We start from the raw sequence: 72,089 nt of genomic DNA, 5'->3' as shown, positions 1-72,089 counted from the left end.
AAGTAAGCTAAAAAGTAATGACAACTACATACCCTTCGCATTACCTGAAAAATAAAGAGTTGCTCCCAAAAATTACAAGGAAATATAATTTAATTTGTTCTAACCAATTCATTGAACACGCCCGACTAGCAAAAAAAAAAAAAATCATATGTCCTGGATCAAACCTCCGTTCTAGCAAAAAAAAATCATATGTCCTGTCCACATTGAAATAAGTGTTTGGACATTGTTTGTATGTAGTTGCTGATGAAAATTTACTAAACAAACCTATTCTTTGATAATGAAATTTTTGCTGGGCTATGATATTTAACACCCTAACATCGCATTTTATTAATTTTTCTGAGTCCTAAGTTTCGCAGAAATCAGCAACTATTTTCAAATTTTATTAGAAATATCAATTTTCAAAATTGTGGCACCTTTAATGGGGAGATATCAGAAGGTGTATGCTGATATAGTATTTTTTGGAACAAATCGGATACAGGCTTCAAAAGTATTTGGTCCAAATATACATCGTGTTTAAAATCGTCATTTTTACACCCTCCACCATACTGTGAAGGGTATATTCAATTTGACATTCCGTTTGTAGCTCCTCGAAATACTTATGCTGTAATCACGCTATCTTTCCAACGAATTGAGATAGAAGGATACAATTTGGCATCCATGTGTATTTTGCCAGTAAGCAGTTTAAGTTTGTAAATAGGCCATGTCGGTAGCCCCTTATATAACAGTAGCACACAATACAGGATGAGATAAAAAACTGCAACAAAGTCAAACGCCATAATTTGTTTTTTTTTTTTAAATTTTATTGGATGAATTCAAAAAATGTCGGAAATAGCATAAAATTTTAGAATAAGTTTAGATTTTTTTAAAATTGGTCACCTTTGGCACGAATAATGGCCTTCAAACGGGCAATGAAACCGTCACACGCTGCCCGAACGTTGCTCTACAGTATTATGGTACATTCCCGGCGAAGCGCTTGCTTGAGGTGATCGACACTCTGGTATATTTCAGTGCCAACATTTTTTTCCAAAATACTCCAGACACAATAGTCCAACGGATTGGTACCCGAAGATTTCGGTGGATATTGTGCGCTGAAAATGAAGCGAGGAACCTCATTTTGTAACCATTCTTGTTTGGTGCGTGCTGAGTGCAATGGTGCTGAGTCCTGTTGGTAAGTCCAAGGTCTGCGGACAATATGTTTGTTTGCCAAGGCTTTAATACACGCTCCAGAATATTTTCGCGATAATATTCGGCATTTATTCTGATGCCAAATGTTTTATCGCATTCGATTTTTTTATTCAACTTAAATATATACATGTCGCTATTATTGTCCGATCCTCACGAAATTCTTCATGGGGGTATGTTTAGGGTCAGAATTACAGCCTATTGTTCTTAAGATGTACATTTAGGGGTTCAAATGGACTAAACAAATTTAAATGTTTCTAATTTTTTAGTCGCTCTATAGGCCACAATTGAAAACCAATCGACAAGGAATTTCGCATTAGAAGAGAGTAAAGGACAGGAAAGACGTCTAGCATTTTGGATGACCATAGGATTATTTTTAGCTGTAAAATGGAAATTAAATTGGGCAAATATTTCATTATTTCAAATACGAAATCTTCCAAAATGGATTTGGATATAAGTGGTCTTCGAACATATTGTAGTGTTGTAGGGTATTACATGGTCGGCCCCGCACGACTATAGCCTATGCTTACTTGTTAATTAATTAAATAATTTTTGCGTTAAGACTTTTTCCATTTATAAAAATCAAATTGTAAATTATCTGTGAATTGGGTTATATGAATGTTCAACTGTGGGACTTTAGGCCACTTGGCATAATCCCTATAGTGGGTTTTAAAATAGCTCTTGAATTTCAAAACATTTTTCAGTATTTTTGTAAAATAATTACGATATTTTAAACACACACAACAATTCTTATATGGCCACACATTCGTGTACTTGGTGATATGCAACCGGTTACGTATCCGCCACCTTTTCATGACACAGCTGATTGGGAAAAAAACCCCAATCATCCAATAGCTAGTCCGTCAGCCAGCCAGCCAGCCATTCAGGCCTTTTCACCTCAGCCTGCATCTCCGAACAAATTCATCTATTTTGCCAACAATCGTTTGTTAGGAAATTTTGTCGCGCGTCCGTTCTAAACATGTGAGCCCGGAACGATGAGATCGTTGCTCTGGACATCGAAGCTGGCTGAGCACATTTGGCAAAACGTGACATATGCTTGGTGTTGCTTTTATTCCGACTGCTGTTCGGCGTTGTCGTGTTTAGTTGTCGCACAGCTGCAGCAGTCTGTTGCTGGCATTGGGTCTTACAAAAATAACTCTTCGTCGAAAAACTGTTCATCAGATATTTTAGGTTCTAAGGGATGTGGCGGGTGGTTGGCAAAAGAGATCCCCCCTTCGTTGCGTTGGTTGGGGTAGTCGTTTTGCAATGGAGACCAAATCAATCGATTACGTATTCCAGCAAAAAGAGACACATACACACACACACAAACAACCAGGCATACATACGTACACAGTTGTCGTTTCGATTAAAAGTTTCGTAACATTCTCTTTCTCTCGGTGCCATGGATTTGTTGTTGTTGCAGCCGTCCGTTCATTCTGTCATCCGAGAATATTTACATTGATTCAAGCGACAGCCAGAGGGACAGACAAACATATAGACACCCAGCCAGCCAGCTAAGCTAGTCTGTCAATGATATACGTGTACGGACCCAGTTGTCATAGCTTTGCAGGGCAATTGTTGCTGCCATCGACGCTGCCACGTTGGCCTTATAGGTACATAGCTGGAGCTTAGAATGTATTCGCACAGCTGATAGTGTGTCGTTTGATAGATTACTGGTGGACGCACGCAAGGATGGAGCGGGCGGGTGGACAGAGATTACATCTTGTTTACGTCGAACTACGTTGAACTGCACTTCAGCAACAATTGGTTGTTAAACGTGAGCGAGGCTATGATGTTGTTTACCTTAGATGTGTTACACTAGCCGACGTTTTGGGGAAGAATAGTGTTATAAATTATATTGTAACGGGATTAAAATTAGTTGGGTATAGGAATCTTTAGAAGGGTACTGCGGGAAAAAATTAATTTCAAAATACAGCTTTCAGCTTTCAGAATCAACTAAAGTAAAATGTACTCATGGAAACGAACCAGTAACAATTATGTATTCATTCATATAGTCACTGATCCATGGGAACCCAATAGTCAAATTTAAATTAGTCCAAATGTATTAAAAAGTCAAGCCATTGTGGGCGCTGTATATACGACAGTGGCCTGTATATTAATAGTTATACCCATTACAAGACCCATTTAGCGAAAAAGTGATATACAGGGTTATATGAAAAAACTGCAACCATCAGCAGACTGCTGTCAATGTATTTTTTTTTTTTTTTTTTTTTTTTGCAAAATAAAAAATAATACATTTTTAGGTTGATTGTCTTTGTATTTTTAACAAAATAAAGAAATTGACAAATCCTAATTACTTTTTACAGTTTTCTCACAAAAGAGAATAAAACTAAATTTACACTCTCAGAAAGAAGTTGCTGGAAAATTATTACAGAAAAAGTCAACAGACAGACCTAATACCATAGGGAACACCTTTAAAACCCACACCTTTAGAATTATTTATCTTCAATTCACCCTAGCATTTGCAGCATATCATTGCCCTTTGGTCCACCCCGATGCGTATCACCCCACCCCAAGTCTGTAGACTAGTGTAGTTTTATTTAATTCATTTTACATTTTTATTACGAAAGAATTTCTTGGGTACAAATATTGCCAGCTAAAGTGATGCAACAGCGACTGGGACCACGTGAATGGGCGAACACAAACACACAACGCCACAGCGACACTCCGGTTTTGGGTTACACAAATTCTAGGGTTGCCATTTACGTTTGAGACGGGTACACGTGAGCGGTTTTGCAATTGATTACCGGTTGGCTTTGCTGTAAATAAATCGTAATTAAAGCGCCAACCGAGAATGAAACAACAACAACGAAATAGCAACAACAAAATAAAAACACTTTGGAAATTATCCACTTTAGATGACAAACAACAGCAGAGAAAAATGTTGTAATTAAATTTAATGGTAATTTGTTAAAATTTCAAGATTGGATTTTAATAAGAATTGGAGAGAGCAGAATAGACAACGTATAAAGGGCCATAATCAGGTGATACTTGGGACATTGCACCCTCAAAATTGGGGGGAAAATTCGTCCTCAGAACATATGAAAATTTAATAAGTCATGGGAATCACAAGGTAATAAATGCAGCTATCCGAAAATATTAAATACGTAAAATAGTATTGACGGTGTTAGACTCTGTGTCTCTTTGAACCAAATTCGTTTCAGGATATTTGGAGTTGTCCATTTGTCTGTCTGGTGCGCATGATTATTCTCGAAAGGAGTATCCGATTTGATCCCAACTTGGTACATCGTAATATTATTTCCAAGCATAGATCGTGTTCGGGGATGGGCAATATCGGCCCACTCCCCTTGGTCCCACCCTCACAAAAAGTCAAATTTTTCTCACGGAAAAAGTACCACGGAAAAAGAAAGAATCATTCAATTTTAGGCAAACTTTGCAAATCCCAATATTTTTGTCAGTGCGAAAATGGACAATATTGGCCCGATGTACCTTCCTAATAAAGGGTCAAAATTGAGAATAATTATTACTCACATAAAATGCACACATAAATATTTTTACTAACACAAGCTCTGGTGTGAATATGGAATATGTCGAACAATTCCTTTTGGTACCTCCCCCACAACGGGGTCAAAATTTTGAATAATTATGACTCTCAAAAAATGTGAAATATGCATCCAATTCTCGACAAATTTCAAACATCCTAATATTTTTATTAACTCAAGATTTGGTGTAAAGATGGTAGATATGGGCTCACTACTTCTGGTACCTCCCCACAAACATGTCGACATTTTGAATAACCATGAATCTCATGAAACTAAGCCCACGAAATGAGCATTGATTATTTTCAAACTCGGCTCATCCCAATATTTCTATCAACTCAACATCAGGTGTGAAGATGGAATATATCGAATCACTGCTTCTAGTACCTCCCACACAACGGGTCACAATTCCAAAACCTGATATCTCTCATAACATGCGAAAAGAGTCAGCGACCGATATTTTTAACATGTTTTATGTATAGTTATATCTGCAATTTTTTTTTTTTTCATCCACGCAGTATGATCAGAGTGAACCGAAAGGTCTACGGCTGAAATAGTTACAATTTTAATTGTAACTATACATCTTTTAACCCAACCTATGTATTTGGTATTTCGTACAAAAGGACACAAAAAGTACAAACAGACACAATATATGGTACAAGGGCTAGAACGGAACGGATAGGGCTAGAATTCTGAAATTTGAGGTGAGCGGTCAGAGGGTTTTAGAAAATTCGAACTTTACGTTTAGGAAAAGTACTAAAAGGAACTAATTTGGAAGCATGATGTTTTAATAAAGGATAGAGGTGAAATCCTAAAATTCGATATGGAAATCAAAGTTGGGAAGTATGTCTCATATAATGGATGGTTTTGAAAATTCGTACTTAAGTGTACCAATCGTACTAAATAGTACTAAATTTTGTACACTATGTTTTTGGGTGAATTGATAAAGGTGGAATGTATAATTTCAGCATTGGCGACACATTTGTAAATGAGTACGGTTGAGATACATATGAGTCTTTCTGGAAATGCGCACAATACATGTACAAAAAGTATCAAATGGTACTAAATTTGGCATATAGTGAAGGAATAGAACTGGACTTATGATTTCTGGAATTATTATAACTGTAAGTGAAGTTGGAAATTCATACTAAAACGTGTACGAGAAGTACTAAATGGTACTAAATTTGGAATAAGCGTAGGAGAGATCTAGAATGATCTAGATCTAGATGTACAAATGCGATTGAGTTGCGTATGCTCGAAGTGAAGTAAAAGGTATTAAATTTGACATAGAATGTGGGAATAGTGTTGTAATTATGAATTTTTGTATAAGGGTCAAAATGGGGGTGTAGGAATTAGTCATATGCTATGTTTTTTGAAATGCCTGCTTTTTAGACATGGAAAAATGCTTTCCATTTTCACCGCTCCCGACCCAAGTTTCTAAAATGTTGAACTGTCGCTGATCCTTCCGTCAATTCGTTTATTTTGTCATCCGAGAATATTTACATAGACAGACAGACAGACAGACAGACAAAAGGACGGATGGACCTATAGGCAACCAGTCAGCTAAGCCAGTCTGTCCATAATATACAAACGGTTCCAGTTGCCATAACTATGCAGGGCAATTGTTGCTGCCACACTGGTCTTATAGGTACATAGCTGGAGCTTAGAATGTATTCGCACAGCTGATAATGTGTCGTTTGATAGATTATTGTAACGATGGAGCAAGCGGTTGAAACATCATGTTACATCTTGTTTACATCGAACTACGTTGAACTGCACTTCAGCAACAGTTGGTTGTTAAACGTGAGTGAAACTATGATGTTGCTTACCTTAGATGTGTTACACTTATACACATGTAGGGAAGGTACCGGAAAGAGTGGACAGAAATTTGTGATAAAAAACAGATAAACGTCTCATCCAAATATTACGGTATACCAAGATTGAACTGTATCGGCCAGGAAGTACCTCGTGTCTTCAAAATTTGTAACTTTGACAAGGGAGTTGCCAAAGGAAGAGGAGATATGTTGTATGTTGTCTATTATGATGTTCGAAGTTTGGACAAAATTGGATACTACCTTTGTTTGAAGAGATTTAGGATCAAAAACCGTTTTTTTCGGTTAGTCATACCCTTTGTACACAAGAGGTTGAGGTTTGAAAAATGGAACGTTATACGAAATTAATATATCTGGTACTGGCTGTAAAAAATCAAGCATTCCACATCAATAACCAGTAAGGAAAGGTATAAAGACGGGCGGGAAGACTATACATATACAGGGATGAAGATTTATACCGAAGTTATATAAAAATCTGAACCGATCTCAATAAAATTTGGCAGATGTATTTTCAAGTAGTATCTGATGTCCTGTATTAAATATCGTTCTTGTGGTATGCATATTACGCATATGAGGGACTTACAACCCTGAATCGGATGATACATATATATGGGAGCTATAGCTATATCTGTACCGATTTTCTCCAAATTTGATGTACTTGCTTCTAGGCTGTGTTCGGTCGGATGTGTCAAAATAAAGGTCATTTGGACTAGTATTGGCCATTTGGTGCACAAAACAACCTGAAATCGGTTAAAGATATATATGGGAGCTTTATCCAAATCTGAACCGATCTTGATAACATTTTTAACACTTATTTCTGATATCTGGTACGATAGATTATTGTTGTATAAAAACACAGCTATCGGATATATATCTGTACCTATATCTGCACCGATTTGACCAAATTTGAAATACTTGTTTCTGGGATGAATTCAGGCGGAATTGCCAAAATTCAGGTGATTTGAATTGATATAGGTTCGCCCTTGGGCCAAACAAATATCATTTTGAAAATTTCATCTCAATGGGATAATAAATGCGACCTGCGGACTGACATGCAGAAATCGTCTCAGAAAGTTAATCTATGAAGATCCTTACTATGGGTCTATCTCGTTTCCTTCTCCATGTGACAAACAAATGCACACAGCCATAATACCATAAAGAGGACGAGAAATTCCATACTTGGGAATTACTAATTATAATATAAGAAAATTGACTTCAAACCCTAAGTAATTCTTCTGAATTGGTGTACCTAGGGAAAAAGGGGATATTAGATTGAGATTTGGCACTGTCTTAGGGATTAGTTTTCTTAGAACTTATTTTAGATTATCCAACTTCGAAATTCCCTTATTAGTTAAAATAACAATAAATTTATATTTTGTTTTTCTATACCTTACGTAAGGTGGACTTACTTTCAATTCAATGACGTAATTAATTATGTCAACATTAAAAACCCCCCAATAAGACACATTTATGCAAAACGATTAACAAGTATTTGCTAAAATGACGACTAGGGATCGCCAGACCTTAAAATTAATATCCCATTTAGAAAATCGAACAAATTATCTGCAACAGTGAATTGTTTCTGACTTTATGGCTCTTGATGTTTGTCGATTTGTTAGCGGACGACTAAAAAAAAAGGTGAATAATTTGTTCAAATAAATTTCTTATCGGCCGTTCTCTGTACAAAAGCCTACTTACCTATCAATGGTCTATCTATTATATAAAATGGGTTTTGAGATTAAATTACTCTGGTCGTCGGTTTTTGTGATTTTTTGAGAGAGTGTATGGGGGTTCGTGTACGTATGTATGTGTAAACAACATGTCGGAGTCATTCAATCATTGACAGCAAATCTATAAAAATGCCAACGACCTCTACGAGTGCATTTTAATTTGAATTCTACCAATACCAATAGGTCTAACACATTTAAGATCGATGTCTATAAAATAATTAAAAGTCAAAAATAAAAAAAAACATGAAAGAGTGAAATTAAAAGAATGCGTCATTAGGTATAAATTTAGGTATATATATATCGCAGACATTTTAAAATAGTCACAAGAAATAAGAGTAGATATATTAACTAATATCATACTGCTCCATTAAATAAAACATTTTTATTAGCAAAGGATTTCCCTAATATCCTTGAATGTAATACTGGACTCTCTAATCGAACGATTAAATTGCACGGAGAACATTTCTATAGACAGCAATTTTCATTTGTTTGAATAATTACATGATGTTCTAAAAACAGATCCCCCAGTAACCACAAATTGAGTTAAAAATAGCAATGTAATGTCAACAATGACAGCGAAAACATCAGAGCTTAAAGGAAAAAGTGGGCTAATAGCAAAATTTATGTTTGGCTTTTTTTTTTTGCTTTCTTCTGATACTACTTTAAGAGAATTTAACCCAAATATGGAATTGAACAAAACAAGCAGAAGATTCACTCAAGCACGCTCACACACACAGACAACGCTACACAATGCCTGAAGAGTTCTAAGCCTCGAAAAGAAAGTCATGATAATAATTAACATTAATAAAACGATCATGATCAACCACTAAAAAAAGAACAATAACAACATGTAGTTACCAACCCAAACAAACTTAAAGACCAACTCACAAATGACACGAACCACAAAAAGAACAGACGTATCGTTACCCAAAATAGCCATAAAAGCTGGCCATTCTAAAGTTTGCGTCATTGATATGAAAACGAAAGAAGGGTATTAAACAATGACATACATTTGGACATGTACTATGTAAGCATGCCTACAACACACACACACACATGTATGATCATGAAGTGTGTTTGCATGACGACTCGTTCAACAAGTGAATTGGTCTTGTAATAGAAAGAAGCTTGATGATGATGATGATGAAAGAGAAAAAGAAATGCCATTGCTTTCATCATCATGGCTCACGTTTAATTACAGCACATATATGTACAAACGAACACATGTATGTGTGCGTGAATACATAATTATCACATTAACTGACATGTGGCCCATATAATGTCAATCACATCAAGTTTTGATATCCACGCATTGATGAAAAGCAAGGAGATTTTTTTATATATGTCGATAGATAGATTAGAAGACTAGTAGCCTAGAAGACCGTGAAGTCTGAAAAGGTCTCCTGCATGAGAACAATGGCATTCTCTTGTGCAGAAGACTTATATAAATGATAAAAATCTCCTCATGGAAGATCAAAGGGTCCTCTCATCGAAAACCTAAAAAATTCTCCTCGTAGAAGACCAGTGGATTATCTTAAAAAAGACAATAATGTCTTCTAATCGAATTTTCTCATGGAAGAACTGTGGGGTTCCTCATAAAAGACCAGTGGATTAACTACAGGACCTTTTAGAAGTCCAGATGACCTTCTCAAAAATGACTAGAAAGTTTTCTCATAGGCACATACAATTTTTTAAAGACCAATGGGTAATGAAAAGGCTCATATAGCACTGGATACTCTCTTTGAAGACCAGAATATATATTTCAAGAACAGCAGAGGTCTTCTCATCGAAAACCTAGTCCAGTAGCATAAGAAGACCAGAAAACCGTGAAATCTGAGAAGGTCTTCTACAGGAATACAAAGGTATTCTCTAGTGTACAAGACTTTTATTAGAGATGAAAATCACCTCATAGAAGACAAGAGGGTCTTCTCATCAAAGACCTAACAATTCTCCTCATAAAAGACCAGTGGATTATCTTATAAAAGACCAGAGTGTCTTCTAATCGAATTTTCTCATGGGGGTTTCTCATAGAAGATCAGTGGATTATCTAGAGGGACTCTTAGAGAACCAAATGACCTTCTCAAAGTCCAAAATACCAGCAGTCTTTCTTTTTTAACGGAAAGCTAATAAAAGGCCGAAGAGAATTCTTATAAAAGTTCAGGAGTCTTCTCATAGAAGACCAAAGCGTTTTCGCATAGAAGACCAATAGGGTTTTATCATAAAAGACCAAAACCAAAGTGTCTTTCCATAGAACATGGAAAATCAAAGGATCTTCAAATAGGTGTCCAAATGGTTTTCTCATATAAACCAAAGGGTCTTTTTACAGAATAATACATAGACTTCTCATAGAAGAACAAGGGGTCTTTTCATAGAAGTCCGGATGGGCTTCTCAAAGAAAACCAAGTAGAGATATAGAGCGAAAGATCAAGAAGTTATTCTCATAAAAGTCCATAGTACCAGCAGTCTTTTCATTAAAGGAAAAAAAAAACTTCTTATGGAAGTCCAGTAGTTCTTCTCGTGGAAGATCGAGGTGTTTGCTCCTAGACGAACATACAAATTTTTGTCATAGGCCAAGGGTCTGCTCCTCATAAAATCTATTCCCAAAAGGCGCAAAAAAAATTCTCATAAAATACCAAAGGGATTTCTCATAGAAGATTAAAGGTCTTTCCATAGGTGGATGAAGAGAAATAGTAATCAAAGGGTTTTCAAATAGGTGCCCAAATGGTCTTCTGATATAAACAAAAAAGGTATTTTCACAGAATAACACAAAGTCTCTCATAGAAAACCAAAGGGTCTTCTCAAAGAAGTCCAGATGGTCTTCTCATATAAAACCAAGCAGAGATAGGTACCGAATGGACAAAAAGGTATTCCATAAAATTTCATAATACCAGCAGTCTTGTCATATAACAGCAACGGGCATGATGTCCGTGATGATGTTTCTCGTAAAAACTCAAAGGGTATTCTCCTAGACGTTCATATATATTGTTTTCATAGGCATGCTCCTCATAAAAGTTCAGGAGTCTACACACAGAAGACGAAAAGGTCTTTTCATATAAGACCAAAGAGTTTTTACATAGAAGACCAATAGGGTCTCCTAATAAAAGACCAAAGGATCTTCTCGTGGAAGATCAAAAGGTCTTTCCATAGAAGACCGAAGAGTCTTTTGATAGAAACAAAAGGGTCTTATCATAGGAGTCTAAAAGATCGTCTCAAATAAGACAGAATGGTCCTCTTTCAGAAACCAAGGAGTCCTCTCAAGGAACATCCAAGAGACTTCAAAGAAAACTAGAAGGTCTTCTCATAGATTAAAAAAAGGTCCTAATGTCTTCGTAGAAGACCGAAGGGAATTATCATACGAAACCAAAGGGTCAAGAGGGTCTTCTCATAGAAAGAATGCCCAGTGTATTTTCTTTCCAAGAACATCGAAAAAGACTTCACAAAAAAGAGCAGGAGGTCTTTTCATAGAGTACCTGAGGAAAACAAAAATATATTAATAAAATGCCAGAAAGTATTTTTCATCATCGTTTAGAAAAACTCAAGGTATCTCTTACAAAATCAAACGATTTGCGAATAGGAGAGCAAATATTCAAATAATAACTTAAGAGAAGACTGTATATCTTCTAATACAAGACACAAAGGCGGTTTCGTACAGAAACAGATAGTCTTGTCATGAAATATGTGACGTCTTATTTTCTCATAAAAGACGAAAAGAAAGGGACTTCCTTAGAAGGCCAAATTAACTTCACATCGAGGACATAAGCAGTACAACAGCTCCACAAAGTATAACAGCTCCACATGCTATAAATTGGGACCATTACAAACAAAAAAAATCTTTTAATTTATTCGCATTAGAGAAGAAGTTTAAACGAATGTGGGACCTGTGATATTTTGTAGGTCTACCGCACTTTTTCTCACTGAGAGGGTATATTTTTATTATCCTCTCCATATGCATTTGTCAAGGATATTAAACTTTTCACAAAATTAGCACGAACTCAAACAAAGTCAATGTCTTCATAATTGTATCCAGCATTCGAAAATTATCATCGATAAATTATGCCAACAATCTTTTATTCAACCAACATCCATTATACCAACTCAGCTCAGCCGGCGAAGCCCTCATCCGACGACCACCATCAGAAAGACACAAAGAATTTAGAATAACCAAATAACTAACCATTGGTTAAGAAGCGTGAGCTACAGAGAAGAGGTTAAAACATAGCAACTTTAAGCCAGAATAACTTAGTAGAGCAGCTGAGGCAAGGCAAGGCAATAACAACAACAGTTAGTATTAAGCCACACCAACACACACACACGCTCACCCAGACACACGCTGTGAATTATACGACGTTACAAGTGATTACTCAACAGCCGTCTCTGCAATGTGAGCAAGCTTTAACTGGCATTGTTGTTCTTCTTGTTGTTGTCCGTTGCGATTTGTTCTTTCCTTTCAATGAATGACACACCACTATCGACCGCCTCTCACACCACCGATACTCCCGCTAAACGACACGACTGCCCATGCACCATCCCCACCATCAATCCAATGGAACAAACAACCGTTGAACGGTTGTTTTCAAACAAAGAAGAAATTGAAATATCCACCGGTTGATGTGACGGTGTGAGAGTGTGTTTGCGCGTCAGTGTGCCGTTGTGTGCTTGTTTGTGTCTCATCATCGCCGTCGTCTTGAGATAACTTCAAACTTGAGCCAGACAAATTTCACTTTTACCGAAAATGTGGGTTGCAACCATTTGGTTTGAAGTGATTGCTGGCTGGCCCCCCTTTTCGTTGGCTTGACGCGATGATGGGTCTGATAGCAGCTCAAAAGCAACTACAGCAACAGCAAAAGAAGACGACCAACAACGAAAGCAGCAGATATTTTGAAATCTAGAAAAATACCGATAAAAATAAATAATAAATAAAAAGTACAAATCGTTAGAATCGAAGTGAGTGCACCGTGGTTTTGGTGTGCAAAGAAGTGATTTGTTTAGGAAATAAACAAAAAAAAACGGACATTTTATTTTTTTTCCAAAGAGTCGTATGGAAAATAAATAAACTTTATAACACCTCGAAATACATACGTTAGAACCCACAAAGTGTATCTATTCTTGATCAACATAAAATTCTATGTCTATTTAGCGTCCGTCCGTGGAAATCAATCTAGCTTCCGAACGAAATGGGGTAGGTAGATAAAATTTTACTCAAATGTATATTATGTCTGCAGGACTTTTGGTATTGAAAATGGGCCATGTAGGTACATGCTTTCCTATAGCCCCGCATATAACGGCACCTCCCGATATTCGGTATTTTGATAATTTTAGCGACACTATTCTCCGGAATTGTTTCAAATTTGGTATTTGAAGTTCGTAATGGATACTACAGCCCATGACAGAAAATTTTATGTGCAGGTCCACGTCTTCGTAAAGCCTCCATATAACGAGACGTCCCGATATTCGGTATTTTGATTATTTTAGCGACATTATTCACCGGGATTGAAGTTCGTAATGGATATTACAGCCTAAGACAGAAAATTGTCTGTGCAGGTCCACGTCTTCGTATAGCCCCCATATAACGGCACGTCCGATATTCGGTATTTTGATAATTTTAGCGACATTTTTCACCGGAATTGTTTTAAATTTGATATTTGAAGTTCGTAAAGGATACTACAGCCTAAGTCAAAAAATTGTCTGCGCAGGTTCACCTCCCGATATTCGGTATTTTGATGATTTAAGCGCCATTAGTCACCGAAAATGCTTCAATTTTGGTATTTAAAGTTCGTAATGTATACTACAGCCTATAACAGAAAATTGTTCGTGCAGGTCCACATTTGTATAGTCCCCATATAATAGTACCTCCCTATATTGATGATTTTAGCTTCATTATTCGCCGATTTTTTTAAGTTTCGTATTTAAATATTGTAAAGGTTTTTGACAAAAGTTGCCTATGCAGGACCATATAGACTCGAATTTTTTTGGATTTTTTTTTTTTTTTTTTGAAAATAGCTAAATTGGTTCAAATGGTGGAGGGTGTTCAAAGTGGAGGGTGGCGGGTGGATTTTATTTTATTGAAAATAGCTTAATTCGTTCCAAATGGTGGAGGGTGTTCAAAGTTCGGCCGAACTTACAGTTCTTTTTTTTTTGTTATTTTGTTAGAAAATTTCGCGTTTTAAAGAATATGTTCGATTTTTTTTTAAAAAGTTATGGTCTATTTCACCCGATATATATTGGTATAAATTGGTAGGCTTCTACCCAGCCCTAAACTCTAGCCCTATGCGAAATTCCGAGTCGATTGGTCTATAATTGCCTCTAGAGCGACTTTAAAATCAAGATAATATTATGTTTTTGGTCCATTTCAAACCTAAATAAATATGCGAACATTTCCACCAATAATAGGCTTCTATTCTGACCTTAAGCCAACCTCTATGGCAAATTTCGTGAGGATCGAGCTATAATTGCGAACTGTAGCGACATACACATGAACAGACAGACACACATATCTGGATCGACTCAGATCGCTGAGATAGGAACATCCCATGTTTTGGACCAATATTTCGATGTGTTGCATAATTTTTGGCCCAATCAAACTTATAATACCTCCAACACTTAGTGTATAAAAGTATAAAAACTTAAAACACCAAAGAACTCATACAAAATCATCAAACACCACTGTCCTATATAAAACAAACACAAACGCCCCCCTTTTATTTTCTTCATATTGACTGTAATCTGTTTATATTAGTGTTGTATTTGTTGTCGTTGTTGTTACGGTGTGTGGAGAATGTGTTTTTCTTGTTTTTTCTGTTTTCAACATTTTATTCATTGACCTACAGAAACATCGCTCAACTGGCACAGTCAAACAAACAACACACACACACCAACAAACATACAGACAGGCTGACAGACACGCTCACACCAACCTCTGGTGGCGGAGGCACATGGAAATAAATTGGTTCAAACTTGTTGCCATCGAACCGCCAACAACTTTCTCGCCAACACACAACTGCCATGTGCCCGACTGAACAACGTATTAACGTCACTGCACACAGATACGTGTTGCTGCAACGTGACCACAGCGCTACGCTAAGAACCCGAACAGTATTGGCCAAAGTGAAAGAGCTGACGGCGAGAAAGCTTTTCTATTCAATTGCGTTTTGGCTGTCTAAGCTAACGGTTGTCTTGAAAATCTAACAACGGATAAAACTAGAAAAACACAAAATAAATATATTGAACGCTGAGAGAGATAGATACGTGAATAATATAAACAACAAGCCAGAATAAGTTTTGTAGAATACAAATAATCAGAAAAAAAGAACAAATCACAGAACAAAAAATCAGTTAAGAAAAAAAAACAACGTGAGCGTAACGTGTAACGTAATAAATACCTTATATGGACGTTTTTTAAATGGACTCGCAAGAAATCTAGAACTAGAACGGCCAACAACAAAGAACATTGTTTTTCGTGGAATCATCATCGCCAGGCATTATCGTTGTATCGACGAGGTGCATTTGAGTGCCGGTCGGGTAATAAAACCCCAAAAGTCTAAAACGCAAATCTTGGCCAAAACAATTCTTGGTAAAAAAAATGGAATCATCCTCATCAAAATAAACAACAGTTCATGTGAAAAGAACGAAAGAAAGAAAGAGAGAAATCCCCTCACCAATAAAATTGTGAACAGCAAAAAAAAAAAAAACAAAGAATTGCAGCAGCAATTCTCTGATGTCGTCTGCAAATCTGAAAACAAATTTCAAACAAAGTGCAAAGAACTTTAGAAAATGTGACAATTGAAATAACATAAAAAAAATATATAAAATCAATTTTTAAATAAACAAATCACAGTTGAATGGACTGAATGTCTAACTTGAGTGTCGGACGTCTCAAAGAAAGAAAAAACAATAAAAACAACAAAAACACACCAAAATCAGCAATGCGCAATTAATTTGAAATTGAAATTTTGAAATTGCCTAAAAACAAGCAACCCATACATTGACACACAGAAGTGATTTAATGCACACATGTGGAAAATATTGAAAACAATTACAAAACCTGAACAACAGCAACAACAACGTATTTTCTCAGCAGATAATTGAGTTTCAATAAAATGTCGATTGTCTGCACTTTGGAGCAAAAAGTGAATTTATTTAAAGGTCCTGTGGCTACCAAGAATTTACTTATTTTAAAGAATAACATTAACAACAATCCACAAATAACACCAGCAGCAACAACAACAACAGCTAATTCAACAACTAACAGCACCAACAACAATTATTCATCAGCTGTTACAACCTTGCCCTCAGGCAAATTACTAACGGATATTAAAAGCTCTTCGTCATCGTCAGGAGCACCAATTTCGGTGTCATCCCTCAAGGAAAAATGTACGTAAAATAAATTATTTCAAATATTTGTGGGAAAATTACGCAGATGGAAATGTGTGAAATTTGTTTTGAATTTACTGGAAGTTGGAATCATTTGTGGGGGGAAAATTTAGACTGTTTTGGAATTTGAGATGAGTTTGTTTTACAAAAAAAAAAAACCCACAAATTTTCCAGAATAGTTTCGTAACCATTTCTTATTTAAAAAAAAATACAGGGTGAGATAAAAACAGGACACAAAGTCAAACGCCATAATTCTCAATGTCGGAAATAGAATCAAATTTTAGAATAAGTTTAGATTTGTTCGAATTGGTCACCTTTGGCACGAATTGTGGCCTTCAAACGGCCAATGAAACCCTTACATGCTGCCCGCATGTTGCTCTGCGGTATTTTGGCCCATTTCCGGCCCCTTTTGTACGCTTGAAAAAAATATAATGAGCTGTCACTGGAATAATTTTAATAGCTGTCGGACGAGTGGCTTAGAAATGACAGCAGTCTGAAGTTGGCTGCAGTTTTTTCATCTCACCCTTTAATTGTTCCGTTCAGAACCTTCAAGAATCTACTATTTTTACAATTTTTTTTCGATATCTTAAGGAAAAGTCAATTTCGTCTAGACAAAGAAAATAAAAACATTTTTTGTTCAAATTAAATCCTTAAAAAATCAAGCTATGAAGGCAAAATAAACGATATATATAAATATAAAATATAAATATAAAAATATAACTTAATTCATAATTAAAAATCCCAAAACAAACAATTCTGATAAACTCTGGAAAATTTAAGCTTAAAATGTATTTGACTTGAAACTTATTATTTTTTTAATTTATTGTAAATATCTTATTTTAAAACTATTATTTTAAACAAGAAGTAAGGTTCTATGTTTTCCCAAGTGTTGAAAAAAAACTACTACTTTTGTACAACTTATACCACGGTTCCACAAAATGCATAGCCATTACTCATCATTCCCATAATAATTTTTTTTCTTCAATGGATAATGCATTTTATGAAAAAAAAACAAATTATCGTTCTTCTTCATTTTTCACTATTTACAAGTGTATTTTGCTTTTCTCTCGTCTTTAGCTTGTTGTCAAGTACAAGCCTTGACAAAGTTCAAGTGGAGCAAAAAAGCCACAAAACAAAGACACTCTGTAAAAGCTATTTTGTTGAGTTAGGACAAGAAAGAAATATTTTACAGCCGGTTACACAGTTTTTTTGTTTTGTAATTTTCTTTTTTTCTTTCTTTGCATTTGCTTTTGTTGTTGTTTTATTTTCGCTAGTGATAACATTATTGTTTATTTGTTTACAACGACAACAAATACAAATCAAGACAACGACAGAAACAACAACAACAATAAAACATTAATTACATTATTTACAATGGTGGTGGCATTAACATTTTGCAATGTTCTTTTTTTTTGTCCCCTGTGCTCTTTGCATTTCTTGGTGATAAGAAAAGTAAATACTTTTTTTAATTTTATTGATTTTGTAATTAAAAGTAAAGTGGGCAAAGATAATGCTAAAAATAGAAATTTTATAATTTTTGATCATTATAAAGTTAGGCTTCATTTTTGACAAGAAAAATTCTATTAGAACAATTTAATTAAAAGAAATGTAAAGAAGATACAATTTGCTTTTTTTAATCAAGTCAACAAATTTTTTAAACCATGGATTTTTATGAAAATTTAAATAAAATTTATCTTTAAACAACAACAAGCACAAAAGCACCTAAGTTCAGGCCAGGCCGAAACTTTAATATTCTCCACCAGTCAGAAGAAACTTACAAAATGAAAAAAAAAAAATCTGTTGAAAAATGCTGCTATAATTTAAAAAATTCCAAGTATCAGGTGTTACAGTCATATGGGGCTATAAGAGCTCAAAATTCTAAGTTTGAGATGATTCTGTTGAAAATAGTAGTTAGCATAAAAATGCCGAATATAGGGAGGTACCTTTACGATGTTTACGAATACCAAATGTGATTCCAGTGAAAATCTGAAAAATTTCGGGAATATAGCTAAACATGAATCTATAAGGACTGGTCTTTGCATAGAGGGAAGACAAACTTCTAATTTACTGAAAATTCTATTAAAAATATATGACTTAATTCGCCAAAACACATTTTCAATGCCAAAAGTTAGTTAGTTCTCAAATAAAAGTTTATCAATCTCCTTCATTTTGTGCAAAAGCTAGAGTGATTTCCACAAACGGAGATACGTGGCTAAATTGACATAGAATTTTATGCTGTTCAAGAATAAAATTTTTATTCATTTTAAAATGTTAAAAATTTAAAAAAAAAAAAAATCTGCATTCAACTGCGTTGAAAGGCTACATTTATTCAGAATTAAATATGTAATAGAATTTGTTAGTAAAACCCACCAAAAATACCAAAAAGTCAAGTCCAGTTTTCTCTTTATAAGGCATGTCAAATTTACTACTCTGGTTGGTAGTTCCACTGTGCTAACGAAGAGAGAGTTTTTAAGAGAAATTACTCATCCACTATTTGTTTTGAAAAACACCACACAACTATCGCTCTCTCTTGTTCTCTACTCAAGAGTGAAAAAATCCCATTATGGGCAAACAATTGTAAACAAAACAATCTGATTAGCATTTAACAGGGTTGGGAGATCTAAATTATTCGAAAAAAAGAAGATTCTTTTGAGTTAATGTTAGAAATTTCAAATAATATATGCGTATTCAAGTATTTGAGCAATAAATTAAAATTACATTTATTTTGAAAATAAATAAAACCCGTCTGTAATGAAATGATGAATAACAAACAAAAAAAAACAACAATTAAATGTGACTTGATATTCAAATGGTTTCTATACAAAATTAAAATCTACACAGATTGCATCACTTCACATGGTATTCGCCAGGGATTATTTATAAAATTTATTTGCATTTTTGTTGTTGTTGTTTTTTTAATTTACTTATTTCGGGAGTCAATGTACTGATAATGCCTAATGCGTTTTTTAATGAATACACAAAGTGTTGGTTTTTTTCGTTTCTCAGCCATAATTATTATTTTTTATTAATGTTAAAAGCCTGTTGGTACTTTTTTCAAAATTACCAAATAAAAAATTTGAAAACAAAAATTTTATTCAAATATAGGCTTATTTTTATATTCCTTTCGGAGCAAAAATATTGGGAGGCATATATTGACTGAAGTCGAAAAAAATTTTTTTTTATCAAAATGAAGTCATAATTGTTTCAAACACAACACGTTTGTCGATCAGTAAAGAATATTCTATAATTTTTTTTTTACAAATTCTTAGGCCATTAACTTTCCTCACAGAAGGAGGAAAGGATTTTCTTTATGTTTAATTACAAAATCTATGAAATCCATCAAAATGAGTCAGTTTTTCTAATCAACTTTACACCAAATTAATGACCAACACCCAAATATTGACATATTTCCACATAACGAGCACCTGGGGCGTATACATGTTAAAATAAATTATACGCACGAAGGGTTCCTATTTCCTCTTACGAAAGTTATAAAATCTACGCCAAACCCCACGTTTGCAAATATTTCAAAGAACAATCCAGATAATTATAGAGCTGATGAGGGTTATTAGCAGAAGCCTTTGCGGTTTCACAATACCATGTAAATGGCAGGGCAGTTCCAGAATTATTTATATACATATTTAATAATATATGTAATCAGTGGGGTAATATAAACACATTCAGCTTTGTATTCTTTTTGAAACCAACACTTTTTATTTTGATCCAAATCATAAAAATAATTTCCATTTCTTTCTTTTTCGTCTCATTTTTAGCTTTGCTTTCATCGGCGCCCAATCATCTAATTAAGGGTCAGGATTTCAAGAATCGTTTAACTGTAACACCCACCACGGAGCTGCTACAGTTACATCAGCAACAACAACAACAGCAGCAACACCAGCAACATCTTCTATTAACGGCCGTAGCAAATATGCCAGAAGTACTGCAAGCCGCAGCTGCCAACAGTTTGACAAGTAACTCCACAAAGTATCACAGCAACCCAGCCCAAGGCCTGGTAACTCCGGCCACTGCTGCCGCCATGGTTCGTATGTCCACCATGTCGCCCACACTTTCAATGAACGGCAGCTCCAATGAGGCCACAAATGGTAGGTTTTTCTTTTGCTCATTATTCTCTTGATCGGATAAATAATATCCCGCTCTTCCCCCTCTTTCTCTATTGCAGTTCACAGCCTATCCATGTACAATGGGCCGGTTAGTCCCCAATCCAGTGATTCGGGCCACAGCATGTCCGACATGCAGCACAACAATTACATGAACTATAACCCCGATTTCACGGGCATGACCAAACAACAGGTCAGCGCCGCCAAGGAATTATTTTCGCAGCGCAAACAACGAGAATTCACACCCGACTGCAAAAAAGATGACAGCTACTGGGATCGTCGTCGGCGCAACAATGAGGCGGCCAAGCGCAGCCGTGAGAAGAGACGTTACAACGACATGGTTTTGGAACAGCGCGTGGTCGAACTGACCAAGGAGAACCATGTCTTGAAAGCCCAATTGGATGCTATCAAGGACAAATTTAATATATCCGGTGAAAACCTTGTGAGTGTGGAACAGATCTTGGCCTCTTTGCCCACCAGTGAACAGGTTTTGAGCACAACAAAACGCTCCAAGCTCTCCACGCCCGCTACCAATTTCAATGGCAATGCCAACTATGGCACCTCCGGCAACAACCTGCAAGCGCAAAGAACTTCAGTGGATGTCCTCAGTTCCTCCCACAATGACAAATTAACCGCCCAAAGTGTTATCAAGCCGAATGGTGCAGTGGCGGCGCCATCTGTGAATGGAGTTTCTCCCCTGCATCATCTGCCCTCCGCAATAAATGCAGCTGCCGCAGCCGGTCATCAGCCCAGCATACAGGCCACCCAGGCCTTATATGTGCCGGCATCAGCAGCTTCAGCTGTTTATGTTCCCGCCAACATAAACGAAAGCCTATCGTCCAATACACCTCCCCACCAACATCATTCAGTGGTAGCTGCCGCAGCAACCACCACAACCAGTCTCGTCCCCACACAACCGCCCACTCCAAATCTACAGAATTTACACGTCCTTCAAGCCCTGAATAGGAACTGTGATTTTGAGAACATACGCAAGGTTGTGGCAGCTGCCGCTGTTGCCAGCAATGCTGCTGCCGCCGATCTACCGTCCACTGTGAGTGGCCTGTATGTGAATCCCCAGGGAGCAGCTGCTGCAGCCATCTATGCCGGAGCCACACAACATGTCCACAACCCCTTGTACACAAAACTCAGCAAAGAAGAGCACAGCTATTTGCCAGCCACCATGGTAGAGGGTCCAATTGTTAGCTCCAGTGCTGGTGACTCGGTCAGCTCTTCGTCGCCCCGAGAAACAGCCAGCGTTTTGAATCTGTCACGCCGAGCCAGTAGTCCCACAGCCTATGAGCATATGCTGTCGTCCACCACACCAACATCCTCTCGTCTGTCCTCCGCCATGTCATCGGCATCGTCTTCGGGCGCTGTGTCGGGTGATGATGACCATGAGGCCGACAATGAAATGGCCGAAGAGACTAATGAACACAACCTCGCCAGTACCACAACAAGTCCTCACAGCAACGACTCCAACAACTGCTTGCCTCTGAAGCTAAGACACAAATCTCATTTGGGTGATAAGGATGCTGCTGCCACAGCCTTGTTGGCTTTGCAGCACATCAAACAGGAGCCAATCAGCAATCGGGCATCACCACCAGCCTGGGCTGATAATTCGGGCGACAATTCAAGTGATGAACGCGACTCGGGCATCTCAATACCCAGTCCCGAATGGGCCGCCCAGTTCCAAAGAAAGGATACCTGTACGGCCACAGCCGTGGTAACGGTGACACCCTCAGAGAGGGAGCACATACTGAAGTCCAAATTGGCCCGACTGGAATCCGAGGTGGCAACCATTAAAAATGATTTATACAGCCGATCGAAGTGTTGTACATAAATTGAGAGTGACACAAAAAGAGAGTGAATGCGAGAGAGAGAGCGAGACAGATTGTTTTGAGGTCATGTTAAAGTTTTCACATTGAAAAATGAAATTGAACCCCTGAAAGGAAAAGGGATACCTTTTACTAAAATTCTTGCAAAACTTTTCAATTTATTTATTTCGTTTAAAATACAAGGAGAGAGAGGATAGACAATAATTAGACATGTTAGGAATAAAAAAAAAAAAAAAACAAAAAAACAAATTTTTGAAAAAAAAAAAAAAAACAAGAAACTAATAATTGCTATGGCTGATGAAAGATTTTGAAGAAATTTGAAAAAAAAACTGAAAACCTTTTCTATTTTGTTATACGCTTTTTATAGTTTTGCCCAAAAGAAAAGCAAAACAAAAACTGTACTCGGTTTATGTTATTAATTTGATGGAGTGAGCACAACTCCTGATCTCAATGTTTACTAATGAAGAAAAAATAAAACTTGATTTCAAACTTTGTACATCATTTCAAACAAACAAAAACAAACAATGGTATTAACAACATTTCATTACATACACACAATTATAATTATTATTACTATTATTAGGAAACATAAATGTTGTTGTAAAATTTTGGATTTTTTTTTTAATTTGTAAATTGTAATTGGGAATTCCATTAAAAGAAAAATGGTACATTCCCTACTCTAATGTGGATGCATATATAAATATACAAATTTTATTAAATAAGAAATCCTAATTAGTTTCTTAATTATATTAAAAAAATGGGTTTTTTACTTTACCCCTAAAAACATTAACACTGTGCTACAGGCCAACTACAAAATTGCAATGTGATCGAGCATAAGTACTCATCCTGGTTATGGATGATTCGTTAAAGATTTTTATTTTAAAGAAACCTTTAACTGCTCAACGGAATCTTGAGGATAAATGTTAAAAAGAACCCTGTATTTGTATTTTTTTATAACACAATTTTGTTGTTGCAACACAGTGTGGTTTTGTGTAAAAAATAATTAATTATGAATGCATTCAATTGTAACCACTGGCATTTTGTGGTTATTTCTAATTATAATAATTATGAAATAAAAATTTATAAATTTTTTTATTAGTTTCATGGAAAAAAAAAACTTCCTATTAATTAAAAAGTAAATTATATCTTAAAAAAATAAGGACAAAACAACTTCACTTATCTCAATATTTTCTTTGTGGTATTTCTTATAGATTATAATAAGTTTTATATAAAAATATGTATGTATGTTTTTTTTTAAGTTTTATTTGATAAGAAAACAAAATGTTCTATGTTTTTAAGAAATTGACAAAAAAAGAAGTTTCCTTATTTAGCATTATGTAAATAAAAAAAGTTTAAATGTTACAACAAACAAATTACTATGACATGTAAATACAAGAATTACACTATGACAAACCAGATTAAATGGCGAGTATATTTAAAAAAAATAAACTGAAAACAAATCAAGATACACGCATAATTATTATTAAACAACAACAACAAAGAACATGAAGCCTGGAAAATTCATAGAAGTTTCTTTGGTCCAAACCCCATCCACACCCATTCCCTCCCAATAAAAAAAAAAAAACAAAAACAAAGTATCCAAAAAAACAATTCCTATTTTTTGTAAAACAAAAAAGTAAAAAATCAACGTTTTTAAAATACAAAGAAACAGAAATGATGGTATTTTTTACACAAAACAAAGAAGAAAATTATTTTTTAAAAGAAATATGTCGCTTGTTTTAAAAATGTTCTTATAGTGTAAACTAGTTTGTAGTGATGTTTTACCAACCGTGGATATCGGAGCAGTACGATGTTTTAAATGTTATATTTATATTATATAATCAGCAATGTTTTCATTAAAAAATATTTAAAAAAATCATAAACGTCTATTGTTTTCTTTAAGAAGTTAAAAGGCAGAAGGTTCGGTGGGCCGAAATTAAATACCCTCAAACATCAAGAACGAATCTGGAAATTAAAAAAAAAACATTTTTTTTAATTCATAAGATCAGAATATTGGGAGTTACCGTTACATGGGGTCTATACGAAAGCGTGGATATGGCCAACCATTTGTCCCTTAGGCCATTACAATATTCAAAGACAAAACTTACAAAAACTTATACAATTCCGGTGAATAGTGTCGAGGTACCGTTATATGGGGGCTATACGAAGAAATGGACCTGCATAGGACATTTTCTGCCACTGGTTGTAATATCAGTTAGCAACTTCAAATAAGAAATTTGAAACAATTCCGGTAAATAAAGTAGCTTAAATCATCGAAATACCGAATATGTGGAAGTACCGTTATATGAGGGTTATACGAAGACGTGGACCAGCATACACAATTTTTGGTGACAGGCTGTAGTACCAGTTAGCAACTTCAAATACGAAATTTGAAACATTACCGGTGAATAATTTAGGTAAAATCATCAGAATACCGAATATGGGGAGGTACCATAATAGGGAATCTATGGGAAACTGTGGACATGCAAAAGACTATTTTTATTGACAGGCTGTAGTGCCCATTAGAAACTTCAAATACGAAATTTGAAACAGTTCCGGTGAATAATGTTGCTAAAATAATTAAAATACCGAATATAGGGAGATACAGTTATATGGGGGCTATATAGCCCATTTTCAATACCAAAAGTCCTGCAGACTAAACACATTTTTGAGTAAAATTTTATCAACCTACTTCAATTCGTTCAGAGGTTAGACTGATTTTCACAGGCGGACAGACGGACAGATCGACGGACGGACATCGCTAAATCGAAATACTTTTCGAACCATTTCTGCTGATGTTGCTGTTTTCTTCCGTCCACTTCCTTGACGTCGGGCTACGCTACCAGTATACGTGATACGAGACTCAAAAGATTCATTCACATTTATATGCGGAAGTGCTCTAACGATAGCCACTTGTGGTTTTCCGCTTGAATTCCATCACGAAAACAAATTACTACGGTATCCCGAACAAACATGGCAACACTGTTCTATTTTTGTATTTTCCACAAAATTGTTAACCAGCCAAACTTAATCTTAATTTCATTTTTCATTTTTAAAATTTAATAGAGTTTTAAAAAATCTATAAAAACCTTTGCCATGAGTCATTGGTTTAAAAAATTGGTCAATTCGGTTCAGTTTTCGGTATAAAGCCTATGTAGGGGAAACCCAGATTTCAAGTATTTTTTTATATCATATTTTCCATTGAAGTTCCCTACATTTTTTTGTTTGAGTTTACATTATGTAGACACCCTACTTGCAAACATGATTTAATATGGCACAACGTTCAATCGATTTAGTTGACCTTTGGATTTTGGTTTATTCGGGGTAGAAAACCATCCAGAGAAGATATCTTATATAAGTATAATTAAGGGCAATTTTTAATGAGCTACATAAAGTTAAAAAAAACATACAATTCTGAAAATTAGTGTCCATATAGTTTAATGAATGAAGATTATTTCAGGCGCATGGTGACCGCGACAACGCTTCCAATGATCCACCGGCTTACTCCAATTTTGGCATACTTTCCAACATTTCAGCCGGTACTTCACGAATAAATGCTTCAATGTTGTCTTCTAATGCGTCAATTCAAGCAGGCTTGTCTGCATAAACATTGATTTTAACTAAGCCCCACAAAAAAGTAGTCTAACGCGTTAAATCGCACAATCTACGAGGGCAATTAAATGGTCCTGAACGAGAAATAAAATGAAAAACAAACGCGTTTTATACATAGTATTCGAGATATGAAATACGTCTATCGTTTAAAACTGGAGTTACTTTTCAACCAGGCCCCTTCACTCATACCCACTACTTGAATTACAATGATTCCAATGGAATATCTACGTACATACATCGGAAACAATTTATTGGAACGCAATATTTAGTTCACATACAAAGCAAATTATCTTTCGGAAGTCAGCCTCTTTGTATTCACCACAGATATGGAATTAATTGAACATTGAGTCTATTTATTGATTTGGAAGCAGGTCATTGTACTTATCTTTATAGATCTGTGGTTTTAAATTGACTAAAATAGCAAATATAGATTTTAACCGCAATAAACAAGAAAAGAAATATTGAAACCTGTTTAATGGTTGTTATACAATTATTGAACATGACGCACAAAAGCAAAGTCAAGCCAGGAGAAACTTGATCATTACAAAACACTTTTATATTTTATACTAATATCAAGCTGGATATTAAAAATGAATATGGGATTTCACATTATAACGCAAAAACACAATTAAAACCCAATACCTATTATATATACATTTAGCCCCAAATAAAATCTTCCCTATCCCCTTCAGAACATACGTACACATTTTATGACCGCAAATATATAAATAATATTATTTTATTATTCATAAAATTGTTCATCTATAAACATTTAAAGAACAATATCAAAAAAAAAAACACAAAACACAATTGATCTATGAGGTATATCTTAAAAGTAGAATTAGGAAAATAAAGGCCCACCAATTCGAATAATATATTAAGCGTTATATTATATTGCCTTGGAGAAAAAGAAATTGCATTGACAATTAGGGGATTAGTTTTGAATAGATAGAAGATTGTTTAGTAGTATTGATTTTAAAGTCCCTATGCAGTAGACATCAAGAATAAATAGATAGTTAACAATTATGGCAAGGGGTATCTCGCCTCAGCAAACTTTTTAGAGATCCAGTAGAACAGGTTTGGTCTCCTTGGCACATTTCAACATAGAACGCATTAGTTTGATGAATCCTGTGTCTTTGGGTTTTTCCAAACCACGTTGGACACGATTTTTCATCACAGCAATAAATTCACGATTACTCAGCTGGTTGTCATCTGGGAAAGGAATAAGGAGAGCAACGGAGGTTATAAGGTCATACGTTCAATTTCATTTCAATACTCACTGTTGTCATCAAAAATGGTAAAGACCACATCAATGACATGATCAGACAATTCCACCATAGCCACTGTTTTGGCTACATGTTTTAGAGTGGCCTGATCAATGGAAGCTCCAGCAATGTGATAGAATGTCAGGGCCGTATCCACATCGTTGATATTGTTGAGAAAATGGAAGAAATCCAAATAATCCTTTTTCGAGATGCCAATACTGTGGTCACGGAAACGTCTCTTGACACGTTTCAATTTCTTTTGTTTCTTCTTCAAGGGGTAACCGGCATAGGCCAATAGCAATTCTCCAAAATCTGCCTCCGTTATGCGACCATTATCATCGGGATGTTTGCGCTCGAATTCCAGTGAAAGAATTTCCCGTTGCAGTTGGTGTTGGAAATCCAAAAATTTTTGAATTGTCAATTTTTTATCCAAATTCGGGCCAAAGAAGAAGGTTGTTAGGGCTGAGTTAACACCCTTTGGGAAGGCATTTGTTTGGTGGAATGAAATGTTAATATTTTTAAATATTTTTTTGTTCAACACTTTACACTTAACATTAAAAAGCATCACACACACGCATACACATTTAATTACAAATGAATGATTAAAAAGCGTTAAAACGAAAAATGTGCAAAAAAAGAAAAAAAAGAAAATAAGCAAGCAGAAAATTGATGGTCAGTAGAGTCGACTTGTAATGAGCTACGGCTGTTCTACACCGAAAACAAGCTAATGGACTTTTTTTATTTCATAAAAAACCTATAGTTGGCAATGTTCGATAAAACAGACATGCATCTAATCAATTTCCGAGCTTATTTATAAATGTCCAATGTCTTTTTCTGTGGGAACTTTCAGTTCAGGTGGTTGTCTGATTGCAATAAAATTTAAAACAAAAAATTATGTTAAAAAATGTTCTTCTATGATCACTTGCCATCCAAAAGCAGAATAACAAATATGAAATTTTATTTCTGAACCACGATAATCGAGTGCTTTGTCAATAAAAACTAAAAAATCTGTTAATACTTTACAAAATACTTCTTTCGTTTTTCATAGTAATGAAGAATACAAATACTATTTTATCTGAATACAGTCCTTCGTCAGAATCGATAGGTAATATAAAAATTCAATACAAGTATTAGCCCGATGAAAATCGCTAATTTTACTACAATTAGAGAACGGAGAGTATTTCCTTCTTTGGGAAAGCGTTAAAATCATAGGCAAAGTGTAAAAAATGGATTAATTAAAATAGTATCGACGATTCGATATCCCAGAGATAATTTGTTATGAGTTATGGTTTTTATACAAAATTATATATACGGGGTGAGATGGAAAAACTGCAACGTACAATCGTACCAAACCATTTTGGTGAGATTTTTCCAGAAAAAAAGTTATTCGTGATGATTCGGTTGTCCACCAGAACTCAAGCGCCGGTCATGGTGATGGTGTGGGCCGCCATAACAGCCGATGGTCACCCCCCACTCGTATTAATCGACCGTGGCATCAGAATAAATACCGAATATTATCGCAAAAATATTCTGAAGGGTGTATTAAAGCCTTAGGCACGCAAACATTTACAATGGTTACAAAATTATGTTCCTCGCTTTGTTTCGAGCCCAAAATGGCCACCAAAATCTCCGGATACCAATCCGTTGGATTATTGTGTCTGGAGTATTTTGGAAAGCAAGGTTGGCACTAAAAAATGTCAAAGTATCGATCAACTCAAGCAAGCGCTTCGCCGATAATGGACCAAAATACCGCAGAGCAACATTCGGCAGCGTTTGGTTTCATTGGCCGTTTGAAGGCCACAATTCGTGCCAAAGTTGACCAATTCGAACAAATCTAAACATATTTTAAAATTTGATGCTATTTCCGACCTTTTTTGCTTTCATTCAATAAAAAAATGTCAAAATTATGGCTCTTAACTTTGTTGCAGTTTTTTATATCATCCTGTAGAAGACTTTAAAATAATAGGCAAGTGTAAAAAAATGGATAAATTACAATAGTGTCGACGTTTCGGTATCCCAAAGTTAATTTTTTATGAGTTATAGTTTATATACAAAATTATATATATATATTCCCCATGCAGAGGTGTAGTAATGCATTATATTTGAAATGTCTGGTTTCATTTATACATAGGATGAGGAAGAAGGATTAGTATCAAAGAGGACATGCACAAAGAATAAATGCTTGTGTTCTGGGTTGGGATTAGTGCTTTTTGGAGAATTTTAGAATTAAAAGAATTGAAATGGGAAAAATTATTGGAAAACCAAGATTTTTGTTTAGTCATCAAGTACCTTAGACTTTTTTGCAAATTGAGTTTTTTTTTATAAAGATTATTTTACAAAAGAATTTAGAGAGGAAAATTAGAAGACAGTAAACAATTAAATATACAATTAGGATGGTTCTCTTGCGTCAAGGAGATTTTTAAAAAAGACATTTTCTTTGTTGGAATTGTATTAGCATATTGCATTATATATAGTACATTGTTTACATTTATATATATTGTATATATTTTAGCAGCGGGCTTCCAGCTTTATGGCTCGGGAGAAAGGGAAATGACTTACCTTAAATGTATTGCCTGTATTGGCATGATCACGATGACGACTGCCGATGCTAGTTTGTTGACGCACCAATGTTGCTACCATTTCGAATTCTTCACAGTCAACATCGCCATCACCATTCAAGTCGAACATTTGAAAGGCAATTTCAAAATGACGGCGAGATGCTGAAATGAAAACAGAGAACATTTATTCATTACATTCAGTAATAGTAGAATTGTATCAGATTCGGAGCATATAGTTAATCTCCTGTAGATTTTATGAGATATATGATAATTTTTGTACAATGTAGAATATAGCCGCTACATAGGTCCACGTCCCATATAACGGTACCTCCCTATGTTCGGTATTTTGATGTTTTTGTGACATTATTCACTGGATTTTTTTTTAATTTTCGTATTTGAATATTGTAATGACCTAGGACAGAACTTGACTATGCAGGTCCACGTCTTAGTAAAGACCTCAATATGACTGAAACTTCCCAATTAATAGTATTTTTCAACCTTTTTTAATTTTCAAAATTTTTCTAAATACTGGAGGTTGTTCAAAGTTCAGCCCGGCCAAACTTACTGCTTTTTACTTGTTCTTTTGAGAAATGCTAAATTCTGCCCAGAAGCTATTTAATTACCAATTTGTTAGATTACGGACTACTTCGTAGATTTTCCTTCCAAACCCTAATCGCATAACATTTATATTTCCTAACAAGTCTGTATATTTTTGTTTGTCTAAAAATCCTGGACATTCAAGTTTAGTCAATCTTTTGAGGGGATACAATGCTCCTACTCTTTCTACTACAACACTCCTACCAAATGTTTTGACTTCCTTGGACAAGTCTGAATTCTCCACCACTTGTTTATCTTTTATTCTTTCAGATTTACATTGTTACTGCTTTGTCCCCAGGCAATATAGAAAAAACCCTAACAAGTTTGCCGGGAAATTCCGATTACAAAAACAATTAAGTTAGAGAAGGAGAATCAAAACAAAATAGAAAACTAAAACATAGCCATGATAAAAACAAACGATAGAATCCAACAAAACTGCGGAGCAAAACAAAACAAACCGTTGAAATATTCGCTCGTAGCAAGCGATAAAAACAAAACTCGGAAAAAAAGACAACAAATTAAATTTTGCCATTTCTACTCCTTCCTACTCTACTGGCGCTAACCATCCAATGGAGAACGCCTGCGTACTTCAAAAAGTGCTCTGAACTCTACTCTACACACATACTTCGTAGAGCCGATTCGAAGGAGGAATGAAAACGCGCCACCATAACTGGGAAAACTTTGCAAGCAACAAAAATTCGCAGGCCAACAAAACAGTTAACAGTAAACATTCTAACGGTGTAAGGATAACAACGTTGTCGGTCCATCAGAAAAAGTCTTCTATAAACACTCACTCAAGGGAAGAGGCAAATAGACAAAGGAGCTAACAGGATATACAGAGCTTAAGTGTTCCATAGAAATTGAAGAGTGAGTGAAGAAAAAAAATCGGCAATAAAATTAGCAAAACGGCAAAAATTAATAAATCCATTTCATAAAAATTAATCAACAAATTACAGTAAAAGTAATGTAATTAATTCCAAGTTCAATTAGTGTGCAATAGAATTATCGGCAATTATCGAGAAATGTGATGTGTATGCCTGACAAAAATTGTCGTATTGTAGCGTTGGAATTAAAATCATCTTTCCGAAATTAATGCAAAGTTTTATTAAAATTCATCAATCGAATAAAAAATTAAGAGATACACATGCATTCAACACTCCATGAAACAGGCTACATTGCTATTTGGCCCCTGAAATGGACATTCAACAAGGTGTTTTGTTCTTTTCAACATGACGCCCTAGTTTTTGCCACTTTTGCGTCATCACTGGCATGTGTTGCCAAGTGAAGTAACATTCAGGGTATCAGCACTTAATCGCACGAAGAGACTCCAAACCATATTAAAACTATAAACACACACACACATATATACACATACACCCTCTCTCCGTCATAGCCAAAGGACATGGCTATGCAAAACGCAGCTATAGAAAACGAGGATGGTGGTAACCAGAAAAATCTCCTCCTTACACTTAGCCACACGAAAAATCACTTAAAAATACATTTATTTTGTCTTCTCATGGGTGTGTTTGTATGTGCGTTTTTGTTTGTTTGTATTGGTATTGGTGTTGGTATCTTCTCGTATGTACATCGGCTGGCTGCATAAAGGATTTAAAGGGCGAACAATCTACAAGTGGTAACCTTTGGCACTTTAAAACAAAGAAGAACAAGTCATCTTGTTCGTCAGAAGAGGGCAATGACAACGTTCAAGTGAAGGCAAAAGGGAAAAGTGCAACTGTTTTCAATGTTTTTCTTGTGTGTGTTTGCTTGTATTTGTGTATATGTATGCACATATCTATGCCAAAAAAAAGGTACCTCTCGCACTCGTCACAAATTCACAGATTGTCGTCAGGCATTCATCATCAGTATTCATTCATGCATGTACCACCAAACCAACACGCACGCATACATATTACGATGTTTAAACAATGTTTGGATTTTTTTTTTTTTTTTTTGGTTCAAACAAATATTTGAATGATGAATGGGCGATAGTTCGGTGGGAGGGCCTGATGTTACTGTGCATAGTTAGTTGTAAGTAATGAAATTCATGAGCAGTGGTGTCATCCTCGGTAACGCTACGGCCACACATGTGGACCATTTATTTGCACACATAATCGGGATTTTTAAATGGATATTATTGTGCCATAAACCACTAATCGCATGAAAAAAAAAAACGCAAGAATCTAGAATTAAAAAAAATAAATATTAGTCGATTTATTTCTGTTAATTAAAGACCATTCCGAGATAAACCTCAAAAGCTGTTAAATGTTAACTTAGTCAAATTCCCGGGAGTTTGGTTTGGGTTTTCATATTATATATACAGGGTGAGATAAAAAAAAACTGCAACAAAGCCAAACGCCGTAATTGTTTACGCTTTTTTTTAATTTTCTTGAATGAAAGCAAAAAATGTCGGAAATAGCATAAAATTTTAATATAAGTTTAGATTTGTTTGAACTGGTCACCTTTAGCACGAATTATGGCCTCCAAACGGCCAATGAAACTATCACACTCTGCCCGAATGCAGCTCTGCGATATTTTGGCCCATTACCGGCGAAGCGTTTGCTTGAGGTGATTGACACTTTGGTATTTATTAGTGTCAAACTTGCTTTCCAAAATACTTCAGACACAATAGTCCAACGAATTGGTATCCGGAGATTTTGGTGGCAATTTAGCGCTGCCGTGGCTACTGCGAAGCGCTTTTCGATCAAGTCGCTTCTTTACTTTTCGACCATTTCTGCTGATGTTGCTGTTTTCTTCCGTCCACTTCCTTGACGTCGGGCTACGCTACCAGTATCACGGTAACGAGCGATGGTACGAGACACAAAAGATTTATTCAAATTTAAATGCTGGAGTGCTCTAACGATAGCCACTTGAGGTTTCCCAGCCAAATATAAAGAAATCACACTATCGCGCTTGAATTCCATTCCATTTTTTTCTGGAAAATTCTCACCAAAATGCTTTTGTACGCTTGTAAACAATATAATGAGCTGTGACTGGAATAATTTTAACAGTTGTCGGAGAGTGGCTTAGATATGACAGCAGTCTGAAATTGGTTGAAATTTTCATCTCACCCTGTATTAGTCAATTTTATTTTGTAGATAACATAAACCGAAATAGTATAATGTTGTTCATTTTTTTGGTCTGGTGGCTTTGTACTAATGTAAAGTTGTTTCAAAAAAAAATATGTTCAAATGGGGAAAAATAATTTCAACCAAGAATTCCGATTATATGTTTCTCAGATCTTTGAACTTGAAATTTAGTCATAAAAATGTTTATTTTGCTGTTTAAAAAGTTTCTTGTGTAGGGTTTCCCTTGAAATCTGTATTGCCAACTACATCATCATCCTCCTCGGGCATATTATTAATTAACGTTTACATTTGCTCAAGTTACTACTGCCAGGGGAAAGAGATGAATAGCCCTTTGAGCCATGTCGTTGCCTCTCATTACTGGAACATATTTCACAACACATAATAAAGTGTTAACATGATTGTTTTTGGCTGTTTAGAAATTCACCCTCCACCACCTTCAGGTTAAAGTAAAATATTTTGGACTGATTCCAACGAAGGCAGATTGCTTGTTGAAAAGAAAATCAAAATGGAATTTTCAATTTGGACCGTTTGAAAAAAAAAAAAAGCAAAAATATGAAATGTTACATAAAATGTCAATGAATGAAGATGGTGTTTAAAAACTTTTAAGGCAGATTTCAATTGACTGTTTTGAAAAATTTCTGAAAAATTAAAAAAAAAACTTCAATCGAGGAACATGGCCAGAAAAAATACAAAATTTCTTCACTTAGAAATCCTGGTGCTGTGAAAGTAATTAAAAACAGGTGAAGAGAGACGATGTTCAAAATGATTATAGGAATTAGAGTAAAGAAAGTCCAATGGCAATTTTCCCATAGCGAACTGGAAACGAAACGAGAGAAGTGACTCGAAATTGAATTTAATTTAGTTTCTCTGAACTTAGCTTCCTTTGGACTGGCTTCGCGCATGGTATACGATATTCTACTAAATTAAATATGTATTTTTGAAGCGCTGATAAATAAATGAGAAACAAATGTCAAAATATATAAAAACAAGTAAAAAAGCTGTAATTTCGATTGGCCGATCTTTGAATAAACTCCACCATTTGCAACGATTTTGGCAATTTTCAAAAAAATTAAATCCGTTAAAAATTCTGTTAAAATCTTAAAAATGCCGAATGTAGCCTTTATATTAGGGTCTATACGACGACGTGGACCTGCATAGGCAACTTTTGTCGTAAACCATTTCAATATTCAAATGCGAAACTCAAATAAACAAATTCGGTGAATAATGTCGCTAAATCATCAAAATCATCGAATATCGGGAGGTAGTGTTATATGGAGATATACGAAGACGTGGACCTGCACAGACAATTTTCTGTCTTACGTTGTAGTATCCATTGCGAAATTCAAGCACCAACTTTGAAACAATTCCGGTGAATAATGTCGCTAAAATCATCAAAACACCGAATATCGGGGGTACCGCTATATGGGGGCACTGATAATTTTCTATCATAGACTGTAGTATCCTAAACGAACTTCAAAGTGAATTTTGTTTCGAATAGGAAGCCATTTCTTAAATTCCATAGCAATTTCCCTTATGCTACATTTCCGTTGGAGACCTTTACCATAATAATTGATTTTCCTGATCTATTTCTTAATTTGCAATTGGATGAAAATATATGAAAAGGTATTCCAATCCCATACTTCCGTAGGTCATGTAACAAATTACAACGATTACCTTGTCGTAAAGAAAAAATAAAAATAAAATTAGAAAAAATGAAAATTGTTGACATTTTTTTTTCATTGCAGAGAAAATTCTTGGAAGAAATCATAAATTGGTAAAGAAATTGTATCCAATAGCCAGTGACAATGATAATACGCCTGTGTTATGGCAGGCGTGTACAGACTTCCCTAAAATTGGTTGCATGCGCTCTGACAGCGCTATTCTATTTTGGATTTCTTTTTCGTGAGTCTATGAATGCTTTTGAACAGAATAAGGATAAGGCCGAGGCAGCTGCGGTGGCAGTGGGCCTAATACAACCACCAGGAAAGGGGGAGGTAAGTCATGAACATAATAAGCAGTGAGAAAATTCAAAAGAGACGTCTTCATTACAGATTAAAATTAAACGTTTTCTCAAGGAATCGCTAGCCAACAAGACCAACAAGAGGATCAAGAACATTCCAACATCTTCTTCATCTGGCAGCTATGTGAGCAGTAGCAGCACCTTAAATCCTGTTTATGAATATTCCGAAGAGATACACAGTGCCACCGAAAATGATTTGAGACAGCGACGTCAACATTTACAACAGATCTGTGAGAAATATAATTTATATTCGTTCTACCCACCGATGCCAAAAGAATTCTTCATATCACCGGGACACAATTTGGTGTGGTGTAATGTCTTTAAGGCGGCCAGCAGTACATGGATGTATTATTTTAATATATTGGGTAAGAATGAAGAAGAATTATTTAAAAACTAACTTAAATATGGAAAGATCTATAGAAATTTTTTATAAAAAATCTTAAGGATTTCCGAGAGAGAGAGAATGTAGCTAAAATCCTTAAAATACCAAATATAGCGAGACATATGACACCCATATATAAGTGCTATACAAAGTCGTGGATTTGTACAGAAAAACTTCTATAATTACCCATTACGAACTCCAAACACCTAATTTACAACAATTCCTGTGAAAACTGTAACAAAACTCATGAAAATACCGAATATATATCCATTCCAAAACTTGGACCTGTATAGATATACTGAGAACACAACTCCCAATTTACTGAAAATTCTGTTTAAAATTGTGACTAAAACATTCAAAAAGCCTTAACCTATACCAAAATATAGACCTATATAGCCCGTAAAACAACTGACTAAAGGCACACATTTCTATATAAATATGTAATATTGTTTTTTACTCCTCTCTAGGCGGCTATGATCCAAAATATTTACAAAAAGTCGAAACACCACCCATCGAATTGGCCCGTCAACGTTTTCCACGACCCTATCTACAGGATTTACTCGATAGCCTACCCTCATCGTTGTCATTTCTCTTTGCCCGCGATCCCTTTGAACGCATTGTCTCCGGCTATCGCAATAAATTGGAGGGTGGCAAGAACTCCTATTACAAATGGTTGGCCAATCGTATTATCAAAAGATTTCGTAAACAACCCATGTCAGCGGTGAGACCCAAAGGACCCACGTTCAATGAATTCGTACAATACTTAATCGAACAACATGCCAATCAGAAAGTATACAATGAACATTGGGCACCAATCTACAACTTTTGTACGCCATGCAGCATAAATTTTACCATTATCGGAAAAGTAGAAACATTTAATCGCGACTCGGAGTATATAATACGTCAGGCCGGATTGGAATCCTTGTTACTGGGTAAATTGCCAAAGAGTGCTTTGAAACGCATTGGCAATTTGTCCAAAGGTGCCAAAACATACAATTCATTGGAAAAGTAAGTCCAAATAGAATGCATTTCCAAATTCAATTATAACATTACGCTTATGATTTCAGATACTTTTCCGAAATTAAACGCTCAACCTTAGACCAACTTATTGATATTTACAAATTAGATTTTGAGTTATTCGATTACAACTATACCAAATATTATGACTATGTTATACCCGATGAAGTTGAAACCGAGATACCCTTATTATCGGCTACCCTGGGACCCAAAAACGAGCAGTCGTCACACCATTAGATTTATTCAACTCAAAGAAAAAAAACCAAAAACAAAATGCAATCAAACCAAAATTCATATATTCTTCAAAAAACCACCCAAAACTCCCACCCAAGTACCTCTTTACAAATTTTTGAAAGTACCAAAGCAATCTACACTACGTTTTACGATATTAAGATAAACCAAAGAAATCTAAGCCAAAAACAAAACCAAATCAATGAAAGTTTTCCAGTAAAAAAATTAACAAAACAAAAAAACCTATTGTATAAAAATATTTAAAAAAAACCAAATTAAGAAGTCAACACCCACAAAAACACAAAACAAAAAAAGGCCAAAGACTAATCTTAGTTAGAATATGTGACGTAACTTCAAAGTAACCAAAAATATTTATACATCAACTGTATTTTATTGTACTGAATCTCTATATAACTCTCATTTTTACACAAAACCTAAAAAATATATATACATGAAAAAGTAAATCGTGAATGAATGTTTGTATTATTATATTATTTTGTATTATTGTTCTTCTATAAGACTTGTTCCTTTACTATCGTGTGAAAGGTAGTATGGAAGTATGTATTACGCCTGGAGTAAATTTAATGAAACAATTATTTTTAGAAAAAGTACACATTTTCTTGATTACGTATGTGAGTTATGTGTGTCTTATCCTCAACGGATTGTATACATATAACTTATTTTCGGATTTTTTAAAATCAGTAATGGCCCATCAACAAAATACTTTTCAAATGAGTGCCTCTTTAGGACACATTAATTCTCTTTGAAGTATTTCAAAACCCAATAACCTATACATTGCATTACTTTGTATTCTGATGCATTGGATCATCCTCGATTTTCAGAAATCAAGTAAAGTACAGTAAAGGATCAAGTCTCTTGACGTTAAATTCATTTAAAGTCTTAGTTGAATTTTATTCTCATATTAGATATATATTTTTATTTCACTTTCATTTTAGTTAATGAAAAGTTGCTATTTAAATTGTAACTGTTGATGTGATGTTAAACAAAATGTTCTAAACTTTTAAAAAACCAATATTATTATTATTATTATTATTATGATTATAATTCTTATTATTAAAAAAAATATATATACGGACAATGTGTGTGTTTTTTGTGTATCATATTCAAAGCATGATGCAACCTATTTCGATAAGTATTTATATTGTACTTTTATGATATTAATAACAAAATAAATCTAATATTTTTTCTAAGTTTCAAAACGGAATATTTTTGTCTTTTTTGTTTCATTAAATCCCAAATCCAAGAAATTTGTAAATCAAAGGTAATTTATGCCCAGTTTTTTTAAAGCCATCGAAAATTAAACCGAAACGAAGGCAGTCACATGAATTCAACTTAAATTGGGTTTATCTAAACCCATAACTTTCTTTCGACTGGCTTTACGTCTACGATGCAATATTTTACTAAATTGAAAGTGTATTTTTTCAATTAGAAACACAATATTAAAAATTAACAGAAACATTACTCTAATGCGATGAGTAAGAATGTTGCCTTTTTCTGTTGTGTGATTTGATTTCTTGAATGAAAATAGTGTTAAAATTTTGCGAAACGTGTTCCAAAATATTCTGTTTTTGATATAGATTGTTAATTTGATCATTTGTCTCAACTTTTAGTCTCAACTCAAAAGGAAGTGACCGATTTTGACATTCGATTTCGAGTGAATACTTTTGCCAAAAATTATTTGTATGAAAAATGCGTTAGTTTTTTTCGAGTTGTGGATTCTAGCCACTATTCGAGTAGAAGGCAGAAACTGATAGTTACTGAAACTCAAAGTGGTTTTCTTTCGAATAGGAAGCAAACGAAGTCTTTTGATTGCCTTCGAGAACAGACCATAAGATCTTCAGAAATTAACACACAACGAATAACTTTCCTTGGCAATGGAAATTTCAAATAAATATTGACCGAAAAATTTCGGAAATCGCCCCATTGAATGTCCTTTAGAAATACGGCCGCTTATTATTTTCTATAATCTCTATCAGTCTAACAAGCAATTCATTGCTACCTCATGGAATCGAGGAAAAAAGAGAAGAATGGTTGTCAACTCGACGACAGATGTCACCACGACTATATGCAGGACTGACGGGCGGGTCTTATTCCTCTTAGAATTTTACGCTGATCAAGAATATATTATTATTTCGAAGAGTTACAAACGGAATGACGGTGGAGAATATAAAAATAAGAGAAAACCAGTACATCAACAAGAAGAGGCAACAGGTAAGGAATATCAATTCATTCTGGACACGATTTAGCAGTACAGTTGCACAAATATAAAGGTATGAAATATAAATTAATTTATTCTTTGGCTAAGTAATTGAACAAGTTTTAATTATATATTAATAACAAATAACGAATTCAATTTTGCCCTGATGATAAAATTGCAAAAAAAAACAAAACTTCTTCATTTTAGTTCTAGGTAGTTATGTTTCTACAATATTATATAGGATTTACTTACTTGACAACACAGTAAGAAGGAAAATATAGTCAGAGAAGGTTATCAGGCCGTAGGATCCCAATTTATAGAATATACTATTCTTTTCCAAATTCAAGTTGAGACTTTCGCCGACAGACTGTTTGAACGAGATAGAAAAGTAAAAAAAAGATACACATTAGAAATCAAAACAAAAGACGTGTATTTGAGTTTCATTTGTCGAATTATGTTCAGTTTAAAAATAAAAATTCCAGTCTTCACACAAAAATTCGACAAACGATATCTTTTTCAAAAGAGATTAGTAAAAACAAGAAGTTTTTTTTGTGAATAAAAATGGAGAGGGAAATCAATATATCCAAATATATACAAAGTGGAAAATACCTTTCCGGGGGCTTGCTTTAAGTTAGTAATAAGCAGAAAGAGAAAACAGTAGAGGAGTTTAGGGAGTTATACTAAAATTTTATTACAAATGCAAAATACAAGTTCATACCTTAGGATCATAACGGCGGTATTGATCCAATCCCAAACCTAAAAAGGAACAAAATACAATTAATATATTTGGAAATTCAATATTTGAAAAGTTAATTATTATTATCTAGGTCAACATACCCTCTGGTTGTTTCATACCCGGTGTCATGCTTGTTAGAAAGTCTGTTGGTGTCATAAATATTTCATGACGATCGTCCGATGTTGCCACTTGTATAGTGGCAAAATAACGAAATACTTTATCTGGCGTAGAAAATTGTCGAATACGATTTTCATATTCAACAATCTGTGAGTCAAATAGAAGTTGAAATAGATTTATAGAAAACAACATTGTATTAGAAAAACATATATTGTCATTTCAGATAATTGTAGAGAAAAATTATTAATTTGAAATGATAAGATAATAAACTAAATCAGAATCAAAAAAATTGGAATTTAAAGAAGTCTAGTAGAAGAAAATATTTGTGTAAGGGAAATAAAATGGCTAGATAAGATTTTGAAAGACAATTATTTTACAAATTGTTCATTTGAAACAATGAAACGATATGAAAGTCTACCAAATAAACCGGTAAAAAACTGCTGTAAAAAATAAGTTAAAGTTATTTACTTTAACTTAGGATGATAATACTAATTATGTCAAATTGAATTTAAATTCGTGACTGACATACGAGTAATTCAGCAACAGGATTAGAATAGGCTCCTCATTTTTTTATGAACTAAAGATAGTGCGTGATCATTGAAAAATAATCTGCAAGATCAATGCATTTTCAAAGTCGCTGTAACCTAAACTATCTATTGATATAAATTGTGAAGTAAAACGACCGTCCATTTCAAAATAAAATATAAAAAGAAATAAAAATTACCATCAGGTTGTTTCATGCCCGGATAAATTGAACGCAAAAAATCGTCAGGAGTCATACAAACAGTTGTTCCTTGAGGCGTCGTTAAACGCACCGTGGCAAAGTAGCGAAAGATTTTGTCTGGTGTAGAAAATTGACGAATGCGATTTTCATACTCAATTATCTTGATAACAAAACAAAAATTGGTGTGCACGTATGGATGAGTGTGAACAAAAAAGTACATGAAACAAAAGATCAAAAGTAAAGTTAAAAATTAAGAAGTTCAGAAAAGATAAATTAGTGAATCACAATGAAAAAGTCATATTATACCTTTCTCTCACGAAAGCCAACTTTTTCCTTCGTCGATCGGGCACTTTTCGACTTTTCTTCGATTGTATCATCTTTGCCGTTTTCATTTTCCGCATCACTATCGCTGTCACTATCCGATTCGGTAACAGTTTTAGTGTCTTTGGCTTTTTTGTCCTTTTTACGAGATTTCTTGTCAACATCTGCGGGTTCAACGCCTGCATCAGCATCCACTTTTGGCATAACCATGCGCTTGACTCTGAAAAGAAGAAATAATAGATCAGTAGACATTTACTTAGTATTCGTTAATCAGTAATATTGGGTCGGAACGAAAGTATATATAAACATATTCGCATGTGAAAATATAAATCATTCATGGGAGCCCACAAAAAGCAAAGTTTCCGATTTAAAATTCGGTCCGTCACAGTATTTTCTCAAGTATCTTTCAAAATGCTGTTTCTAATCAAGGAATAACAGGGACTGTGTTGTACTGTTTTTGAGTACTTAAAAGGTAAACTCAGATTTGATATGATTTTGTGAAATGTAATATCAATCCGTTATTGGGGGAAAGGTAGCTTCTATTCGTGGAAATCGCTAAGCTCAATACAGAACATAATTAGCGAATTTTTCCATATTGGGGACTTCTGTATTATATTACATATCTAAAACCGCCAACCAGGAATAAAATTTCTACAACCTGACTCATTAATATGCCCTAAGTTCGTCCAGCGAACGCAAATTTCCTTCAGCCTGCATTAAACACAAGGATAAAACATCCTTGTGGGGACAACGTCTTGGTCCTGACCAATAATCCAATTTACACACAAATTATACTCACTTCTTCCAATCCATTATTGATATCATAAAAAGCGAACCAATAATCAGATGATAGATTTTCGTAAACTTGGGTGTAATCTCTTTTTTGTGACCGAAATTCTTGTGACCTCGGGCATTTGCTGGTGTCGCGTAATCCAAAGCTGGAAGATTAAGTCGATTGAATGCTGCTGGTAACAAGCCAAAAGATCCCCTCGCCAAAAGTTGCCGTTGTGGCTGCATTAGCCTTCCGGCCATTGAACCACATTGTCTTAAGATGGACATATTGCTTCTCCAGCAATTTATTAGCAGAGTCTCGAAGATGTGCAAAAACAACTACCTGCAAAGAACGAAATAAATTGGGACACAACACGAGCAATCAATAACCACATTTCTCCCATTTATGTCAAAACTTACTCGTTATTAACAGAGATAAAACGTTTAACCAATCATTTATTTCGTTATTTTGTGATTCTTTGTTTAAATTTCGATATATTTTTCTATTTTTAGCACGTATTTTGACAAAATTCAAGCGTCAATTTTTTTTTTTTTTTTTTTTTTTTTTTTGGAATCGGTAATTGGTTACGCCGTCAAGACGAGGTTGGTACGATACCTTAAGTATGCATGTACCATTGCTTTGTATTCGATTAGTGGTTATCGATAATTATCTTTTTCTTTCTTGTTTTTCATTTCTTTGCTTCCTTGTAGTGTTGTGCTGCGTCGCGTAAAATCCATTTTATCCATTTTACAGCTGTATATTGTTTTTGTGAATGAATGTGCATAATTCATGAAAATTTTCAGTGGCGAAACTTTTGAGTAGCGCAGGTAAGTTTGAAAAATTTGTAAAAATGTTGTAATTTAATCTGTCATTATTAAATTTAGGACAGACAAAGAGTTGGTGATTTTCGGTGTTTGGAGTGTTGCAAGTGTCGCATAAGTTGGAGGTTTCAGCGTTTATGAGAAATAGGTAAGTTTTTCCGTATGTGTGACCGGTGAATAGTCGATTTATGAGTTTGATCTCTCCAGGGGGCATGTTGGAACCTGCATACCAGTGACGATTCCATAGATGCTGATAGATTTGGGAGTGAGCATCTTTTACTGAGAGGTCTGATTGAATTATAGAGCCGACTTGAGCCGCATGTTTGGCGAAGAAATCTGCACGCTCATTTGCAGGGATGCCAATATGTGAGGGAGTCCAGATAATGGTGAGTTGTGTAATTTTTGAGTTATTTACTTTTCGGAGTATATTATTTGCCAGGTAGTTTTGAGTTGTATTTCGTGTTAGTAATAGACAAGCATTTTTACTGTCCGTTATGATAGTGGCCTTATTAATGTTGTCTTCTATGATAATGTCTATGGCCTTGTTGATAGCATGTAATTCTCCCATTAGTGAAGACATTTTACTAGGTATTTTAAAAAGGAAGTTTTGGTTATATGAGATGTTGCATACTGCACATCCGGTAGAGGCACTGGAAACCGAGGCATCAGTTGACCAAATTGTATGACCTGTATTTTTTAACCTTTCAACTTTTTCTTGTAGGATCATTCGATAGAATTCATTTGGTTGGGTATTTTTGGACGAGTTGAACAAATTTATGATGAAAGTGAATTTGTTTCCGGGGTATTCAATTTGATTTACCACAACTTTGTCGAAGATGTGTTTAAATTTGATGTATATAAGGCCCAAACTTGTTGGAGGGGTTATTTATAATGTTTTGGTACAATTGTCGATTGTGACATTTAAATTTGATTAATTCTTTCGCTGCGAGATATTGAGATCGTTGTTCCGGTGGTAGCATCAATGCTAATGCATAGATTGCGTGGACAGGTGTTGACGGTGTAAGGCCAAGACTTCTTCTTAGCATCTGATTTTGAAAAGATGTAAGTTTTCTGTTCAAGTAAGTTGGCATATGAGCCATTGAAGAGATGCAGTACTCTGTTTTCGAAAAAACTATGGATTTTGCTAGATTAATAGCAATATTTGGGAGTAGACCTTGTTTGATATTGTTGATCATTTTTAATGCATTTATTGACTTGTTGCAGGACAAGATAACATCATCATAGTGTTCTTTAAGAGATAAACTGTTTTTTATGTGCCTTCCTAAAAACTTAATGCTGTTAACCGATGTAATTTGTGTGCCTTGTAAAGTGATGGTAGGAGTTTTTCTTGGTCCTTTGGCTACATACATAGCGGCGGTTTGTTGATATTGTAGTTTAGGTTCAAGCGTGATAAGAGATATTGAAATTCAGTGGCTTTTAATTGCAGATTTTGATTGGCCGATTCAAAGTTCTTATGCGCAGATAATAATATGAAATCATCCGCAAATTGAAACAGATGTGTGTTGTCATCAGAAATCCCATGTAGACCAAGGGTATATAAGTTAAAAAGAGTAGGACTTAAACAGCTGCCTTGTGGGAGCCCATTGAAGATTTCAAGAGATTCATTTCCCATAACGATAGTTCTTTTGCTTAAAAAATTAATAATCCAATCAGAGATGTCACTCGGACAGTTGAGTTCGCATAGTATTTTAAGGAGAATTTCGATACTGACACAATCATATGCTTTTTCTACGTCTAACGATAGAATAATCACTTTCTCACCTCTGTTTTTGTAGTAATTTATAGTGTGCAGTAAGTTGTTGATACACATCGAAGTGGACATATGTTTTCTGTATGCAAATGTATTTGTTGGCAAAATATCATTTTCGTCGATGAATTGTTGCAGACGTTCTTTCACCATTAAATTTATTATTTTTAAAGGAACTGATATTAAGGCTATCGGTCTGAAGTTTGTAAACAATTCTAGATCTTTGCCTTTTTTTGGTATCGGGATAATTTTAATTTTTCGCCATTCATCTATGATTTCGCACTTTTTCCATAAACAATTTATTGCTTCCAAAAAGTTTGTTTTTGCCGATTCGGCTAGATTATTTATCATTTCGTATGTTATACCGTCAAGGCCAGCAGCTGAGGGTTTCTTTTTGTTTTTGAGAACCAGTAGAAACTCTTCCATTGTTAAATTGGACCGATTATAAGTAGTTTTGCTGACATAATTAATTGGATTGTTGTCTGGAACTTGATCTCTGAGGTGACATAGAAATTGTTTGTTGTTATTTGGGGACCATTTGCTTTTGCTGTTTGATGATAAACTATTTTTGCACCCACGAACAAATTGAAAGAGATGTTTTGAACTGGGCTCCTTGTTTAGATTTTGTATTTTATTCATGAAATTGTGTTTTTTGGCAAATTGGACGGCATTTTTAAAGTTTTTTATCATTTTAATTAGATTTCTTGCATTTATATCATTGCTATGCATATCATAAGTTTTTTGTGCAGCTATCTGTAGCCTGTACTGTTTTTCAACATAGGAATCCCACCAAACTTTAGGTGTTTTGTTTCCTTTTAGGGTATAAGTAGATTTTTGATTTCACTTTTTATCACGGAGTGTATTTCTTGAAAATTAGTGTTTAGTTGGATTGTACTTAGCTTTTTCATTAGTTGTTTTTTGGCCAAAAAAGTTTGACCCTTGCACTTTGTGTTGTTAATATTTAAAAAGACAGGAAAATGATGGCTTCCACCGATCATATTTTTGAAAGTTTTCCATTGAATTGGTAAAATAGAGTTTGTGAAAGACAGGTCCAGAACGGATCCACTCAAATCATTTATATTTTTTTTAAAGGTATAACTACCATCGTTTAAACATTGAAAGTTGGAATTATCAAAGATTTCTTTTATTGTTTTTCCACGCTGTGAGACAAATGAGTCACCAAATGCTGAGTGTCTAGCATTGAAGTCACCACATATGAAAGTGTTACTTTGATTATCAAGTAATGATATTAATTTGTTTAGTTCTGTTTTTATAGTTGCACATCTGACTGAGTGGGGAAAATAAATGGATACCAGAGTTAAATTGTTTGTTAAATTTGTGGTTTGGCAAATCAGAATATCCAAGGAGGTTTCAAAAGTAATCTTTTTGAATTGTATATTTTTTTTGAAAAGTAAGGCTACACCACCATAATTATCACTTCTTTTTTTCGACACTATACTGAATCCTTGTATAGATGACGAGTTTTGACTTTCGTCTATATTAAATATTTCACTCAAAAAACATATGTCAATTTTTTGCTTTTTCAGAAAAAATTCGAGGTAATTTTTGTTTTTGTTTAAACTTTGCACATTGTATTGAAGCACGTTCATGATTTTAATAAAAGTTTATTGTAAATTTGCAGGATTTGTATTATTATTTGGCACTTTGTTATTTGGTTCCTCAAATGGACTATCTATTTCCGATGAAAGGAGTGATTGCTGGAATTTTTTTAAAATGTTTAAACCTTCGGCACTATTAAGTGAGGTGAGGACTTTTGACATTTCTTTTGAAAATTGTGTTAATGCTTTTTCAATTTCAGATACTTTTGAAAAGGTAGTATGGTTGAAGGCGGATTGAGATGGTGTGATTTGAATCGGACTGGCAATAGCGTGATGGATTGGATTTCGTGGAGACGCAACTTTGCTATATTTTAATTTTGTTACTCTTTTGTTTATTTCTTCATAAACGCTTCTTTTTGGTGGTTTGTTTTTATTAAGAGGGGGAAAGGCATTGTTAAATTCATCATCAGAAAGGATTTGGAAACGGTTTTGGGATTCTGGATATTTTTGAACAACTTCTTTTCGTGAAAGGTTGGAAAGGGCCATTATGCTTCTTATATTTCTTTCAGATTTCCATCTTGGGCACTGCTTTGAGTCGGTTGCAAAATGATCAATACTATTACAGAGAATGCATCGAGGCGAGTTGCATATATCCTTGCACGTAGTTGTTGATAAACATTCTTTACATTTCTGCTCTTTGGGACATTGATTGGGGCATAGAATAAATTTACCACAATTTAAACATTTTTTCGTCGACCTGCAACGAATGGCTATGTGTCCTAACCGTCCGCAGTTTAAACATAAACGTACAGGGGGGACATATAACTCCGGTGTTATTTTTGTTCCGCACATAAGTATCTCCGTGGGTACACCATCATATATAATACCGATTTTTATGGTTTCGGAGTATTCCATTTTATTGTTTTCGGATTTTCTAGTGAAGCGGTATATTGAAACAACGTCCATATCATTATTAGCTTCAATTTGTTGTTTAATTGTTATAGCAGAAATACTTATTGGTACATTCTTGATTATATAGAACCGTTGTACAAAACGTTCTGGGATAAAGGCTTTGAGATCGATTTGGTTTAACTTTGGGTTCGTAGCAAAGGAGTTGGCTGAGGTAGCATTGTTAAATGTTATTCTGAAAAGATTGTATCCAATGTTCTTGCAAGCATAGTCTGTAATATTAATCTTTTGAAATCTTGCATACAGGTGAAGTTCACAATTCTTTCTTCTTGTGCTAATTGGCGTTTCTGAGGAAACTAACACATGAAAAGGACCGGGATGGTATTGAGGATACAAAATGGTTTCTTTATTTAGAGAGTTGTAGTTGTGTTGTTCTGCCATTTCATTATTTGATGTAGGTTCTGTGTTTGTGTTTATTGGTTTTACAGGTGTTCCATTTTGGTTTTTGAAAGTTTTAGTTTCTTTGGAAATGCTTGGAGCTCTTCTTTTATTTTGTTCCCCCGGAGGAGGAGGTGGAATAGGCGGAGGAGGAGGTTCCCCTACTCCCCCCATTTTTTTTAATGAAGGATTATTTTAACTTTTGTAAGAAAAAAAATTGCAAAAGCAGGGAAAAGAAAAAAAAACTCAAATTTGTTTATGTTTGTGTGTGTGAATGCGTTGTTTGTATATTTGTTGTTGTTTTGAAATAAAAGCACAGCGACCAGCGCGAAAAACAGTCTAATGTCAACAGATGTTGATGAGCGACTGAAGCGTCAATTTTTCACACAAACTTGGCAGACTTCAAGGCTTCAGCTAAACAACGAACGCCGTTGAAATAAGGAATAGTGACCAAAGCGGTAATGTGCGATAAAGACAAAAATCAAAACAAAAACCACGAGAGTCTGCAGGGATTTAAAGATCGAAATGGTCGTTAAGAAATCAGCTGTATTGTTTTCTGACTGAGCGTAGGAACCAGATACAATGTTTTTCGAGGTCTGAGAATTGGTAAGATATTAAATTTAATAAATATTATTCTGCTTCTGTCAAGGTGTTTGTGTTCTCAATCATGGTATAAGAAAAAAGTTTAACATATCAATGTTCACAAACGTTGATGCATATACATGTATTCTTCTACCATGTTCTCAATATTGACATTCAGGCATTATTGCAAACAGAAAGAAATGAAACATTTAAAAGCTTAAACATTTTTATGTTCGGCTTTAATGGACTATAAAATAAAACAATATTTTACCCATGGTACAATGATATCAAAGTAGGGCTATGATACCATATGATTTTAATTTTTTTATTTTCTTGGCTTAATATGTCATCTATATTTGTTTATGTAGGTGTTTTCTTTTCAATAATAAAAAAATTGTTCAGAAAACATTCATATTCGGGTGTTTTCAAAATGTTTATTTCAACGTATGCATCGACAAAATCTAGAGTTTTTGTATCGAAGTAATCCTTTAGAGATATAAGTACATGATTTTGAAGAGAAGTGTTGGCCTTTCATTCAGTCATCGCGTTTTTCAATTATTTATTTAAAATAAATGCAACAAGTTGTTTGATTTTTTATTGTTTTGATACTAATTCTGACATTACAAGCTAAATGGGTAGACCTCTATACTTGCAATTTTTTCAAAGTTGGCCTACCTTCTCTTCATTGTACCATGATTTTACCTCTACAATGAATTCAATTTTGTTGAATGAACCTCATCATTACTTCCGTGCTTTGCAGTTTTCCCCCAATTTAGAAATTTGCGAAATAAAGAAACCAATTTTGGCTGGCTTTAGAAAGAAGTCTTTGTGACACAATAAAACTCTTTTTTCCTATGTACTTCGAAGTTAAACTACTTTCCGATTGTACCATGTTTGCAACTTTTTTGTCAAGGTTTTTGGTTTTTGTTTTAATTAGCAATTCAATTATTGTGACAAAATTCTCCATTTGAAACGTCGAACGTTGCCAACACTCAAAATTACTGACAGCAGCATTGCCACATACTGATGTTTTTGCTTAATTTTTAGTATGGTAATTCTTAAGTCAAAAACAAAACATTCAGTTACAAAAAGTATAAGCTTCAAAGTAAAACCCTTTAGAATTTAAAATTTTTTAAAAATTAATAGATTTAATTTTGTTTTTCGTTTATCCATTTTCTTTTGCGTGAGATGTATCTGATACATCAACACAGATGTGACACGTTTGGAGTCTTCAACAACTGAATAAAAAAGTGAGTTTAATATTCTATTTTTCTTTTGGTTTATTTCATTGAAGTCCAAGTCTAGTTTAATATAAATAGGTATGCACATGGTACAATCACCAAGGTAATCTCATGCAATCATAAGAATAAAATATTTTTATTTATGTCCCTTCATTGCCAAATTTATATTTTGTAGTTCTTTCTTAAATATGGGCGTGCGGCTGGCAATAATTTTGCATATTTCCAACCAAATATTTTGTTATTTTCGCACCTTTTTGAGGGTATACAAGTCAAGAAAAATGTAATCTTAACCAAAAAACTAAAGTATTAGACTGTTGGTTGAATTTGGTTTCGCTTAATATGAAGACAACATCACACCCAGAACAGATAAATACACCTAGTACTCCTAAGATAAAGAAGGTTTAGTTGTTTCACGTAAGAAGGAATAATTAAAGGTTATTTGTTATTTTTGTAAAATCTGCCACTCGTTATACGACAATATTTTGGACATGAAAATATATTAAATTCGAAAAATGACAAGTAGTGGGATTTTCTAAAGCATTTTTTGAGTTACCGTCATATTTGGTAAAATTAAAGCGCCAACTTATGAATAAAAAGTCCAAATGCATAAATCTGTGAGTTGAGCAGCACTAATATGTCAAAATTTTTAAAATGGTTTTTTTTTTTCAAAAATACGTAGATTTTTATAAGTTTTCTTACACAACACCAATCGGAGGATGTTGCGATATGCATTTTTCAACAATTTTTTTAAATTTGAATAATTTTTAATTCAAAATTTTCAATTTTAAAATTGGTTTGACAGTTCATTGTCCCAGCAGCTGGGTCGATGCGACTAATTGTATTCTTCAACCATGCTCACGTTTGATTTGAAAGATATGAATATGTTGTGGTTATGTTGCAGAATGTGCAGATGCGCCGAGTGACTGTTTTTTTCTTCGAAATTGAAAAAATGTTGTTCACAAAAATTGAAGAGTAGGATATTGGCTACGTTTGGCTTCAACAGGATTTCGCTACGGGCCATACGGGCCAAAGCTAAACTCTTTGGTTTGCGATCTTTTCTTGAAGATCGCATTATCAACCACAGAGTTGATGTTGGCCAGCCGATTTTAATAGTATTGAGAAAATATTCAGTATTTTTTTTACAGAATTTTTAAATAAGTATTTTTTTCTTGTATTTTTAATTTTTTTACCGTATTGGGTTCAATTTAACATTTGTGGTTCTCGAAGTATATATTTATGTCCTCTCATGAAATATCCAATGGTCCAAGTTTTGACATGTCGAATTTGAGATGTATCAGAGTCTTTGCAACATTTTAAATTGGATTCTGTGCTATTTGATGCAGTGAATAATTATGTCACAAAAGGTTTAGCAAATGTATGTTATAAAATCATAATTTTTTTCTCATTGTAATTAAGATACGAAGTCACCTTTTTAATTTTATTTGCTTAATCTGTAATCGACAACGCCTCAATTTTTCTTTCAAATATTAAATTCGAGGCCGATGACTTACACTACAGGTATCATTCCGTAGATAATAATTGCAGCAACAACAACATAATTACCAAATGTCGAATGTGCAGAAGGTTGCCGTTGTTTTTGTAGTTCAGTGGAACAATAGAACACTTGATAATTTAATCCACATTAAAAAAAGGTCAAGAGAAACAATGATAACACACCTACAACTAACCAACAGAGATTTGATTTATAACTCATTCTTTGGGTTGTGAAAATATTGAAATATGGGCTTAAGTGTGTTGTTGTAATACACAATTTATTCAATTTTCAAGAAAGTGAAAAATACAAAATGTTTGCGAATTATTGTAGCGGATTGATTGAACTGTTTGTTAATCCAAAACCAGATTTTTGTCATGGTTTGTCCGCCGTAATAACGTTTGACATATTTTTTTTGGATTCAATAACCGATACGATGGTATGTCCTTTATGGAATTTTGCAAGCGCCACACAAACACAATTGGCTTCTCTATTATTTGAGCCATCGCATTAAAGTGATTTTGGAAAGGAAGGCCAAAAATGGTCTTCTTATTATCAATTCCATTTACGGTCTAGAAGACAGGTCTTTAAACACACAATTTGACCAAATATGAAGACCATTATGACACACCCAAAATAATGTCAGGTGGGTTGTGCCGCCTCTTTGGCTTTGTTTGATGCTTTAACAACATCAATCATGTTTTAATAACAATCATCATTTTTTAATCGAATTTATATTTGGGAGTTCATCGCTCTCCATCGGTGGATTAATGGGTTATCAAATAATGTTTTTTAAATCAGAAATCAAGAATATTATTATTAAGTAGATATTTTTGCAAATTAGGTTTATATTTCAATTCAATAAAATATATTTCCATCATGGCGATCAATAATATTCTACAAAGTAATGAAACCTGAATATTTGGATTGAAAAAATGACTCAGCTCTATATTTTTAGTTAAGAAACTTCTCGTTTATTGGGTCCACAAAATATTTTAATCATTCAGACAATAATATTGTCAAAATTATTTTAAATAAAGACATATAAATTCGTATGTCATGTTTAAATTTCGACGAAGTATTTCACATAATAAAAATGAAAAATACTTTCCATGGCGTTCGAATTAACAACCATTACAACTAGTGATAATAAAAAAGAATCAGTAACCATGAATATCACCAAGAAGATGCAATGATTGGACAAGTATTTTCTAATCATATATGCGTGGATGGCTAGATAAATACTATGCCATTGACTTACCAACTCCAGTTATGGAATTGTTGAAACCAGAACCAACGAGTTTATTGCTCACACAACACACTTTTTTGAAAAAAAAAAAAAAATAATAAAAACAATGTTTTCTTTTTCTATGAAAAGCGAAAAGAAAACCTATAGGATATTGTCAGAACTAAAGCATAATTGATGGCAACTCAATTTTTACAAAAATAGCACTGTTATCATAAAGGGGTTTCCAATAAGAACACAACAACTCAATATTTTGCAGAAAACATTACAAAGGTCGAGTAAGAAGAACTATTTTGACAGTTGAATTACTGAAAGTAAGATAATTACTTTCAAGGTTGTAAACAGTTTTTTAAGAGATATGGGAATTTTTCAAAAAATAATAATAATAATAATAATAATAATAATAATAATAATATTATTATTAATAATAATAATAATAATAATAATAATAATAATAATAATAAATAATTAAATAAATAAATAATAATAATAATTAAAAAAGGATCAATCAGTTTTGCCGACAGATGTATACCCTCAGCCAATATTCGATTATTTAAATATATTTTCACTTCTGTTATGATTATTTAAATTGGAGTGGGTTCCGAAGGAATGAGCCAATATTGTCCGACGTGCCTGGTTTGGACTATATCGACTGCTTCCTTCACTTTATATGTGATAATTTTTAGAAAATATGGAAATGTGCGTTTTATGTGAAATCTTAAATTTCATAGTCATCTCAGGTTTCTGATTGAGAGAAATATTTAGATATAGCAAGTTCTAAAGAATCGCTGACTTGTTTCACAAGTTATGAAAATTGTGACCCTTTTGTAGCTGAGGTATCGGAAGGTGTTCGCTGCAGATATATATATATATAATTTTCACAACAGATCTTATGTTAGCAAAAATGTTTGTATGTGTGAAATTTGAAGAGAGTTGGATGCGTTGTGTTTTTTAAAATCTTGAACCCTATGTGGGAGAGGTATCAGAAGAAGTGGTCCGATCTCCGTCATCTTTATAAAAGATCTTGTATTGATGGAAATATTGAGATGTACCAAGTCTGAATAGAATCAGATCTTAATTTCGCGTTTTGTGAGCTTCACGGATATTCAAAATGTTTACCTTTTTTTGGGGAAGGTATCAGAAGGAGTGAACCGATTCACAGCAGATCTTGTGTTAGTAGAAATAATGGGATATGTAAAATATGAAGAGAACCAGATGCTTATCTCGGATTTATTATCGCTTTGGCCATTTTAAACTTTGACGCTTTGTGGGGGAGGTACTAGAAGGAATGGTTCAATCTTTACCATCTTTATAACATATCTTGTGCTGATAGAAATATTGAGATGTGCCCAGTCTGAATGGAATTAGAAGTTAATTTCGTGTTTTATGAACTTCATGGATATTCAAAATATTGACCCTTTATGGGGGAGGTACCAGAAGAAGTGAACCGATATATTCCATCTTCAAACCAGACCTTGGGTTAATAAAAGTATTGTGATGTGTGTATTTCGAAGACGATCAGAGTCTTGTTTCACATTTTATAAGAGTTGTAATTATTCAAAATGTTGATGCTTTGTGGTGGAGATACTTGATCGAGTGGACCGATATTGTTCATTTTCGCACTTTACTTAGCACTGATGCAGATATTAGGATTTGTAAAGTTGGAGCAAAATCGGATTATCCTTTGTCTTTCTTTGCAGTAAAATATTTTTTTTGAAAATTTTGGAATTTTGTGGGGGAGGTACCAGAAGGAGTGGATCGAAGGAGTCCATCTCCGAACTCGATTTAAGTTTGATAATAATATTACGATATACCAAGTTTGGACCAAATCGGATATTCCCTACGAAAGACAGACAACGGACGGACATCGCTAGATCGTCTCTAAATGTTCTGAAACGAATTTGGTCCAAAGAAACCTAGGGTCTAAAACCGATATTTCGACTAGGCACGTTTTGACCGTATCAAATGATATATACCCTCTTCAGCCATATGGCTGTGAAATTATCCTCCTCGTGTTGTTTTCCATGCATTGAAAAGTGGAGTTGTTATTGAGCTTTGGAGTATGTTTTAAACTAGGAGAGGAATATCAAATAATTCTAAAGGAACAGTTCAAACCAATGCGGGACATCACTAGGAACATTGTGAACGTTATCCAACCTTAAGTTTATTTTTCACTTCGTCCTTGCTACGGCTATATGGATACGCTAGTTGAGGGTAATCATTTAATGACCTTTTTTGAATAGTCAGGACTAATAACAACAACAGTAAAAACAACAAAAAGGGGGTTGACTACCAGGTTAAACCAATATAGGCTCCTGTAGTCCATTTCCATAAAATATGAGAGAGTAATTTCAAAACAAAATACTTGAAACAATAATGTGTAGATTCTTTATAACTCTTATTATTGATTTATACATATTTTATGACCTTCTCTTAATTTAATAAACCCAGTTTTTAGCAGCAAAATTGCTTTTATTTTTCTTAATTTAAAATTCAATTGACAGGTTATATGTGTTATTCCTCCATTGCGCCATTAACCATATCCTTTTTGTGATAGTATTCAAATCTCGGCTTCATTGCTGTGGAACACGTAAAGTTTTTAGAGAATTATTTTTGTCGCTGTGGACGAGTCGTTCACATGCTCTACACTGACCTTTCACAATTTTTGTTATATTTCCTTCCCATGGTATCTCTCACTTCTCTTGCAGAAGTGGATAGACGACATACCGTTGATTTGTTGCTCGATTGTTTTTGATGGCCCCCTATCATTCTACTGCCACTTGGTATTCAAAATTGGCCGGTAAAATTGTGTAAGTGTTTTTGGCAGATGTTTTTTTCTGTTTTTCAACTATTCCGCACATATTTTGAATTTTAATAAAACTTGGTTTTTGTTGTTGTTGCTGTTGCGATAAAACGGCTGCCTTTTCTATGTTATGGCTAAATTGAATTTGAACATGATTCGTTCTACGCTCGTCGCAGGAAGGTGAACTTTCCGCCAAATGACCTGTTTATTGGCGAAGTTGACCATTTGTTTGGTATGCTGTGCGCTGTGCTCGATGCCAATATTTGAAACTAAATTCAAAACAAAAAGAAAAAACAAACTTTCAAATTCGTTGAATGTAGCCTGACGGTGATTTAATTAAATCCGAAACTAATTTTTAAATTTGTTTCCATTTGTTTTGCAACAAAAGTGCTACGGCAAATAACAATGAAAATTGTTCGAAATTTAAATGACGTATAAGAGACCGTTCGTAAATATTATAATCTTCTAGTAAAGTGCTTCAAATTTATTATTTGTCCGATGCGGTTTCGTTATGGTCAATATACAACGTATACGTAACGCGATTGCCACAAATCACGTCAATAATACGCATTTGTGCGTACATATGTGTTGTCGAATAAAACTTCCGGTCATGTTTGAAGGATATGGTGCTGCTAACTTCAGAACTCTTTGAGATTTTTAGTATCAGGAACTAATTAGTACTGTAAAGAATTTAACATAAAAACTAGATAAAAGTTATTTAGATTTACACGCTCTACCATCCTATGGAGGGTATAGTAATTTTGTCATTTCGTTTGTAATTTTTGATAATTATTATCAGAATATCGTTACTTCTGTCATTTCAAAGCCACTCGTACGACAGCTGAAAAACTATACCAGTGACAGCTCATTATATTGTTTACAAGCGTACAAAAGCATTTTGGTGTGAATTTTCCAGAGAAAGGTTATTCGTAATGGAATTCAAGCGTGATGTTGTGATTTCTTTATTTTTGGCTGGAAAACCACAAGTGGCTATCGTTAGAGCACTCCAGCATTTAAATGTGAATAAATCTTTTGTGTCTCGTACCATCGTTACCGTGATACTGGTAGCGTAGCTAAGGAAGTCAAGGAAGTGGACGGAAGAATACAGTAACATCAGCTGAAATGATTCGAAAGTAAAGAAGAGACTTGATCGAAACCCGCGTCGCAGTGGCCGAAAAATGACTCGTGAGCTGAACATATCGCAATATTCCATTCGGCAAATATTGAAAAATGAGTTCGGGGTAAAGCCATTGAAATTCCAAAGAGTGTAAGAACTTACACCGCAACAGAAAGAAAATAGACTCAGACGAGCTAAAGAGTTGCTTCGCTTGGCCGAAAGTGGTGATTAGCCGAATTTGGTTTTCTCCGTCTCTGATGAGAAAACATTCATTGTTCAGTAGTTTGTAAAGAAACAAAATGATCGGGTTTACTTGCCAAAGAGGTCAGCTGAAAATGTGCACCTTCGTTTGGCCACCAGAACTCAAGCGCTTTCAATGGTGATGGTGTGGGCCGAAATAACAGTCAATGGTCGCTCTCCGGTCGTATTAATCGACCGTGGAGGGTGTATTAAATCCTTGGGCACGCACCATCGCACTCAGCACGCGCCACCCAAGAATTGTTACAAAATGAGGCAACTCGCTTCATTTCCAGCGCACAATGGCACCAAAATCTCCGGATGCCAATCCGTTGGACTATTGTGTCAGGAGTATTTTGGAAAGCAAGTTTGGCACTAAAAAATACCAAAGTGTCGATCACCTCAAGCAAGCGCTTCGCCGGCAGTGGGCGAAAATACCACAGAGAAACATTCGGGCAGCGTGTGACGGTTTCATTGGCGGTTTGAAGGTCATTAATCTAAAGTTATTCAACAATTTGATGCTACTTCCAACATTTTTTTTAAATTTTTTTGAATGAAAGCAAGATTCAAAAAAAAAAAAAAATAAAATTTTTGGCGTTTGACTTTGTTTCAGTTTTTTTATCTCACCCTGTATGTACTTTATGGGGTCTACGACTAATATTAGATAATATACCCAAAGTGGAGGGTATAACAACAATAAGCGTGTCTACTTACAAAAAAAAAAACAAAACGCTAACTTAAGCAATTTCTTGAAATCAACGATACGATTACAATTGCGAGTTGTGGCGTAATTACAAGGTTTTAAAAGACAGACATAAAATTGTCATAAACTTCAAAGTCAAATCCAACTTAGAAAACCCTCCCCGCACCACCATGCGTAGCATGAAAACTCGGGGAATTTATGAATATAACAGTTGTGGGTATTTTCCCAAATGGGGATAATAATTGAAAATTATTGCCATGGTAGCCTAAACACAACACTTTCATAGCCATCGATAACAAGTGCACTAACTCACTCACTCACTCTCTCACGCATGCGTGCATCCTATCTTCGAAGACGAAAATGCGTAGTCGTTGTCGATAGCGAAAAGCTAAACGTGATCTTGCCACCTGTTTTCCTATCGCAATGCATTGATCTATGAGTCAGTTATTCATTTGGCATGACCAGGCTGGTCGGTATTCAATGTCTAATTGCAATTTACTAATGTTGTTGTTTGTGTTTTCAGAGAAATGCAAAAACGCCGTTTTTCCAATTGGGTGCTGAAAGATTTCATGCTATTCAATTAATATTCCAATCATCTGCCTCATTTACAACAATTGAAATTAGTATTCAGGCTTTTGAAAATGGGCGAACGAATCATCTTTATTGTAAGATGGAGACTGTGCCACTGGAATGTTTTGTCTGTATGGGAATATTATCGTATCGTTATCGTATTATCGTATAATATATCGTAAAAGTATTTGCCTGTATGATATTTATTGAGCATAGCAATTGTTAACAATTACAAGAGAATTCGTTAAAAAAATATTACAATTAACATTGAATTAAAATAACAATTTGTATATTTTTCAAAAAAAAAAAAAAAAAAAAAAAAACATGTTAAATAGTATCAGTTGACTTTGGCCTACGTATACCCTCAGCTATTGTTCTTTTTTTAAGGAGGAGTTGGCCAATATTGTCCAACTCATCTCTGATATACAGGGTGAGATAAAAAAAACCGCAACAAAGTCAAACGCCATAATTTTAATTGTTTTTTTTAAATTTTATTTAATGAAAGCAGAAAATGTCGGAAATTGCATCAAAATTTAGAATAAGTTTAGATTTGTTCGAATTGGTCACCTTTGGCACGAATTATGGCCTTCAAACGGCCATAGAAACCGTCACATGCTGCCCGAATGTTGCTCTGTGGTATTTTGGCCCATTCTCGGCAAAGCGCTAGCTTGAGGTGATCGACACTTTAGTATTGTTTAGTACCAACCTTGCTTTCCAAAATACTCCAACACAATAGACCAACGGATTGGTATCCGGAGATTTTGGCCATTGTACGCTGGAAATGAAGCGGGGAACCTCATTTTGTAACCATTCTTGGGTGGCGCGTGCTGAGTGCGATGATGCTGAGTCCTGTTGGAATGTCAAAGGTCTGCGGCCAAAATGTTTGCGTGCCCAAAGCTTTAATATAACCTCCAGAATATTTTCGCGAAAATATTTGGAATTTATTCTGATGCCACTGTCGATTAATACGAGCGGAGAGCGACCATCGGCTGTTATGGCGGCCCACACCATCACTATGGCCGGCGCTTGAGTTCTGGTGGCCAACCGTAGGTGGACATTTTCAGCTGACTCTTTGGCAAGTAAACACGATCATTTTGTTTGTTTACAAACTGCTGAACATCGAATGTTTTCTCATCGGAGAAAACCAAATTCGGCAGTTCACCACTTTTGGCCAAGCGAAGCAACTCTTTAGCTCTTTTGAGACTATTTTCTTTCTGTTGAGGTGTAAGTTCTTGCATTTATGGAATTTCAATGGCTTTACCCCGAGCTCATTTTCAATATTTGGCGAATGGAATATTGCGACATGTTTAGCTCACGAGCCATTTTTAGGCCACTGCGATGCGAGCTTCGATCAAGTCGCTTCTTAATATTTCGAACCATTTAGGCTGATGTTTCTGGTTCTTCCGTCCGTCCGTTCCGTCGGGCTACGCTACCAGTATCACGAAAACAAGCGATGGTACGAGACACAAAAGATTTATTCACATTTAAATGCTGGAGTACTCTAACGATAGCAACTTCTGGTTTTCCAGCCAAATATAAAGAAATCAGACTGAATTCCATCACGAATAACTTTTTTCTGGAAAATTCTCACCAAAATGCTTTTGTACGCTTGTAATCTGGAATAATTTTAAAAGCTGTCGGTAGAGTGGCTTAGAAATGACAGCAGCCTGAAGTTGGTTGCTGTGGTTGTATGTCTGATTTAAATATTACAACGTGCCATATTTTGACCATATCACTTGATATGGGATATGTGATAATATTTAGAGAATGTTGAAATGCGCGTGAAGTGCCAGATATTGTAGATCGAAGTATTCCACTTCATCTAATACTAATAAAAATATTGCGCTTTGCAAAATGCAAAGAAAATAAAAAAAAAATAAAATTGTGGTCGTTTGTGGAGGAGGTACAACAAGGGGTATCTCCCCATCTTCACACCATATGTTGTGTTAATAGAAATATTGAGATGTGTGAAGTTTGAAATGTATCGGACCCTCATTCCGCATATTTACGGCGTTTTGTTATTACAAATTTGATGCCTCTGTGGGGGTGGTACCAGAAGGAGTCGATCGATATATCTCACCTTCACACCAGAAATAGAAACATTGGGATGTGTTAAATTTTAAGAGAGTCGGATATTTATTTCATATTTTATGTGAATTTTGACCAGTTGTGGCGGAAGTACCAGAAGGAATGGTCCGATCACTACCATCTTTATAACAGATATTGTTTTCTTGGAAATATTGAGATGTAACAAGTCTGAATGGATCGGATATTAATTTCATGTTTTGTGAGCTTCATGGATATTCAAAGTGTGGACCATTTGTGAGGGAGGTACTTGATGGAGTGAACCGATATTGTCAATGTTTGCATATGACCTAGCAATGATGCAAATATTAGGATTTGCAACCTTGGAGCAAAATCGGAATAACCTTTCTCTTTCTGTGCCGTAAATTATTTTCTTTAAAATGTAAACACTTTGTGGGGGGAGGCGCCAGAAGGAGTGGATCGATATTGCCCATTTCCGAGATCGATTTGATAATAACATTACAATGTAGAAAGTTTGGATCAGATACTCCTTTCGAGAGTTCTCATGGGCACCAGCCAGTCAGACAGACAAACGGACGGACATCTCTATATCGCCAAAACCCGTTATTTCGACAAAGCACGTTTTGGCCGTATCAAATATATACCCTCTCTAACCATATGGCTGAGGGTATAATTAACCCACCGCTTTTAATAGATCCAGTGGGTTCAGATACACCCATGGTAGAAGAACAAAGGGAGATTGCATTAACGCTTGGGAACATTGATATGTCCAAATTTTTTAAATGTTTTTTTTTTTTCAAAAATAAGTAGATTTTTATAAGTTTTCTTATACAACACCGATCAGAGGTTGTTATGATATTCATTTTTCAACAACTTTTACAAACATGAATAATTTTTCATTTAAAATTCTCAATTTCAAAATTGGTTTGACAGTTCATTGTCCGAGCAGCTGCATCGATACTTCTACCTTTATTTTATCTGTGCTCTTTTGAATGGTTAGCCGTCCCCTTTTGAATGTACCAAGCCGCTCCTTGTGTTTATGCCAATATCGCCGTTGTCAAATCCCTCAAACCATTTGACATAAGTTTTTTGATTTGACACATCGACTAAGTTTTGAACCACGCACATTGACAAAATCTTTCGACTAGTTGCAATTGCATTCTAAGAATAAATTTGTAATTTCCTTTTTGACTTTTAATTAGTCTAATTAATTAGTTGAAACTTGACATTGCCATTTGAACCCTCGCAAATTAATTTGCCAGGGCCACATTCCTTATGCACCAGACTTGAAATTTACAAAAGTCTTAGTTCAAAAAGTATGTCTGTGTGTGTGTGTACGTACGTGCGTGCGTAGAGTCAGCAACTGTCGAACATCATTTCCATCACTCGTCCCATTGGTCTCCAAAAATGCAAGCAAATTTTACTTTACAAAAGCTAATTAAAAACTATTTCTATTCTTTGGTGTTATCCTTGCTCTTTGCCCGGCTAAGGCAAAGACAAGCAAAGTTGCTCAAAGTAAACGTCTGCATGCAAAGCTCGAGATTAAAACTAACAAAGTTAGTTTTGCAGTTGAACAGTTGCAGCGCCCCACTCCCAGCGAGATGAAACCGAGGCACGAACATACACACTTACACATTTACGGAAATTAACCATGGAAAATGGCAGAAGTTTGCTTAGATTTAGTTTTGTTTCTTTGGCAAAAAGAGTGAGCAGTGAGCATTTATTTCGGGGGTGGGGAGAAGAGAAGCCACAAATTATCATTGGAGTTTAATGTATCCTTCCTCCTCAGCCACTACTTTTCGCCTGATCTATGCACGAAATTTTGACTGGGCAAAGTTGTTGGCGTGTTTCTCAATGTTGGTATTTGTTTTGTACTTGCAGAGAACCCGACTCAGGGAGCAGCCAAAATAAAGTTTGCATTGAAGAAATTTCCCTAATGGTTGTCATTAAACTTTAACGTCTAAATCATAATTATGTTAAATGCACATGTGTTAGTGCAAGTAACATTGAAAGTCTGCCGGCACTGAAGCCTTCAAAACAGAATAACAGCTACAGCCCCGTGTCAATGTCCTGGCCTCTTGAAACTTACCAGCTACGGCAGCAGTATTCAAAACAGTAACCAAATCCTGAATCAATATTTCATTATGACAACTGTGATTAGATGTTGCATAAATCTTAATGACTTTAATTATGACTATTTATGGCCACTGCTAAGATGACAAATAAGGATGTGATTATGAGTATTATTAGAGCTACTTGAGTTTTATGTTAGCTTGTTGCTTAATCTGCCAAACCAGCTCACGCCGCAGTCAGGTAATCTTTTGTAAACACCTCAATAAGGATGTTTTTGAAATGTCCATTTCATGTATAACATGACAAATGGCAGATACAATGTTCGATACACTTTCTAAAACTGACACTTTCACCACAGCCAGCAATCCATGGTAGAAGAATACAGGTAAGTCCATCAACGTTTGAAAACATTTATATGCCAATAATTTTAAAATGTTTTTGAAATATAAGTAGATTTTTATATGTTTTCAAATACTACGCCAATCGGAGATTATTATAATTTGAATTTTGAATTCACTCAAAAATTTCAATAGCAAAAGTGGTATTCAAAAATTTCAATAGCAAAAGTGGTATTCAATACCAAATACCAAAATTGTCCCAGCAGCTGTGTCAATGCGTCTCCCTGTATTCTTCTACCATGCAGCAATCCGACAAATGGAATTGCTTTTTGGAAAATGAATCCGAAGTGAGACCAATTGTGGGAGGATTCGTCAATGATTTGTTTTGTTGCATGCATAAACATGAATGAGTCATTAGGATTGTTTGATAATCCGAAAGTCCAATGAATGAGTGCAAGTTGAGAGAGTCATTTCAAGAGGTGGTTTACAGAGATTTTGCAAATTTCTACTGGAGAAATTTGCTCAGTTAAAAAATTCAAATATGATTTTTAGTCAGTTTACTTCTTCTAGTACTTCCAGAAGGAGTGGGCCGATATATCCCATTTTTACATCAGATCTTGTGTTCATAGAAATAATGGGATATGTGAAATATGAAGAGAACCGGATGCTTATTTCGGATTTTTAAACGTTTTGGGTATTTAAAACTTTGACGCTTTGTGGGGGAGGTACCAGAATGAATGGTCCGATCTCCACCGTTTTTATAACACATCCTGCGTTGATAGAAATATTCATATGTGCCAAGTCTAAATGGAATCGGATGTTAATTTCGCGTTTTATGAGCTTAATGGATATTCAAAATTTCGACCTTTTGTGGGGGAGGTACCAGAAGGAGTGAACCGATATATTCCATCTTAGCACCAGATCTTGGGTTTATAAAAATATTGGTATGTGTGTAATTTAAAGACAATTGGACTCTTACATCACATTTTATGAGAGTTATAATTATTCAAAATGTAAACCCTTTGTGGGGGAGGCACTTGATGGATTGGACCGATATTATCCATTTTCGCACCTGACCAAGAACTGACGCAAATATTAGGATTTGCAAAGTTGCAGCAAAATCGGATTATCGTTTCTATCGCTTTCTGTGCAGAAAATTATTTTGTGTGAAAAATTTGACCAGAAGGAATGGACCGATATTGCCCATTTCGGAACTCGATCACAGTTTGACAAAAATATTACGATGTACCAAGTTTGCACCAAATCGGATACTAACTTTGAGAGTAATCGTGAGCACCAGCCAGCCAGACATACGGACGGACATCGCTATATCGACTCCAAATGTTCTGAAACTAATTTGGTCCAAAGAGACCTAGGACCCTCAACCGTTATTTCGATTAGACACGTTTTGACCCCATCAAATGATATATACCCTCTGTAGTCATATGACTGAGGGTATAAAAATGCCAAAATTGAATGGAACATCACATTTTTTCACAGTTTGCTTCCTTTTCTATTGAGTTTGCGATCCCCATTTCTGTATTTAAAAGTTTGTGTCACACAAGTTATTTTGCAATAACTCCTCGGGAGAATATCCCCAGACACAAGACAAGGGAACTGATGAGGAAAAGTGACACTTTTTGAAACCATGGTATTCCCTGCTTAAAGTACGTTAACATATATGTAAATCTTTATCCGGGTTAAACCTCATATGTGACCAATCACAACAAAATTTAAGAGTACAAGGCTACCATAAGAAAATATTGTCTTCAAGTAATTTCTATGGTCTACCTTGCATATTTGTTACCCTGGTACAATCGAAACTCTACTTTCCTTTTCACATGCTGTGCATTTGTTATGTTGTTAATTACATGAACTGAATTCGCTGGCGTTAAGTAATCCTTTTAATTCATTGTATTTACCCGCATCCGTTTTCAATGCAAATTCATTTGCAACAGAAAACTTGTTTAAGTTTCCCATCCTTCATTCGATTCCATTGGCTTTGCAACAATGTCGTCATTGTCGAACAAGATATGAGTAAATAATTCATGTCTTCGTCATTGTAATTTATAAACGGCATTCATTTGTTTATTGTTCAGGATTAATAAAAGCAAATTACACAATTTAAGTTAAGTATTTATTTCGACAGTGTGAACATGTACGATGGGGATTTAAGATAAATAACTTGAATTGTGAAGATTTCTGTTTTTTAATTCACAAAAAAATATGGATTTAAACTAAAAAAATAGAGAAGAATATAAGATCTCAATATTTGTACTGTATATTTTATGACTTATAAATACATCTAAATACACGTGCAAGTTATATGTTCAAAATTGGCAAACATTTTAAGTTTTCCTTGTCCCAGAACTCGAAATTTGTATATTGACCTAGAAGTTTAAAATTAAACATTTTCGAAATATCACTTTCTCTTAATATGTCATCAATATAATGATTAAGTAAAGGTTTTGCTCTAACCAACTTGACAAATTGATAGTCACATTGAAACGTTTTCCAATAAAAATCCTTTTACCATTGAAAATCCCTCAAACAAATGAATCAATATTTTTGCATTGTTTAAAATTTAAATGAACCGAACGAAGGCAACAAAACGGAAGATGACAACAATGTTGAACAAGCGATAAACGTGAACAGACACGTGACAGGTTACGATATCTGTGAAGATGAGTAGTCGAAATATTAAACGTTGGCAAATGACACATATACATACATACATACATTTGACCATACCATATGCAGGCAGAACACAAACGGAGATGGGGGAAAATTGAATTGGTTAAATGGCATTAAAGGACAGGCAGAGATACAGGCTCATTGACAATGCAATCAATTTTTTCGTTGTCGAAAATTAATTTTAAGCCAAATAATGTCATTGCAATTAATCATTTAATTTCGCAAAAGAGAGGAGATTATGAAATTTATTAATGGATTCACATTGAAAATACATAAATATAGATCATCTGATAATTGAAGCGTTCAGAGAGAAAGTCCATCACCGAAAGATATATTGTCCTCGGTAGCCAAAACTAAAAAATTAAGGTTCGATCCCTATCAACCTCTGCTGTGCTTTTGATTTGTAACATTTGCCATAAAGTAAGAACATTTTATAATGACGTAATAAATAATGTGAAATAAAAGAGTACATAGGCATTGTTTGTCATAAGTCATTACCATATTCAAATTCGAAACTTGAAATAAACGGTGAATAATGTAGCTAAAATCATCAAAATATAGTATATGTATATATTATATATTATGTAGGAGCTGTGTGAAGACCTAGACCAGTATAGTAAATTTTCTGTCACAGGCTGTAGCATCAATTCAAAAACGACATCTCAAACAATTTCGGTGGGTAATGTACTTAAAATCGTCAAAATGCCAAATATAGGGAGGTACTGATATATGGCGCCTATACGAAGACCGGACCTGCATAGACAATTGTCTGTCACAGACTGAATTTCCCATAACGAACTCTAAATACGTAATTTGAAATAATTCCGGTGAATAATGACGCTAAAATCATCAAAATACCGAATATTGGGAGGTACCGTTATATGGGGGCTATACAAAGACGTGGGCCTGCACGGACAATTTTCTGTCGTAGGCTATGGTATCCATTACGAACTTCAAATACCAAATTTGAAACATTTCCGGTTAATAATGTCACTAAAATCCTCAAAATACCAAATATCGGAAGGTATAGTTATGGGGCTATACGAAAACTTGAACCGACATAGCCCATTTACGAACTTAACCTGTCAACTGGCAAAATACACACGTGTGCTAAATTTTAGCCATATCTCAATTTGTTCGAATGATAGCGTGATTACAACACACAGACAGATGGACATACAGACAGACGAACATCGCTAAATCGACTTAGAATTTTAGGAATAATAATTTTTTTATAATATTTTTAATGGAATAATTTTTTTAATGGAAGATTGAATAGTTTACAAGATATGGTTTTTAAAATATATTCAATTGAATTATAAAAACGTTTAAAATCATTACGAACAATGATATATTCTCATTTGGATCCTGTTATGTCATTGATATTTCCCCCATGAATTACACGTATAAAGTGCTCAACACTGATGGCAACATATCCCTTCGTCTCGATTCTCTTCTATGATAAAATAAATGTCTTTTACTGAAAACTGTCAAAAAGACAAACTACTTGTCGCCTTTTCCAGATGCAGTCAGCCATGACAAACAAATAACAAAAATTAAATAAATTTTACCACCTGCCTGGCTATGTGTTCGAATAAATGACTGGCCATTATGGGTCTCTTATATGATTCATATTACAAAATTGAAAAAAAAGAAAAAAAAAACGAAAATATTGAAAATCCTGTTGAAATGATAAATATAACAGGCCAAAATGTAGACATGCTGGTCATTGTGAAGAGCTTGTGAGCCTGTAGCTATTTACCATAACAAAGACATTTCATTTCAACAAAGGCGATGATGATAAAGACCAAGTCAAAGATATAAGAAAATTAAAAGTACACACACACATACACACAAGTAAACTGATTTTTTTCAACAGGTTACATATCGATGGAACAGTGACTAAAATAATAATGCTACCTATGATATCCAACCATTGTCCAACGTTGTTCATTTAAACACCGTGCATCACCGGGCCACAATACAGACTTGGTTAAGACCTTCAAGCCAAAGACTTAATTAATTATAAAAATCTTGTTACGGTCCAAATTTAATAAATTGCTGAAATAACAAAAGCACTCACAAAGGCATCAACTTTATCACCTGCACATGGTTGGATGAATGAATATTCATATTCCATTCAATATCCTATGGATCTCAAAGTGAAGGATTTCAAATTCCTTTGCCAAGCTGTTAAACACATCTCCCCCCTCACACTTCCCACTAAAATAGCCAGCCACTTGCTGCGAGAAAAAAAATCGGAAAAGAAAAGAAGAGAAAAGTTAAGTCAGCATGAAATTGTCTCCTGGCTATATTCAAAGCAAAAGTATTGCAGAGGGTGGTTGACACATGGTCGTCATGCATACGACATGCAGCCAGTCAGCCGTTCGACCGGCCGGCACTCAATGAATGAAAGTTGCAAAAAAAAATGGAAACCCAAAGTAAAGAAACTCAATGGACAAAGTTTGAGACAAATGAATAATCGAAACATGTCAATGTTCAACGAAAGTAAAAGGTGTTAGGGAAGTTATGACGGACAGACCTGTATGCTAATGTGTCAACATAAACGACCAGGCATGGCTTTACGATAGTTTTTTTTTTTTGTTATTGCCAGAAAACTACTTTCATGAAATTGTTTAGGTTTTCTTCTGGTAAATGTCCAAATCCATATTAAATTAGCGGAATTGGTTTCAGGAGATGTTATTATGTAACATTAAATGTTGCTCATAAAAAAGGGAATGCAATTGTTCTTTTTTTGTGTTTTAAAGTCCGGTAAAAAATATATTTGAATTTTAGGTGTTTTATTGTTTTAAAAATTCCATAATATCTTCCATGGAAGAATTAAGAGGGCAAAGTCATGCAATCATATGTTAACATTTTTTTAAATTATACGTAAAATCATGGTACAATAAGGAGGGTCGTAAAACTACAGAAATTCAACCCAGGGCTATGCCCGTTTCCTTTCAGACTCATTATTAACAACAAGTTGTTTTAAAATGAAATGCCTGGATTTTCTCTCAAAAATATCATCAGACTATTCAATCTTTCAATTTCATGGCTAAATTGGTTAATAGCTTTAAAGCGCGAGCAACGTAAGTGTCTTCCAATAATTGGTTCTGAAAATATTTTTTAATTTTTCAGAACAATAAAAATATACACAAAATTGGCAGAAGTCGGGCACACTTAGAAAAAAAAATGTAATCAGCTGGTAGCTCTACCTAACCTTTTTATTGTACCATGCGTAAAAAAACACCTCATTGTCAAAATGTATATTTATAAATCCAATATACATACACATATCAGAGATGGGAACTTGTTTTGTATGAATTGCAATTTGACAAGGTAAATTTCAGAAAAGTGCAAATGTGAGCATTCAATTCTTTATTATTCAATATAATTTTCTCATATCATTTAACCTTAGAAAATCTAATTAATTAAAATTCATCTGTAAATTCAGGTCATATACATCATCCTTTTGAATGTAGCTTTGCTATTACCGTCAATTGCCTGACTTGTGCTCAAGTCATCAAGATAAGTTATAACATTTTATTTACTAAAAAAGACGTATAAAAGAGCTAACATTAAGGCGCAAGTACATAAGAAGCTTGAAGTCATGGCTAGGCATATTTTGTGACATTTCATAAAGAGATTACAGTGCCGCAGTAAAATCCTGCCGTCGTTTTTCATTATCATATGACATTAATATGCTTAGCCATGACTTCAAGCTTTTTATGTACTTGTACCTTTTGACAATTAATTATCTCAGCATTTAGACACACATATTTCATTTTTGAGAAAGAAATTAGGGAACTGTAGTTTTTCTTCAATTCTTTTTACCAAGAATGCATGTTTTTAAGAAAAATCCGTGTGTGCGTTGAATTAAGTATTTCACTGATCATTGACAACATTGGCTGTAACGGCTCATTTACGCGTTGCCAACTTTTATTTGTATAGATGTGGCAACCACAAAAGTAAATGTGTTCAGTTTTCCTCATGTCTCATTCGTAAACAACAGAAGCCCCTCGGGTTATGCATTACACCTCATTCGTAAACAACAGAGATCCCTCGGGAATTTTTCTTTCTGTTTATTTTTTATCAAGAATTCCTTTTTGGCATTATATTCGTTTCGTTGGGGACGACTTTCATTTTGGTTTCCCACGCGCGCATTCGTTCTGTTCTGCAAACAAAACAACTCATCCACAGGACACATCAGTTGAATTGGTCCAAGTCGAGTTCCAAGTCCAAGTCCATAGTCGAGTTCGGTTTACCTCGGTATGTCTCGCGTCCAAGTTTTGTTTAAATCGTTAGTGTTGTTAGTGTTCGTGAAAAAAAAAATTTGTGCAATCGTTTACGCCGCGTTGAAAATGTTACAAACTGAAGTTAATCTCCTAAAAGGTTTACTCTAAAAGTTGCTTGGGACTCATCCTGATCACCACTAAAGAATGTAAGTATATTTGCAAAGATCCTGCCCATTGTTCACTTGCATTTTACAAAAACTATCAGTTCATTTAAGAGTCACAAGTACAGTGCAAATTACGCCCCAACTGGAATGTGTCTTCCCAATAAGAACAGTTATTTATATCCAGGTCAAAGAACTATCAAACGTATTAGAATATGTATATATGTAAATCTGTCCAAAGACCATTAAGATTCGCAAGTAACCATTGTACATGACAATTTGTAACATTCTTGCCTTGGGAATTTATTTTCGCCGGTTTAGGCAGTACATTCTTTTTGAATATTTGAATGCATTTGTTTGCTTGAAATCAGCATAAGGGGATGGGATGGAACCAAATCCAAAATTTGATTAGAATTTGTCAAGATCCTGTTCATCATATCACAAAAACTATCAAATCATTTAAGGGAATCAAATAGAATGAGAAATGCGCCACTGGTAGCACCTGATTTCCCAATAAGAACAGTTCCTTTCTTAACTTGCTTTTTACAAAAACTGCCACTTCATTTAAGGGTCACAACTACAGTGAAAATTACGCCACAGGTAGCCCCTGTCTTCCGTTCATTTGCCGAACTTTACAAGGTAATCTAAAATGACACATGAATATATCTTTCAAATCTGTCCAAAGCTCAATGATAAACTAACATAAATATCAATGGGCTTTGAAACATAATTTGTGATGTGATCAAATTTATCACTGACATTTTGATGCAGTTCAAATCATGGGGACCGATTCGCAATTAAGCCTGGGTTTGTACAGACAATTTCCAACATTCTTTCTTTGGGAATCATCCAATGGACTACACGTTCATTTTCGCCGGGTTAGGCGAACCAAGTAGAGTGAGAACTACGCCACATATACCACCTGTCTTCCCAAAAAGAACAGTTAATTATATCCAGGTAAAAGATCTATCTCCTCTGTTGTATGTCCAAATCCGGCATCGCGAACCAAACCTTTCAAAAGTAACCGGCCTTCAGCAGGGGCTTGGGAATTTCTGCTCTGAAGTATATCCAAAACCGGCTTTGCGAACCAAAGTTCACTTTTCAACACCGGCTTCGCAAACCAAAGTTTACTTAAATTTAATATTTTTTGAATAATAGACAAACTATAAGGAAGATACTTTTTAGAATTTGGAATCCCATATTTCAAGAAGTGTGGGCCCGCCTTATTCTTGTAATCAGGATACAAAAACCAAAAAACATTTTGAAGTTTTTTTAAAGTTTTGTTTAAAATTGATTTTTGAAGTTCGTAGTGGATACTACAGCCTAGGACGAAAATTGTCTGTACAGGTCCACGTCTTCGTATAGCCCACATATAACATATTTGGTATTTTGATGATCTTAGCTACACTATTGACCGATTTTTTTAAGTTTCGCATTTGAATATTGTAATGGCTTATGACAAAAGTTACCCATACAGGTCCATGTCGTCGTATAGACCCCAATATAACAGCTACATTCGATATTTTTAAGATTGTAACAGAACTTTTAACTGATTTTATTTTTATACCCTCCACCATGGGTAGGAGGGTATATTAACTTTGTCATTCCGTTTGTAACACCTCTAAATATTCGTCGTAGACCCCATAAAGTATATATATTCATAATCAGCATAAAATTCTAAGACGATTTAGCGATGTCCGTCTGTCTGTCCGTCTGTCTGTCTGTCTGTCCGTCTGTCTGTCTGTCTGTTGAAATCACGATAGAGCCCACATTATTTGACGTAGACCTTTGAAATTTGGCACAAGTGTGTGTATTGTCCCTAGGATGGTTGGTATTGAAAATGAGATATATCGGTCCACGTTCTGGTATAGTCCCCATATAACGGTACCTCCCGATATTCGGTATTTTGATGATTTATGCCACATTTTTTCACGGATTTATCTGAAAATTGGTATTTGTAGGTCATGACGGGTCCCTGAGCGTGTGGCAAAACATTGCATGTATAGGTCCACGTTCTGGTATAGTCCCCATATAACGGTACCTCCCGCTATTCGGTATTTTGATGATTTATGCCACATTTTTCACGGATTTGTCTGAAAATTGGTATTTGTAGGTCACAAAGGGTCCCTGAGCGTGTGGCAAAACATTGCATGTATAGGTCCACGTTCTGGTATAGTCCCCATATAACGGTACCTCCCGCTATTCGGTATTTTGATGATTTATGCCACATTTTTTCACTGATTTGTGTAAAAGTTGGTATTTGTGGGTCATAATGGGTCCTAGTTCGTGTGGCGAAACATTGTAATTATAGGTGCACGTGTTGGTGTAGCCCCTATATAACGGTACCTCCCGATATTCGGCATTTTAATGTTTTTTGCCACATTTCTTCTAATGTTCTTTTACCCTAGGGTGGAGGGTATTAAAAGTTTGGCCCGGCCGAACTTAATGTTTTTTTACTTGTTTTTAATTATTTTTGAATATTGCCACTTTCGTTCCAAATGGTGGAGGGCTTTACTGCTTTTTTACTTGTTATTTCGATAATTGGTTTAGCAAAGTACAAGGGTTTTTTTTTAACTTTGAAACCTTATATCTCGGGAAGTATGGATTTCCCCCCATCACTGTGATTAAAACAACAAGAGCTAAACTCAATTTAAGTCTTAATTTCCAACTTTCTTTCTTTGGGTTAGGCAATACATTTTTTTAGAATTTTTGAATGCTTTAGCTTTTGAAAGTATGGTCAATCAAAATTGTTTATTGCTTGAAATCAGAATAATCAGGGATAATACTGAAAACCAAACTCAAAACTCAA

The 72,089-nt window shown here is 34.7% G+C and overlaps 3 protein-coding genes and 1 long non-coding RNA gene across 7 annotated transcripts; 3 read left to right on the top strand and 1 right to left on the bottom strand.

The window, feature by feature from the left end:
* The first annotated feature begins 15,311 nt into the window (after positions 1-15,311).
* Positions 15,312-22,836, top strand: LOC101901572 (uncharacterized). Its single transcript, XM_005180155.4, has 3 exons — positions 15,312-16,635; positions 20,409-20,738; positions 20,816-22,836. Exons 1-3 carry the CDS (start codon positions 16,362-16,364, stop codon positions 22,591-22,593), a joined length of 2,382 nt encoding a protein of 793 aa, XP_005180212.2. The 5' UTR covers positions 15,312-16,361; the 3' UTR covers positions 22,594-22,836.
* A 4,070-nt stretch (positions 22,837-26,906) lies between these two features.
* On the bottom strand, positions 26,907-42,809 carry LOC131805515 (calcium uptake protein 1 homolog, mitochondrial-like). Of its 4 annotated transcripts, none has more exons than XM_059128732.1 (10): positions 42,664-42,809; positions 42,272-42,586; positions 41,458-41,692; positions 41,152-41,311; positions 40,293-40,330; positions 40,184-40,198; positions 39,827-39,941; positions 30,025-30,185; positions 27,481-27,940; positions 26,907-27,412 (listed from the first exon to the last, which is right to left on the bottom strand). In XM_059128732.1, exons 2-10 carry the CDS (start codon positions 42,529-42,531, stop codon positions 27,258-27,260), a joined length of 1,599 nt encoding a protein of 532 aa, XP_058984715.1. In that variant the 5' UTR covers positions 42,532-42,586; positions 42,664-42,809; the 3' UTR covers positions 26,907-27,257. The 4 variants fall into 4 exon arrangements, with proteins under 4 accessions (XP_058984715.1, XP_058984714.1, XP_058984717.1 ...); XM_059128731.1 differs by lacking the exon at positions 41,152-41,311 and adding an exon at positions 40,412-40,574; XM_059128734.1 differs by lacking the exon at positions 40,184-40,198.
* Positions 31,357-38,565, top strand: LOC131805516 (carbohydrate sulfotransferase 11-like). Its single transcript, XM_059128735.1, has 5 exons — positions 31,357-31,487; positions 35,452-35,700; positions 35,758-36,091; positions 36,576-37,116; positions 37,176-38,565. Exons 2-5 carry the CDS (start codon positions 35,512-35,514, stop codon positions 37,360-37,362), a joined length of 1,251 nt encoding a protein of 416 aa, XP_058984718.1. The 5' UTR covers positions 31,357-31,487; positions 35,452-35,511; the 3' UTR covers positions 37,363-38,565.
* Positions 42,810-42,900: 91 nt separating the features above from the next.
* LOC109611777 (uncharacterized) lies at positions 42,901-48,076 on the top strand. The gene is made up of 5 exons (XR_009343702.1): positions 42,901-43,071; positions 43,129-43,213; positions 43,273-43,451; positions 46,476-46,597; positions 46,653-48,076. It is a non-coding gene; the product is annotated as an uncharacterized LOC109611777 (long non-coding RNA).
* Positions 48,077-72,089: the final 24,013 nt, after the last annotated feature.

The sequence above is a fragment of the Musca domestica genome, unplaced genomic scaffold, assembly GCF_030504385.1.
Source record: "Musca domestica strain aabys unplaced genomic scaffold, Musca_domestica.polishedcontigs.V.1.1 57, whole genome shotgun sequence".
NCBI classification, from domain to species: domain Eukaryota; kingdom Metazoa; phylum Arthropoda; class Insecta; order Diptera; family Muscidae; genus Musca; species Musca domestica.
The sequence above is the reverse complement of the archived record's forward strand: the minus strand, read 5'-3'. Positions and strand labels throughout refer to the sequence as shown.

Coding starts and splice junctions, on each gene's coding strand:
- LOC101901572 (XM_005180155.4), top strand. CDS start 16,362: ATGTCGATTGTCTGCACTTTGGAGCAAAAAGTGAATTTATTTAAAGGT. Junction 16,636..20,408: donor GTCATCCCTCAAGGAAAAAT/GTACGTAAAATA, acceptor TCTCATTTTTAG/CTTTGCTTTCATCGGCGCCC. Junction 20,739..20,815: donor CTCCAATGAGGCCACAAATG/GTAGGTTTTTCT, acceptor TCTCTATTGCAG/TTCACAGCCTATCCATGTAC.
- LOC131805516 (XM_059128735.1), top strand. CDS start 35,512: ATGATAATACGCCTGTGTTATGGCAGGCGTGTACAGACTTCCCTAAAA. Junction 35,701..35,757: donor AACCACCAGGAAAGGGGGAG/GTAAGTCATGAA, acceptor TCTTCATTACAG/ATTAAAATTAAACGTTTTCT. Junction 36,092..36,575: donor GTATTATTTTAATATATTGG/GTAAGAATGAAG, acceptor ACTCCTCTCTAG/GCGGCTATGATCCAAAATAT.
- LOC131805515 (XM_059128731.1), bottom strand. CDS start 42,531: ATGTCCATCTTAAGACAATGTGGTTCAATGGCCGGAAGGCTAATGCAG. Junction 27,941..30,024: donor ATACAGGCAATACATTTAAG/GTAAGTCATTTC, acceptor GCCTTCCCAAAG/GGTGTTAACTCAGCCCTAAC. Junction 27,413..27,480: donor TACCATTTTTGATGACAACA/GTGAGTATTGAA, acceptor TTCCTTTCCCAG/ATGACAACCAGCTGAGTAAT.